This window comes from Hibiscus syriacus, unplaced genomic scaffold, assembly GCF_006381635.1.
Source record: "Hibiscus syriacus cultivar Baekdansim isolate YM2019G1 unplaced genomic scaffold, ASM638163v2 tig00109972_pilon, whole genome shotgun sequence".
Classification (NCBI taxonomy): Eukaryota; Viridiplantae; Streptophyta; class Magnoliopsida; order Malvales; family Malvaceae; genus Hibiscus; species Hibiscus syriacus.
Genome location: NW_024062543.1, coordinates 1,850,641 through 1,901,140, shown reverse-complemented (window position 1 = coordinate 1,901,140; position 50,500 = coordinate 1,850,641). Strand labels below are relative to the sequence as shown.

Genomic DNA, 50,500 nt, shown 5'->3' with positions numbered 1-50,500 from the left:
TTATTTAATAAATAAAAAAAGGTAAGGATCTGGAGGGATATGATCCTCGAGATTGTTGATGCAATAGCTCCTCGTGAGATCTTTGCTATGTTGTATCAATTATTTTCCTTTTTGTTTTTTAATGTATTTTTATTTTTATTATATATTTGTCCTCCTCAGTCAAACTCACTGTCCCATCTTTCAATCCTACAGACCAAAAGTTTATTTGACTTAAAATTTAAATAAAATTAAATTATAAAATATAATTAGAATAACTCGAATTATTCAACATTTTTAATAATTGATATATCATTATTAAGTTTAAATAGAGTTTTTCAATTTTGCATTATATATATATATATGAAAAAGCAAATATAATTTAATTGTATCATATGTTCCCAATCTATTATCATCATTTAAATTAGTCTAAAATTTTTAAATATTTTAATTTCATCTTTAAACTATGAATACTATTCTAAATTAGTCCTCATACTTTTGAAATTTCATTTCATCCCCAAGATATGATCTTCATCCTAATTGGTCCTTAAACTTTTCGAATATTTTAATTTTATCCTAAATTTTCGTATATTAATCACATCTCCTGTTAATAAAATCATTAGGCAAGTATATAATTTATGTTTGGGAAAAAAGATAAATTTAGGTTAAACTATTGTTGAAATAGATTACATATTTTGTTGAGTTAATCGAATGACGAAATTGGCCAAGAGGGGGGTGAATTGGCAATAAAAAATTTTGTGGAAGCTTTTGCAGAAAATTGAAAATAATTGCACAGCGATTTACAGTGGTTCGACTTTCTCAAACAAAGTCTACGTCCACTACCTTAGCTATCCACACTAAGGATTTCAACAACACTAATTTGTTCTTGGCCAAAGAGATAACCTTACAATTCCCTCAAGAGTATACCCCAACTCTTGAGAACACTCTTTTCTCAAAGAGAAGATTACAAATTTGCAAACTTACAAGAAAACCTCACAAGGTGTTGCACAATTCTAGAACAAAGAAAGAACACTCAAAGATGAATACAATTGAGCACAAAAAGTGTTCTTGAAAGCAAAATGAATATGAATGAAAATGGGCTTTGAAATGCTCAAACTTAAGGTTTGATGCTTTCTCTTTGATTCTCTCTTTGATTCTAGTTGCTTGATGTTCTTGTTATTGATCAATGGCTTCTAAGCTTGCTTAAATACACCTTGGATCACTTCTGAACGTTGGGGATAATTAGAGAAGATATTATAGCCGTTTTAGTGTGAAAACATTTAATAAAACAGCTTGGAGCGTGGGGGAATCGATTCCCTCTCATAGGGAATCGGTTCCCTAAGTGTAAAATTCAAATATTTCGACCGTTGAACAGGGGGGAATCGGTACCCCCTTGGGGGAATCGTTCCCTCGAGCATTCTGGAAATCTCGGAGCCAAACCATTCAGGGGGGAATCGGTTCCCTCTGAGCAATCTGGAATTTTTGGCTTTGAATTGGTTCGAAATACTTTGTAAATATTTTGAAATTGTTTTATGATTAAAACTTAATTTTACACTTAAGTAAGGATCAAAAATGATTTTTGAAATATTTGGAGTAATGTTTTGATATTCGAATAGTTATATCGAATATACTTAGAAATAATTTGGAAAATCTTAAAATCCATTTAACTTAATTTGTTATATCGAAATATTAAAATGTTTCAACAATCTCCCCCTTTTTGATATAACACAACATTTAGTAATTTTAAGATTTTTGAAATCAAGTTTTGTTGAAATTACTCCCCCTTACTTTAACACTTCTTCAATTTATCATGTAAAACATTTAACACTTATTCTTCTCCCCCTTTTTGTTAAATCAAAAAGACATTGCAAAACAAGGTTTTGAAAATCATTTAGTCAATTGATTTATTAATTATAAGCTTAAGCTGCTAAGATCACAATCAAAAGAGAGGTTAGCCATTAGTTTCATAATCAATATTCATAAATAATGTGATATGGCAAAATTGGTCATATTACTAATGAAAATACCAAACATATAAGTTCACCATTCATAAACCCAAAATCCAACAATCCACAAATCAAACAATTCAAAAATGTTGAAACATATTCATTTGTTCAAAGTTTAATGATAAACATAAAATAAGCATCCGGATCGGTAGGAGGAAAACGGGCTCGCATAGCGGCCATCTCGTGTGTGAGTTCATTGATACGAGCGTTGGTTGATTCTTGTTTGCACGCATCTCCCGAAGAATCTCTAATTGTTGAGCTCCCATTGTGGATAAATGAGACTCTATAGAGGAAAAGCGCGAGTCCATGGTAGCGTATCGGAAATCGAATGTCTCCATAAAGGATTAAAAATATGGAGGCATTTGATGCGTTTGTTGTGCTTGCCTCGGGCTGCTCTTCGGGTTGTTCAGGTTCTTCTTCAGCTTCATCAATATCCCTCATTAATTGTTCAAACCGGGATCGTCAGCCTCGGGTGGAGCTTGTGAAGAACTAGCTCCCGGAGTAGAAGAACGAACCCATTCACCGGTTCTTTGTCCTTACCCATCCCGCTCTCGTTAAGGAAAGAAGATTTATTTGTTTCTTAAGAGGAAAACACGGCATCTAGACGACTCTAAGCCCAGCTTTGGAAAACAGATTACTCAAAAAGCAACCGAAACTAGAGATGAACAGTGTTTCTTGTTAGGAACAAGATTTACGGTTTCAACAATTTCAGCAAAAATAATCTGAGGTAGGTTAATTTAATACGGTTTTCGAAACAATGTAACCACCAAAGATCCAAAGCTCTAAGAGTAGAATAACGACCTCCGGATGGTCGAAACCACCAAGAAATCATTAGATGAAGAAAACGCTCATGTAGTTTAAGACACTCGCACTATCTCTTCTTTTATAACGAGAACCTAAAATTTGTTTTTCATTCGAAATACCATCATTATCTAATCCAAATGTATTGGCTATATATGCCGGGTCAATATATAAGAATTGTCCTAGGAGGTAGGAACGAATTCCTATGGTTTCGGTTTCAGCTTGGTTTTAACACATACGGCATTAGAGTAGAATATACGAACAAGTTGATGGTAAACGATGGGTTCAAGATCAAATAGTTTATCAAATTTCCATTCTTGTAAAATGGGAAGATATTTAAAATCAATAGCTAACATAGCTTGACGAGAAGGAATACGTTCTTCCCGGATTTTGTAAGAATCGAAATATTGATAATACCAAATCGTGATTTCTAGACCCAGGATGATTAAAACACGAATTTTGAATAGTCAAGTTAGGATCAGTGGGATTGGGATTAGAAATTGGAATAGAAGGAGGATTTGGAGGTGGATTTGTTGACGACTAGAACGACTAGATGAAGACCTAGGACGTTAGGATTGACATGGTGAAGGAAGGGAGATAGAATAACCTGCAATTTTAAATAAATGTATGCAACTCAATTAATCCCAAAAAATTGAGTCCCTATTTCAAGGTTCTCTAAATCAATCCTAATGGGCAAAGTTTTTGAGAAACTTTTGAAAAATATGGTTTGAGAAACAATATATGTATAGTTTCATAACAACATAATTTAATCAAAACACAATAATTTGAAAATAACAATTTTTTTTTGAAAATTAAAAAAATTTGAAAAATCTTGTGTTTTTGATGAAATAGTTGTAACATCTAGTTTCTAATCACAAATAATCAATGCCCGATCACTATTTCAACCTAAACTAATTAAAACTAATCCTATGTTCAAAAATAATGAAATAAAGAGTTTAGAAAATTACATTGGAAGATGAAGATGAGGGGATTTAGATGTTGTTTGCACGACTTTAATGATTCAACAGGTTTAGAAGATGATATATGAAGTAAATTCGATTAATATCGTCGATTTGAGAAAAAATGGAGATTGAGGGGTGTAGGAGGTGAAAAACGGCGGAAGAGAGAAGAAAATGAGGGTTTGGGATTTTGGGGGTGTTCTGTCGATTTTAACAGAACCCCAGGGGGGTATCGATTCCCCTGTGGGGGGAATCGGTTCCCTTCAAAGGGGGAATCGGTTCCCTCAGGGGGATCGATTCCCTCTGCACCAAATGCTAAAATCCGATTTTTTAAGCACAAAATGCTAAATTAATCTTTTCTAGTGGTATTGGCAACTCATATCAAACTTAATTATGTTCAAATAATTAATTAATCTTTAATTGATTTTTGAACATAAAATTAATTTCATTAAGAATCACAAACTCCCCTAACTAATAGCAAGAATGCAATCAAAAATTATTATAAGCATTTTTCAAGATTTATTAAAAGTGCTAAATTATTTAAACACTAAGTGAAGATAGGTTGGTCAAACCTAATTCTCTCCTAAGTGTCCAAATCTTCCTTGTCTAAGGGTTTTGTAAAGATATCCGCTAATTGGTGCAAAGTATCAACAAATTCTAGAACTACATCTTCCTTAGTGACATGGTCTCTAATGAAGTGATGTCTTATTTCAATGTGCTTAGTTCTAGAGTGTTGGATGGGATTTTTTAGTGAGACAAATAGCACTAGTATTGTCACACTTGATAGGAATAGTACCTACTTCAATTCCATAATCAAAAAGTTGTTGTTTCATCCATAAAACTTGTGCACAACAACTACCAGCTGAAATGTATTCGGCTTCAGTGGTAGATAATGCAACACAATTTGTTTCTTTGAAACCAAGAAATCAGCATATTTCCAAGGAATTGGCAAGTACCGGAGGTGCTTTTCCTATCTAATTTGCATCCTCCATAATCCGCATCAGAAAAAGCATGCAAGCTAAAGCTAGAGTCTCTAGGATACCAAAGTCCTAAACTAGGAGTGTCCTTAAGGTATCTAAAGATTCTCTTAACAGCTAGTAAATGTGATTCCTTAGGACATGATTGAAATCAGCACATAAGCAAACACTAAACATAATGTCCGGTCTATTGCAGTTAGATAAAGCAAAGAGCCAATCATTGACTATAATTTAACATCTACACATTTACCTCCTTCATCTAAGTCAAGCTTTGTTGAAGAGCTCATTGGAGTGTATGAGGTTTCCCATTTTCCAGTCCAAACTTCTGAGCATATCTTTGACGTACTTAGCTTGATTAATGAAGATGCCATCTTTTCTTTGCTTGATTTAGAGTCCCAAGAAAAATGAGAGCTCCCCCATCATGCTCATCTCAAACTCACTTTGCATTAGCTTAGAAAATTCTTGGCAAAGAACATCATTAGTAGAACCAAATATTATATCATCAACAAAATTTGAACTACTAATAAATCTTTACCTTTTCTCTTTAAAAAAAATGTAGTGTCAACCTTTCATTTTAAAAAATCTTTTCAATTAAAAAATTTGACAATCTTTCATACCAAGCTCTAGGAGCTTGTTTTAGACCATAAAGAGCTTTTGTCAATTTTAAAACATGATCCGGAAATTTGAATCTTCAAAACCTGGAGGTTGTTCCACGTACACTTCTTCTTTTATAAAAACATTTAAAAATGCACTTTAACATCCATTTGATATTTTAATTCATTGAAACATGAAATTTGAATCTTCAAAACCTGGAGGTTGTTCCACGTACACTTCTTCTTTTATAAAACATTTAAAAATGCACTTTTAACATCCATTGATATAATTTTAATTCATTGAAACATGCAAATGCTAAACATTCTAATTGCTTCCATCCTAGCTACGAGAGCGTATGTTTCATAGTCTATGCCTTTCTTGAGTATAGCCTTGAGCAACAAGTCTGCCTTGTTCCTCACTATATTACCACTTTCATCAAGTTATTTCTAAAACCCATCTAGTACCTACAGTAGATTATTACTAGGCCTTTCAACTAATGTCCATACTTTACTTCTCTCAAATGATTTAATTCATCTTGCATAGCCATAATCCAATGTTCATCTTTAATGCTTCTTTGATGTTCTTGGGCTCTATGCATGAAATAAATGCAACATAATTACAGATATTTCTAAGAGAAGATCGAGTAGTTACCCCTTTTGATGGATCACCTATAATTTCACCATCCTTGACATAGTTGTACTCTCTTGGAAAAGATACTTCCCTTTCTTCAATGGTTGGATTCTCGAGGGGATCATGAGTTTCCTCATCTTTTGTTTCTTCCTTTGATGATGATTCTCCAACGTCATGTCTAACGTCATTTGCTGTACAATACCTACATCATCAGAAGAATCCTTCCTCGGAAAGGGATTATCATCGAAAACAACATGTATAGACTCTTCTACACTAAAGTTCTTTTATTAAATACACGATAAGCTTTAGAATTTAAGGAATAACCCAGAAAAATTCCTTCATCACTTTTAGCATCAAATTTACCAAGATTTTCTTTACCGTGTTTAAAACGAAACATTTACATCCAAAAGGATGAAAATAGCTAATGTTAGGCTTTTTATTTTGAGAATTTCATATGGAGTTTTCTTTAAAATTGGCCTAATCATTACTCGATTTACAACAACAGCGGTATTTGTGGCTTCCGCCCAAAAATATTTTGGCAAATTATTTTCACAAAGCATGGTTCTAGCAATTTCTTCTAAAGTTCGATTTTCCTCTCAACAACTCCATTTTGTTGAGGGGTTCTAGATGCTGAAAAATTGTGGCTAATACCATTAGAGTTACAAAACTCAATAAATCTAAGATTTTCAAATTCAGTTCCATGATCACTTCTAACACTAGTGATAGAGTAACCTTTTCATTTTGGATTATTTTTGAAAATGTGATGAAATTTTCTAATGCTTCTTTAGTACTTAAGAATAGAACCCAAGTGTATCTAGAATAGTCATCTACCAAGACAAATGCATATTGTTTTCCTCCAAGCTAGTAGTTCTAGTTGGCCCAAAAAGATCTAAATGGATCAATTGTATACTCTACTAGTGATACATCATTAATAGATTTAAAAGAAACTCGTTTTTGTTTTCCTTTAGCACAAGCATCACAGATTTTATCATTATCAAATTTAAGCTTAGGCAACCCTCTACTAAGTCTCCTTGAATTAACCGTTGCAAAACACTCATACTAGCATGACCTAGTCTCCTATGCCATAACCAACTATCATGCTCATCCTTAACAACTAGGCATAAATTAGTCATATCAATAGAATCTAAATGCACCATGTAATGTTTCCTATTCTGACCAACCAAGCATAATCCGATTAGATGCAATGTCAAGACTTTACAACCATTAATTTCAAATAAGACATTGAATCCCTTATCGCATAATTGACTAATACTCAATAGATTATGCTTTAATCATTCACATATAAAACATTTTTGTATGGAAGAGGTATTACCTATTGTACCAATACTTCAATGTGACATTTTGAATTATCACCAAAAGTCACTTCTCCTCCATTTTTGACGTTAAGCTCTATGAACCGGCTTTTGTCTCCGGTCATGTGTCTTGAGCATCCATATCAAGGTACCATGAATTTGAATTGTTTCTCGTGCCTTGTAGCAATGCTCATTTCCCTACAAACATAGATTAATTTTTGATTTTTGGTACCCAAATTCTTTGGGTCCATATCATTAGTTTCCAAAATCCTAGTCCCCTTAGGTATCCATTTGTGTAGGATATCTTTATCTTTAGTAGTAATGAGTCCTTAGGAACCCATATACTTCTAAAGATTTTACCATTAAGGTTCGTTGAGGATTTCTATGATTGTAGTTTCTAAAATCTTTTCTAACAAAGTTGGATTTTGAATTTTCTCCTTTTTCAAAACGTTTTGTTCCAACTTATCAAAAGAAGTTTAAGATCATCAAATTTTTTGATGATCATCATTGACCTTTGAAAGTAAATTTTGCAAATCTAAATTTTTCTTTTCAAACTCTTCTAGTTTGATTGCAAATCTTTGATTTTACTTTCAAGATCATTGTTGGTTTTGGATATGAGTTTATTTTCATTTTTCAACTTTGACATCATTTTTTATATTTTAAAAATAATTCTCATAGTCCGAAGCCAACCCATTATATTCCTCTAATAGCTCATCATAGATAAATCATCAAAATCGGATGAGTTAGAGGTTACCTTAGAATCTTCCCCGAATGCCATCAAGCACAAGTTTGCTACTTCTTGTTCCTCTTCATCGGAACCTTCTTCATCGCTCCATGTAGCCACATGAGCCTTGTGCTTATTCTTTGATTGACCCTTTTCTTCAATGTGGGCAATCATATTGACATGCCCGGCTTTTTGCATTCATAGCAAATGATTGGGTCCTTCTCTTTTGGTTCATTTTGAGGCCTTCGTTTCGTTTGAATTTTCTTCCTTGGTAAGGTCTCATCATTTTTCTGAACCGTTTGGCAAACAATGCCATTTCCTCGTCATCATCATCATCATTAGAATCACTCTCATCTTTTGTGGATTTGAGAGCAACTCCAATGTTTTCTTCTTCTCCTTCCCTTTGGTGTCTCTTCAACTTTATCAAGGTCCACCTCATCTTCAAGCATCATCTCATGAGTGAGGAGTGAACCGATAAGTTCTTCAGAGTTAAGGACGATAGGTCCTTAGACTCGATGATTGCCGTCTTCTTTGATTGCCATGATTTTGGGAGGGAGTAGACTAACTTCCTCACAAGCTTTTCATTTGAGATGATCTCTCATATGATTTGAGACCATGACAATCGTTGAAAATCTATCCGTCATAGCTTTGATGTCTTCATTTGGTTTCATCCTGAAATTTCATAGCTATGCGTTAGAATACTAATTTTTGATTTCTTTACCTCATCGGTACCTTCAGTGTGACTTGAAGCTTGTCCCATTTCTTTGGCGGTGTACACGATGAAACTCTTCCGTATTCATCTGGTCCAAGAGCACAAAAGATAATATGGATGGCTTTGGAGTTGAGCTGGAACAGTTTAGTATCTCCTTCACTCCACAACCTTGGATGAGTGATAGGCTTAATGTATCCTTCTTCTACGGCATTCCATGCTCCCATGTCACTTGCTTGAATGAAGTACATCATTCTATTCTTCCAATAGGCGTAGTTAGCTCCATGAAGAAAGGAGGCTGTTGACGGGCATCGAACGAGACCGGAGTCGAAGTTTGAAGTGGAGGCCATTGATGACTTTGTAATCGATGTAACTCTTCCCGGATCGACTCAAGAGGCGATTAAACCTTCAAATGAGTTAGGCTCTGATGCCAATTGTTGAGTTAATCGAATGACGAAATTGGCCAAGGGGGGTGAATTGGCAATAAAAAATTTTGTGGAAGCTTTTGCAGAAAATTGAAAATAATTGCACAGCGATTTACAGTGGTTCGACTTTCTCAAACAAAGTCTACGTCCACTACCTTAGCTATCCACACTAAGGATTTTCCAACAAATTCACTAATTTGTTCTTTCTTTTGAGGCCAAAGAGATAACCTTACAATTCCTCAAGAGTATACCCAACTCTTGAGAACACTCTTTTCTCAAAGAGAGATTACAAATTTGCAAACTTACAAGAAAACCCACAAGGTAAGATGTTTGCACAATTCTAGAACAAAGAAAAGAACACTCAAAGATGAATAAAATTGAGCACAAAAAGTGTTCTTGAAAGCAAAATGAATATTGAATGAAAATGGGCTTTGAAATGCTCAAACTTGAGGTTTGATGCTTTCTCTTTGATTCTCTCTTGATTCTAGTTGCTTGATGTTTCTTGTTATTGATCAATGGCTTCTAAGCTTGCTTAAATACACCTTGGATCACTTCTGAACGTTGGGGATAATTAGAGAAGATATTATAGCCGTTTTAGTGTGAAAACATTTAATAAAACAGCTTGGAGCGTGGGGGGGAATCGGTTCCCTCTCATAGGGAATCGGTTCCCTAAGTGTAAAATTCAAATATTTCGACGTGAACAGGGGGGAATCGGTACCCCTTGGGGGGAATCGGTTCCCTCCGAGCATTCTGGAATCTCGGAGCCAAACCATTCAGGGGGGAATCGGTTCCTCCTATGGGGGGAATCGGTTCCCTCTGAGCAATCTGGAATTTTTTGGCTTTGAATTGGTTCGAAATACTTGTAAAATATTTTGAAATTGTTTTATGATTAAAACTTAATTTTACACTTAAGTAAGGATCAAAAATGATTTTTGAAATATTTGGAGTAATGTTTGATATTCGAATAGTTATATCGAATATACTTAGAAAATCATTTGGAAAATCTTAAAATCCATTTAACTTAATTTGTTATATCGAAATATTAAAATGTTTCAACATATTTGGATGAATTTGGCGATGAAATTGAAAGATCTAAAAGTTTAGGGACCAATTTAGAATGAAATTCATAGTTTGGGGATGAAATTAGGTTGTTCAAAAGTTTAAGGACTAATTTACAATAAAATCATAGTTGAAGGATGAAATTGAAATATTTAAAGTTTAAGGACTAATTTGAAATGAGAGACATAGTTTAAGGCATATAATGCAATTAACTCTAAATAAATATATGTATATTGTATATGGTTATAGAAAGTTATTTACATCAAACCAATTAGTACCTTAACATTTTAACCATTTACAATTAAATTTAAACATAAACTCGAATAATTCAAATTGTTACGACTAAATTTTTAAAATAAAATTTAAATTATAAAATAGAACTTAACTTAATTAAATACTCATCCTTGCCTAGATGTAATCGAGTTCTCGACTAACTTACAAATTTAAACTCGATTGAACTCAACTTAATTAAATACTCATCTTTGTCTAGATGTAATCGAGTTATCTCACCACACTTCAATGTTAATAAATACGTTACTATAAATGTTTTATATTTTATATCATCTTTGAATCATATATTATTTTCTCGGTCTACTACTAATAAATCATTATAAATAATTTTTAACCTTAAATTAGACTGCAATTTCACGTAATTAGATTTAACAAAAAAATTAGATTAAGCTAATGTGATTACAAAGAAGTATATGTTCTAAATACTCTCAACCATTTGATAATGAACGCTCAATCACCCTGCTGCAATCAATGATCCTCAAAACCATAATATCTATAAAAAATAATAATTCTTTTAATTACTAAGATAATTCGATTCGTAAAACTTTAACAAAATTGAAATCATGATATTAGAAGCAAAGGTGATGATGGCTTATTTTCGATACACGTGCAATGAAGACCCCATCAAATATGGTTGATTTCATTTTTACAATTCCCCCCCCCCCCAAAACTTTGAATTCTCAAAGGGAAATCACTTGCTTGGTGCAAATTCATCATGATTTTAAGACATGAAAGGTTTACTACAAAGGATACCCACTTGATAGGAACATCTTACTTCAAGACCAATCCAAACCGTTGTTCTTGCATAAAAATAGACGTTTCAAGTATATAGACTCACCATGGCTAGTATAGGTAGGAGAAATGAAATTTGGATAATTTTTGTGGTTTGTTTCTTTCGATTTTGATGAAGAATTCTACGGATAATTATTCAATGTAGAGAAAAGAAATAATGGACAAGTTGAATCGTCGAGAGGACCTTGTCTAGTTGCACGCTTATTTATATATAAGCTTTTAGTGTTAATTTCAAATCTAAGGTGATGATGACTATTTATATATTGGCAGGATGTCGATTGTCAAATAATATATTTAATTGATAGATCACGTCAACTTATCATTGATCATGTAATGTAAAAAGACCATAATTAGTCAGAGAATATAACATTCTAAAAATTTCGAGAAACTATAAAGGAACATCAATAAACACAACGTAACAAGAAAAAGAGTCCTAGGGTTCCCATTGATCTAATGGCATTGAGTTGGCAAATGAAGAAGGAAGTGGGAGGCAGGGTGTTGGAGGCCAAAAGGAGTCAAGCAAAGTGGGACTACAAGAAAAAGGAAGTTTGACCATATGATCCAAATGGAAAATGATACGACAAATGAGTAGGGAATTATTGCTCTTTTTTATTCCACTTGGGTATGCTTGAATAGAAGAGCCACAACCCTACAACTCTCCTTTGGAATAATTTGTACACTAAATGACCAAAGTCACATGAATTTAGCATTGGGTTTGTCCCTTAAAGGCATAAAGAAGACATTATCAAGCCTCCAAAATAGATGACACTCCATGACCCCATCTCGTATTTCCTTACTCTATTCGATTCGTTGAATATATCATAATATATAATTCAAAAAATATATACATTTTCATTAAATTACGAATCGGGTCGTGTAAGCATCGGTGTCACGTGTCGTGTACATTTCAATGTTGTTGTGGTTGGAGAGTCACTCAGGAAAATAAGAATTCAGAGCTTATTTCAAATCTCTCAGGCATGAACATGTAGAATGTGTTAATATTACATCACACAAAATATCATAAAAAAAACCACAAATCTTAAGGCCCTCCTTAAAGATTTGGGTTAATTACACTGGATGTCACTGACCCATAATTTAAATTCTAAATTAGTCTTCAAACTTTAAAGCATTATAATAAAGTCCTCATATAATCAATTTCCTATCACCAATCAGGTCTTTTTATCAAACTAATCATTAATTTTAGCCTTAAATATCAAATCAGATCTCAACTAAAGCCTATTCGAAGAATATCGATAAGCTTTCCCCCTTTTTAAACACGGTAGATGTCCCTGACCATGATTTAAATTCTAAATTAGTCTTCAAACTTCAAAACATTCTAATTAAGTCCTCGTAGAATCGATTTCCTATCACCAATCAGGTCTTTACATCAAACTAGTCCTTGATTTAAACGTTAAATGTCAAATCGGATCTCAACTAAAGCCTATTTGAAGAATATCGATAAGCTTTCCTCCCTTTTTTAAACACGATAGATAAAAATATTGCATACGATTAGAATGCAAAACCGCTCCGAGTTGAATTAACCCTCATTTTTTTACTAGTCTTTCATCATTGAAAAAGTTGGAGGGGACAACAGAACAAATTCCCTTAACAAAAGTGCCCCTTAAAAGCTTAGGATACCTCGCACGCAACCCATGCTTTTTCACTTTACGTAGTGCAGATATGACCCCTTTTTTATATATATATCAATACCACCTAACATAAAGATGTGTGAATGAAAGCAACGGCCATCTGCTACACCAACATCCCGTAAACAGAGAAGAAAAAGGATTTTCTATATCCCACCTCTTGTTTGGCTGCTAGGAAAGTTGTTAAGAAAAATGGGAAAGAAAATTTCACAGCCATTGCAGCAGGGTGTAACAAGGAGTGAACAACGAAGGTATACATATACAATTATTGAGGAGGTAAATTTCATAAGGACTTAAGAAGTACTTAAACCAAAGAGTTTTGAAGGTCAAAATTTGATTTTAGATGAACACAATGGATGACTGAGAATAGATATTAGATTGAATCATAAATGCATGCTCACATTTTTTTTGTTAAGTAGAGATATTACATTTTATGACAAATGTTAGGAATCGAATTCACACAAACTGAAATAATATGAGTATCCTTTATCACTCGACAAATATCGGAATTCTAATGCATGCTCACATTTGATGCAAGTATAGTTAACATATGCGGGTCATGTGTACTTATTGCATGTCAACTTGGATTTGACGCGTAAGAAACCTCCTAAATTACATTGATACTATATTTTGTGTAACATTTTAGATCTAAACAGTCAATACGATAAGTACGTAAATGTTTATAGTTTAATCTACATATTTTGAATATGTTTTATGTCAAGTTTGGATTGATAAATACTGTTAGAAATTGACGGTTATCATGAACGAGTCTAGAATTAAATATCAAGAGATACTAAATTGCTTTACATCAAAAGAACAAGGACTTATTAAGTATTTAAATATAAAAATTAAAATACTAAATTGAAAATGAACTAAATTGTTATCATACTATAAAATTTAAAGGTACAGCCTCTATTAAACTCTTGGTGGCTCCGTTCCTTATGATTATGTTGATGAGAGGACACGACTGATAAAATAAGATACTTTAAAATCAATTTGAATATTTTAAAATCTAAACACCAATTCTAAATAGGAAAGATAGTTTGGGGACTTTGAAAGAGATTAACCCAAACATTTTTTGCTGTTTAATTCCTTTACAGGAGGATGTCTTGTCTGAAGAACCACTGTTTACAATGATTTGATTGCACCTGTTTTAGATGCATTAGGAAAAGAACCAAAAGCAGACAAAAATAACTCACTCATAAAGCAATTATATATATATATATATATATATATATATATATATAATATATATTGGCAATGCAAACAAATTGATAGAAAACAAAGATCTCCGCTCTCAAACAGAATCCTAGAAGTACTGCACCTGGTGGGGTATTTATCTCACCATGTTTTGGCATTAGATGTTGGATATACGATAGTCGTATGAGTTCTGATTATATCTAAAGTCGAGTTGATATCGGATTTATTATCAAATTTTGATTTTGCAGACAAAAATAATGGAAGTGGAACTGTTACTATTAAGAGTGTGAATGAGACGATATAGATCATGAATTATTCGAGATCAACTCGATCAAAATTCGATAAATACTTAATTCGAGTTCTTAACGAGTCAAAACGAACAACTTGATATTTGATTCGAAAAGCTCGTCACCAACTCGAAAATATAATTTAATATATTAAGATTTTGTTTTTAAAAATAAATTATTAATAATATTAATATTTATGTGTTTATTTTTTTTAAATTGATATAAGCTTTTAATGTAATTAAGTTTCATATTCGAGTTTGAGTTTGATGCTTCAATCGAGTTAAGTTTAAATTTTTTTTCCCCATTTCGATCTTTTTCAAATTTTTATGAGCTTCAAATCATGATTTCGAATTCAAGTCAAGTTTAAAAATTTTAGACTCGTAAGTGTTCGAACAGAGTCAAATTTCATTTTAAAGTTTTATAATCAAATCGAACTTAGCAATACTCAAAGTCGACTCGTTTACGGCCCTAGTCACCATTTACGCCTAAAACCTTGGTGGATATTGGAGATTTATCTGATGTGGAACACAACTGTCGACAATGAAATATAGAAACTTCTTACGTCAAAAAATTTTTGCCGAGGGGGAATTGAATTGTGAAGCAACTTTGTTAAAAGTCTTTTTTTTTATTTGATGCGATTTAGGTGCGTCTTTTAAAAAAGGGACGATGTTGCTTCAAAATCAAAAAGAAAGGTTACAGATTTCGTTGTCTGAAAGGATCTTGTTCGGATTTAGGGTGATTGTTTCGGTCACTAAAGTTTAAAATTACAAAGCGAACATTAAAGTCATCGTCATCGAATGATTATAAAATGATCTTTAATTTTATCAAATTATTACAAACTGATCCTTAAAATTATTTGAACCCAGTACAAAAGGACTTTTTACAATTATTATAACGCCGTGGTGACCATTTTATAACAATTCAATAATTTAATGACCATTTATATCTTTCAAAAGTTCAACAACCGAAATAATTACTCAACATCCAGTGTAACATAATTTTAGATTATGGCACATTGGGGGTGGTGACAATATTGGTCCGAACTCAGGCAACTTTGAACATTCAAAACCAAAGGGGTCAAAACGACATTGTGAGCTTTTTCAAGGAGTTACCTTCATGCTTAAAGCCTGTTGATCAAAGCAGTCGATCACACCCCGGCATAGACAAAACATCAATGTCTTCGATTCCTCCGGTGTTCAGACACTGACGGTCGGCAAATGTAAAAACACAGGTGCAGTACTGGATGAACTTTGAAGTAGTGATTCAAAACTACACTGAAAAGGAGGGAACCTAATGCTCCATGGATTTCAAAAAAAGGGGCCAAACTGCAATTAAAGCCAAATTAGTGGTTAAATTGTATCAGAAAAGAGTCAGGGGGCAAATTACAAAAAAAAAGTTAAGGGGCCAAATTGTTTATTAAAGTTTAAGTCAGAAGCCAAAAGATACATTAAGCTATTTTTCAGAGCTAACGACGAAAAATATATTATAATTTCTACAAACAGAAGTATATTTTCCATGTTTCTTTTAATTATTTATAAAATAAAAATTTTATAAACAAAGACATAATAATATATACTAAAAGTATCATCACTACTTATAATAATTGGTCAAATCAAAATTACCAACAATACTAACTGATTAATTTTAAGATACAATCTCTAAATTCCAATACCAAGACTCAATTAACAAATTAAAAAAAATATTTGTACTTTTTTTAAACTGATCTCTCTCTCTCTATATTTTTTAATCGATCTCTTCTATGTACCTATTTTAATAGATCCTATCTCACCAAACAAAATAATTTTTTCATATGTATATTGTTGAGTTGAATCTTTTAAATATGAATTTACCGTAAAAATAAATCATAATTCATATCAAGTGAAATATTTTGAATTCGAATATATATATATATATATATATATATATCGAATTCACATGGGTTAAAAACTCAGTCCCTAATTGTTGCTCAATAACAAAGCTTATTTTTCATGTATTTCAATGGCCGGCAGACATCATCAGATCCTAAGATTTGTTTTATGGATATCAATTAGAAAGGCTACATTTTCATAACACCTTTTAATTCTCCTTTGTCGCCGCTCGTCAAAGTTAGCCAGCTTGCCTTTTCGATAACTCGAATCTCCCCTAAACACGCAATAACCCATCCACTCTCTAATCAAAACCATTTACCAATCAACACCGAAAATTTGGCCAACCCGTGCAAAATTTGATAATCATTGGTTGAACCAAATCCGAGTACTAATACATACTGTAAGCATAAGAATATTATAGTAAAGTACCCATATTTATTTCATATTATATAAAAGCAAGAGGAGAAGCTCCCATAATCTGCCTACAGATGACAGTAGCAAGTCTCAGGTTGCCACAGCATGGCAAAAGACTCGGTAAAACACGAAAACACCGTGCTATCTCACCAGGCAGTGCCTTGAGAAGCAATTTATTTAGTTATTATAAGCAAGCGTAATACTATATTATTGGAATTAAGCCGTTATTAATAGTTCTTCCTCTTCCCAGCGGCATCTCAGAGTTGATCTAGGTGATCCACAAATACCGATGGCGTTGAACTTCTGGTAAATGATGGAACCCCCAGTACCGAGCTCTTCGATGCTCCTCTCCCCGCAACGGTATCCTTTATATTCAACGAACATATTTTCTCGAGAGGGGACCGGCGTCGCCATCGACGTGAACAGCAACAGAGAATTCACTTGGTTCAAAGCAGACCAACACTCTATCCACCAATTGGTTCAGGTTCAATTTATTCAGATCATAGCCGACGGATTCAAAGCTTGCGTAGCTAAACCCGTCTTCGGGTGTAACGTGAATGGTCGAAATGGCATCGGATTCTATTGAATTCATTGAGTAACCGCAGGGTTCAAACTCGAAATCGCATATATCAGAGTCTGGAAGGATGTTCCTTATGCCAGAAGTAATAGTCATCGAAGCAGCCGAGTTCGATTGGTCTTTGTAGAAAACTGAAGCCATTTCGCTGTCCAAGCCAGTCATGCACATCTCTAGAGTGTAAGTTGGGGAATTGGTGTTGTTAACAGATTCAGCAGAGGCAGAGTAAACATGCCATTTCTGTTTTTCATCGCTCCCACCCATTACACAAGCTCTGCTACCAGAAAGCTTCCCGAAATAGCTATCGAGAATCGCAACTTCTTCAGTGAAGTACCGATGAGGATACGGCTGAGCAGCAGGGAAGATGAAGCTTCCACGAGTGTACCGAACAGATTTGACGGTAAGCGAAAGGCTGCCAGCCAACTTCAAGATAGGTGGGATTGCTAGAAGTAGCTTCGTTGTGCCACAGGTTTTGATGATGATCTTGAAAGGATAGACAAAGAGGCTCGACTCAGAAAGGACATAGGAGTCCACAAGTTCGTTCGATAGCGAAGAAACAATGGTGCACTCAGCTGGGGTTAGAATCTCATCCAGCTGCTCTCTCGACAAAGATCGAAGACTCTTTCGTTCGACATCAATAACAGAATCAGGCTCAAAGAAGGAAATCTCAAGCCTCTTTTCGTAACCTTCGAATCCGATCGCAGAAACCGCCATTGTGACAATGGAGCACAATAACAGCAGCAGATTTTCTCAGAATCACTTTTGCAAAGGAAACAGACACAAGGAGAGTGGAGGAGGAAGACGGCCAAAGAAATAAATCTAATAACTAACTAGTAAAAGCAATAAAATAAATAGACCACTAACAGTGGTCAGTAAGGGTAAACTTCAGAAAGGAATATCAGGATGGCTTGCGAGCGCACTGCAAAAAACAAGGAAAACAAAAGATCATTATCAAACAATTCACGCCATTGAAATCCAATTGCCTTCTCCATGATCAGAAAAATTCGAAGATACGCCAAGTACTTACGTTGGAGTAAGCAGCAGATCTGAACTTCTTAATACCACCGTTTGGTCGGACGTCTTCAATGATGTAACCGAGAGGAGCTTCGTAGACTAAGGCCGTACTACTACTAGACTTCTTTTTCCCGCCTTTAGACTCCATGGATCATTCAGTCACACCTAAATCACCATGAAAAAAACAGAACATATAGATTCAACACGTAAATAAGGAAAATCAAGAAATAATTCTTTAACAGAAACAATCAGACTTCAAAAATAATAATAATCATGAATTATATATGCATTCAAGCATCGAGAAAATCATGAAGCAAAACATAATTTCGAGCATACAGGAAATCATGAAACAATATATATGACGTATTCAGGTATCTAGATAGAAAATCACAGCATAATTACGCTCCAACCTCAGATATCATAAAAATTAACCAAAAAATAAAACGATTGCCTTTCTTCCAAAAAAAGAAAAGAAAAGAAAAAGCAATAGACGCTACCATCCAAGATTCTTTAAAATTAATAATATAAAAATAGAGAGTACAAGATGCACAAGAACAAATATAACAATCTTATTCATCCAGATAAATAAATAGAATATTGTTATTTTCTAATTTAACCTATACTAATTTTTATTTGATAAAAGCAAAATCACATCCTTTAATATTATTAATTTATTATCGTTTGCGAAGGTAATTCATCTCCTACACAATAACAACAGCAACAATAAAAAATCATAAATCGCATCATAAAAAGATCGGAAACCGATACTCACGATTCAAAAATAAGAATGCCAGGATCAACTGATGATAAAAACCTCGACGATCAACCTCTGCTCAGATCCTAATAACAAACGCGAAAACAGAATCGATAAAAACAATGTGAAAATCAAGAGAGAGAATCGATGATTCTCTTGTATTCAAAGAACATTATCATCGAATCATCAAAAGTAGCAGAGGAAAAAAAGAAATACTTACACGGCAACGAAAGCAAAGAAAGGAAAAGGCTACGGAATATTATGAAAGGTTTTCAGAAAACTTCTGACGTATGAAGATATGATTTTGTGCTTGGGAGGGGTCCAATATATATAGGGTAGACGTGTGAGGGTTTTTCTTAAGCCTTCCGTTTTCTAGGGATACTCCAGTAATTTTATTATTTTGTTTCTTTTTTCATTTTATAACGGAGTCTATCTTTGAGAACCTTTTATTACTTGAAGAGTTTTGAGTAGATTTCGCAACTGTTTTTTTTTAATTAAAAAAATTGTTAAATTCATCTCATGAATTACATTTTTTTTTCATTTAATTTGCTATTAGTCTTAGATTTTAAATTTAATAATACAAGAATTCATCGAGTGCATGATAGTCGAGGAAGTGTTATTTTCCCTAAAAGTTTTAGATTCAAACAATTATGTCTACATAGTATGTACACATTGTAAATGTCTAAGAAATATTCTGAACAAATACTACATTGTCCAGACTAGGGTGTATTCGATTCGGTATGATTCAGTTTTCCAATAAAAGATGGACAAAACCACATTTTACGGCTTTTTTTTGGAAATTAAAACAAAAAAAATATAAAAATTATGATTTTCGGTTTAGTTTAATTTTACGGTTTAGTTTAATTCAAATCAAATTGAACCACATAATTTGTCTCGATCAAATTTTCAATCTTTTCAATTACGGTGCTCAACCCTAACCTATACTATTCAAAAAAATATTGTTAAAATTAACAACATCGGAACACTTTTATACCAACAAATTCGGGTTATTAGCACAAACCAAACGATATCGATGGTGGAAATATTTCCCTAATGACAAATGCATAGTTTATTTGAAAGCAGACAGATGATATTATTTTAAACTAACTAAATTAGAGCAAAGCATATGACTAAGAGAACTATTACAAGCACTAATTTAGTTTTAACAAAGCTTAATGCAATCACAGGTGCGTTGAAGATTTGGCAAAGTGGTACAAGAACATGTGTTGGGATTTGATGCAGCCCCAAACCTTTGAATCATCAGTTGAAGACAGTCCCACTTGCCATTTTCGCCACATGGAGGTCCATCAATTGTTACCTCAATCGGGCACCTGCAAAAATTACCAAATCTCATTAATCACAGTGACATGAATCCATTGAATTTGGCCTTTAATTTGTTTTAGAATTAATACATGTATAAGAGAATACCTTGGGAAAGAGAAGGAGAGAACTAAGCTAGCAAAAGCACAAGGCAAAGGCAATTGACTTCTTCATGATTTTTTTTCTGACCTTTTGCACTGAACTTGGTGTGGTTGTTATGTTCTAAAACAAGTTGGATAAAAGGATTAATTTATAGGAGACAATAAGTATTGGTTTTGTCTCTATAGTACCCGATTTAAATTAATTAATCAATAGATCAAATATCAATAATTAATTCAAAATCCCCATTTATTTATGGGAATTTATCGGTAGATGATTTCATATTAAATATGTGATCTATTGATTTTTTAAATGTTCTAAAAGCACTTGTTTTTTGCCATAATTTTATCATATGGTGTGAAGTAACTATAATAATACGAGAAGGTTGATTTCCTAATACCAATAACGTCCGTATTTATGCAAATGATAAGGATGGACATGAAACCGAACCCGACGAGTTTTAACTTGACCTAACCTAATTAGGTTGGATTTTTTTAAAAATTTAGATTCGGATCGGATTTTTTAAGGTTATGTTCGGGTTGGGTCAGGTTCAGATTTAGGGTAAAAAATATCCGACCCGAAAAAAAATATTATTTTACCATATATATTTAGGGATAATTGCAATATACCCATCTATATATTATTTTCTTTCAACTAAATTCTTATTTTTATTGAATAAAAATAATATTTTTAGGTGAAAGGTATATATTTTTCAGGTCAGGTGGATGATTTATAATTTTCGAATTTAGTAGAGTGGACCGAAAATCCAATCGATCCGACCATGCCCATCCCATTGATAACCATATTTATTATTTGATTTAATTATTGGAATTTAATTTTTATAGTTATTTTTAAGTAATTAATAAGATACTATTTAAATTATTTAGAATGTCAACTAAAAAAAATTTCTCTTACGTGGGAATCGTTTTTCTCAAATCCGCATTGCTAGCCAAATATGATAGAAATATGTTTTCTCATAAAAATTACACGAATAATGCCCTAAAAATATACATACATGTTAACATCGACTCAAGTAAATAATAAAAAATTAAAATATTATATTTATATATTTTAAAATATCAATAACACGACCAAAATTCTCTCAGTGGTTAAAAGAATAAATTTTATTCTTTTACTCTACCATAGCAACGGTGCTGGTATTGTCACACCAAATCGTCGGAGGATGATCAAATCGAACTCCCATATCAGCCGGTAAAGATTTCGTCCAAACAACTTCAGAAGTGGCATCCGCAAGACTCTTATACTCTGCTTCAGCTGTTGACCTGGACACCGACCTCTGTTTCCTTGAATTCCAGAACACCAAATGATTTTCAAGAAAGAGGCAGTAACCCGAGATTGAGCGCCTGTTATCTGGGTCATTTTCCCAATCAGCATCAGTGAAGGCTCGAAATGAGATAGGACCATGTTGAGGAGCAATGCACAAACCAAAGTCTAAAGTGCCTTTAAGATAACGAAAAATGCGTTTAACTGCTGTCCAGTGTGCCTCACAGGGTTGTAGCATAAATTGCGCCACTTTATGAACGGCAAACGCTATGTCAGGTCTCGTGTGACAGACATACAACAACGCCCCAACAGCACTTCGATGCCTTTGAGCATCAACACAAGTTCCAGCATCCACCTTACTTAACTTTGGAGCAACTGGAATGGGTGTATCTACAGCCTTGGCAGAGAACATGTTGTACTTCTCCAGCAATTCTTCCACATATTTCCTTTGATTAAGAAAATTCCAGCAGCAGTGTGAACTACTTCTATTCCCAAGAAATAATGCACAAGACCAAGATCCTTAGAGAACTTATTATACAAACCATCTATAACACCTTGAATATGCACTTTCGAAGACTCTGTAACTAATATGTCATCAACATAAACTGCAACCTAAGTCACAATAGCATCAGCAGTATAAATGAACAGCGAATTATCTGCACGAGATGAATTATATCCTAAAGACGTAGTTAAAAAATTAACAATGATGTCGACTTGACATTTTTTAATAATTTTCAATGCTGATGCGATATTAGCTTGTAATGACACGTCAATATTAACGTTAATATTTTAATAGTGAGTGAGCAAAACAGAACTAAAATGTAACTTTAAGTATGTTTAAAAAAACAGAAATCAAGTAATAGGTAGGTGACCAAATAGATAGTTTACCCTTTTTTTCATTTGAATCAATCCAATTCTTTTTCTTTTCTTTTGGTTTTTGATTTGGTTATGCAGTGAAGCATTCACAAATTCAACAATGTAAGACGCCTACACATGCTGTTTCTGCCAGTGTTCGCCCCTCAGCCGGTGGACCACCACAACATACACCAACAATTCGAGATCTGCCGGATGAGCCGAGGTAGCTTCGTCGCCAAGTCAGTTGCACCGGATGGTGTCCCTCCAGGATTCTTAAAAAGAGAAGGCTGGCAAGCGTGCACCTCCAGTCCACGAAATTTCACCTTAGGCGAAGCACCGGGACTCAACGCCATCCTCCGAGCCCGGCTACCGCAATTCGATTTCCCGTCGTCGTGCAAGAACTCGCAACCCGTTGTCGTCGGAAAGTGGTACTGTCCCTTCATTTCCATCAAAGATGGAACACCAAAAGACCAAATAACTAAATCAATGTATTACAAAATGACACTAGAGCAAAGATGGGAACAAGTCTTTGCATGCAACATTGACCGCAACAAAGACAATGCGGTCAAAGTCGGCGTGAGAGTCGAGAGGGAAGTGATTAGGGTTAATGGGATGTAAGGGGGATCACGCAAGACGATCGAGAAATGGTGGTCGGCGGCGGCGGCATCGGCTTTGATGTTTGTACAAAGAATTTAAACTTGTGAAATAATAACCGATAGTCGATATTTTCCTCTAAAATGGATGAAGGCATAAGGAAAACATATGGATCCCTATGGAAGAGATAGAGGGGGAAAACTCTTCTCAATCCTAATTAAAAGGTATATATAACGACTTTAACTGATAATGTCGATATGGAATTATTATGGTTATTCGTAGATTAATAGATTAGGTAAATATAATCGTCAAATCATGGATTTCATCATAATAAATGTATTATTAAGAGTAAGAATTGAAATTATATAATTATTCTATAGCAGGGGCGTGTAAAAATATTTATCAAAATTTGAAGTCATATATCCAAAAACTTTAATTTTGAGTATCTATATCTCATGATCATGATGCAATGAAATATATTTATAAAAATTGATTCGACTAATGATTAAAAATTTAGTGGTAAACCAACAATCAGTTGGTCTAATGAGATGAGACACTAGATCCTTTAAGTAAGGTTAGAGGTTCGAATCCTAGCAATTGAAAATGAAGTAAATTGGGTTGGGAGGGTCATCATTGCCTCTACAGTACCCAATACGGATTAGTCAATCAATGGATCGAATATCGATGATTATACCAAAAAATAAATATAGTGATAAAAAAAATTATGTATAAATTTATATAAACATTTTTATGTTTAATACTTTCTATACGAGGGAAATAACATTATTATTAGGTTCGTAAACGAATCAAATGAACAAGAACGAGTGTATGTTTATGTTATTTTGTTTAACTTTAACTGAACAAACGAACGAACACGAACAACTAAACGAACAAAAATTTTTTGTTTGTTTTTGTTCATTAAGTAATTTAGCTTGTTCGTATTCGATCATGCTCATTCGTTAAAATGATAAGCATATACAAATTTTAAATTTATACTTCAAAAGTTCGATAGTATCTAATGTAGGTTACCCTAATATTTATTCAATTAATACTTTTTACACTAGAGAAATAATGTTATTATCAAAATTTTAACTCTGTACTTATTACTTAATGTGTCAATAAGGTTGGAGCTTGAGTTCTACTCCAAAAGAGCATTGACAATACTTTTAACTAATGTTTTTAAAATCAGACCGGACATTGAACCGGTGAAGGTACTGGTTCACTGATTCAACCGGATTCAACCGTGAATGAATCGGATTTTATATAAAATAATATATTTTTTTTAATTTTACATAATATTCGAAGCATTATTAATATATATGTAACATTGTTTTTAAGTTTACAATATTAAAAGGTATAAAAATATCACAAGTCATAACATATATAAATTAAAAACTATAAAACCAAGTGAAACAAAATGATTCAAATCAACTACAACATAATATTTAAGGTAAAACATATTAAATAATAAATATAATTATATAACTATAATCAAAAAAATAAAACTAGGGCTTAAAAAATCATAACAAATGATGTCATTTGGTTTATTTAAAAAAAACAATCCCACATGGCTAAGAAACATAGAAGAGCATCCCAAAAGTTTAAAGAGTAAAAATATGATAACAAAACAATCTCACATTGCTAAGAAACATAGAAGAGCATCCCAACTTACTTCTATAAATAATAGAGGTAATTTGACATTCAAAATCATGGAGCCTTTTGGCGAGCACAGAGCAAACTATTCTTTCGCTTCAATTGAGCTCAAATTTTAGGCTTCAATCGAACTTCTAATTTTTTTTTGAGTTCGAGCCTTTTCGAGTTCAAGTTTTAATATTATATTTCGAGTTCGAGTTGAACTTGATAATTTTTAGCTTGTGAGTTTTTGAGTCGAGTCGAGTTGAGCTTACTTTTAAAGTTTTCGAGTTCGAGTCGAGCTCAGCAATACTCGAATTTGACTTGGCTCGTTGACAAACGACGTTGTTTGGTTTAATTTTTTTTAAAAGAAAAAAAGTGAACCGGCGATTTAAACCGGTTTTGCCGGTTCACCTCGATTTTACCGGTTTTCAGCCGATTCTACCTGTTTTCAGCCGGTTCATTGCCAGGCCGATTTTGTGAGGTAACCGGACCGGACAGACCATCGATTCACGGTTCAACCGGTTGAACCGGCCGGTCCGATTTTGATAACCATGCTTTTAAGTAATAGAAGATCATAACATTTATAAATTTAACAAGAGGAAAATTTTTACTTTAAATCATGGATGGATTGAAGGAGTACGAGACAGTTATATTCTTAAACACTTTATACTATTATATAATTTAGACAATTTTATTGATGATTTAATATTATATTATCTAAAATTTTGAATCAGTCAAAACATCATCAAATCTCGAATTTAATCGTACTCTTTTCCAATGAAAAACGGATTGTCCATATATATATATATTATGCGGCCTTTTTACAGTAGTTGTGGGGATTACTAGCTTGGTCACATTTATTGAGGTGTACCTAGTACTAATAAAGCTCCTCCGACTAAAAGCTAATGGGGGGATTTTGAAGTGGAAGTTTCAGCTAAGCTTAGCGCAGCCACCAGTTATCACGGCGACAGTCGGAGTCGAACCTGAAACAGTTAAACACCAGAACTTCGACGCCGGCAACTAGTTTACCCGGCGTTAACAACGTTCGACAGACGGGACAAGTCGACGAGTAGCTACAACCAAGCCATCTATCCAAGCAATCCCTGTGAAAGAGATGGTCACGGATCAACTCTCTGACCTCGTCGTCTTCTTCGATTTTGCAAAGGCAAACGGCACAGGTAACTTCCTCGTCTTTGTCGAAGCTGCCGTTGTATCGAACGACACCGAACCGACCGGCATTAATGGCGGGAACCCGTGGAAATGGCTGCATGGTGTGAGTGTTGGGGAACAAGCAATGGTTAAGCAACAAGTTCCAGGCCAATTTCAAATGGTTTACGACCAAAATAATGTAATGGTACAACATGGTGTGGAAGGGAGGATAATAATGGCTGCAAATTGTGGATATTATGATAATAATTTGAGATAAAGAGAGGGATAAATACTTTGGTATTTATAGACTTAAATTGGACCAGTCTTCCAACACTTGCCATTCCAAAATGAATTATAATATTAAATAATAATTAATTAGGCTAATTAAACATCAGCCTAAATCATTAATGTTTAGAGGTAGAGCCACGTTCGGTTTGAATTTACGTAAGAATTCATGGATGGACCAATAGGAATGTTGGGATGCGATAGCATCTTAGAAGTTTCAAATCCCTGTATAATTTAAGTATTTTCTTTATATTTTCTACTGATGATATAATTTCACAATCGGTAAGATTTTATATCTTTCGACTCGTAAATTTCTAATATATTTCTTATATTCACATCCTATTGCATAAAATCATATGTTCGTCCCTACATGAATTAACACACTTGTTAAACTCTAATCTAATTCAAAATATAAATATCAAATTCGATTAAAAATATATTTATATTTATAAATAATTAATTCAATATTGTTTTCGATTATTCCGAAACTGTTAAAGAATGTTCTTTATATACGAATCAATTTACCTCAATGGTTAAAGGAACCGTTGTTGTTCCTATATGTTACGAATTCGAGCACCAATAGCTACAACAATGTGATTGAGCGATCATTGTCAAATGATTCTTTATCAGTAATGGATGTAAAAAAGATTTTGAATAAATAATAAATTCAAAAAATTTTATATGATTTTTTTATTTTATTAGTTATGCTTATTTTAAAATTTTATTTATGTATGTGAATAGAATTTTTATACTATTTATTTTCAAAATTATTTTTTATGATTGATTTTGACGTTTGTGGACGAAGTGGCTTACCCTAGTCAAGCAAATGGGTACAAGGGCTTCCTGTATGATAAATTTTTAGATCGTTTTCACATCTCTCTGACCCTAATGTTTTAGAAATAATTTTTCTGCAAGCCATACTCACACGGACATCCCTTGATCGTATTCCTCGATGATCCCGAACGTGTTCTCGTCGCTGTAAGTCATGTAGAGGAAACCATCTTCGTCCTTGTTCTCTCAAAATCAGAATAAATGAAATCATAGTTTATAAACAATAATAATTTATTTTAGTAAAACATGTTTTTAAAATCAATGTAATACTTATCATCGGAATACTCCATGTGAAATTCACCAGGACATCATCCATAAGGACTTACCCTAAATCCTATGGATCTAAGAGTCCAATATGAATGATCCGAATAGAAAAAATTTACCACCTAGTTGAACCTTAGAGACTCCAGAATCATATCCAATCAATACCCATAAAACAGTTTCAGATAGAACCAATAATATCATAAATCAGAAGTTGGGTTTTTATTTAAAATACAGAGTTTCCCTTCAACCGTACACCAAATGCAGTACCCCAGAACAAGCATCTATAAGGACTTACCATAGACCCTTAGGATCTAGGAGTCCAATATGAATGATCAGAACATAAAGGATTTACCAGCTGGCTGAACCTCAAAGTCTCCAGACAGTACCCCAATAAAACAGATCATATAGCAGACAGTAATATAAAAAATTAGGTGCTAATTGTACCTTGTGTCATAAATCAGAAATCATAAACCAGAGATTAAAAACCAATAATCATAATAAAAATAATGGAAAATCGTATTTTATATAAATCAGAGAAAACATTTTTGTCCATAGGGAACACACTAGAAGATCCAGGTAATTTTTGAAGTCCCTCAGTGGTTAAAGGAACTGTTGTTGTTCCTATAGGTCACGAATTCGAATACCAGCAGCTGCAACAATGTGATTGAACGATCATTATCAAATGATTAGAATATATTTAAAATAGATATTACTTTATAATCATCTTAGCTTAATTAAAAAAATATTATTTATCAGTAATGAATGTAAAAAGGATTTTGAATAAATAATAAATTCAATTTTTTAATTATTTATTTTATTAATTATGCTTATTTTAAAATTTTATTTATGTATATTATGATTGATTTTGACGGGCGAAGTGGCTTACCCTAGTCAAGCAAATGGGTACAAGGGCTTCCTGTATGATAAATGGTTAGAACGTTTTCACATCTCTCTGACCCTAATGTTTTAGAAATACTGCTTATTAGTGGCTTAATAGAATATTCGGTACGAGAACTTTATATTTTTTTAATTTAATATTGAAAGGATTTTTATGATTTAATTTAGTATTTGAACTTATCCTTAATCATGAGATATTTTATATCAATGTGGTATGGAAATTTAACACTCGTCTTAATTTGGGGGCGGTTTAAATTCAAGTACTAAATTAAGACAAAGTACCAATTTTTTCTTAATTTAATATTTGAACTTTAGGTGGTTGTTTGTGCGAATCGTGCAAGTGATGAGCCACAAATAATTAAGGGTGAACACGTATTCATCTTGAAATTTGAATTTTCTTCTATTAATTTCTATTTCATTGATAGTGTATATCTTAAAATTTTATTCGTGTCCATCTAATTTAAAAATTTTATGTTGTTAGCTTATGTGTGACTACCTTAAAAATATTTCTGGATCCGTTACTGAACATAATAAGGTCGAGTTTAAATTTCGGGATAATATTTGATATGAAAGAGAGAGGGAAAAAAATCTGATTTTAGGTTGAAATTAAGGACGATGCTGTCAACGTTGAAGTCATGAAACACATGCAAGGCAAACCTTGAGGCTTAGATGAGTCCACCGGTCTCCATCTGAGCATCTCAAGATTTCGGTGTGAATCTATTTTTTATTTTTTTCATTTATGTTTTTTTATGGGTTCTTTCGTTCTCGTTAAGCACATGGTCATGTAGAACTCAACACAAACACAAATTAAACAACCATGAATACGACGATGGCAGGGGTGGAGCTCCCTTGGGGTCTTGGCGCCCTATAAAATAATTTTATGTTCGATAGATTTTGATCTGATAGTTTTTAGTCCATATAAAAATAAGTATTCAAATTAAGAAATATAAGAATTTATTAGATATTTAATCAAGTAGGGGTCGAATTAAAGAATGATAATCCAATACCAACAACCGGTTGATCTAGCGGGATAAGACATTAAATCCCTTAAGCAATGTTAGGGGTTCGAATCTTGGCAATTGTGAATGGAGCAAACTGGGTTGGGAGGGTCGCCCTCGTCTCTGCAATACCCGATCCGAATTAGTCGATCGATAGATCGGAAACCGATGGTTATACAAAGAAAAAAAAAAGAATGATAATCCAATGTTCTCAATTTATTGGTCTAACAACAATTTAGGTCATTATAAATTTAATTATTAGACAAATTCTTAATTATAAGTTTAAATACCTAATAAGTCATTGTATTTTATTTAAAAAATTTAATATTTCGGCCCCTGTCTATATGTAATCCTGGCTCCGTCCCTAGATGATGGTAAGAACATGACGGAGGTAGCAAGGACGAACGCAAAAATTTATGCCAGGAGATACGAATTCAAGAAGTTATATTACAAATTGTAGGGTGTGAAGTTATAAAATTTTAAAAGCGTGAAATTTGATAATCAATCAAAAATATATAACAAAATCCTAAAATATAAAAAAATTCAAATTTCAACGGTGCGATCGCACACCAACACTCCACTCGGTCCAGAGATACGAATTCAAGAAGTTATATTACAAATTGTAGAGTGTGAAGTTATAAAATTTTAAAAGCGTGAAATTTGATAATCAATCAAAAATATATAACAAAAACCTAAAATATAAAAAAATTCAAATTTCAACGGTGCGATCGCACACCAACACTCCACTCGGTCCATCCCTAGATGGCAGCATGAAGGTCGACAGTTGAGGGCTTGGGTTGGGGACCGCTAGAGAGGGGGGACAATAGTTTCTAATTTTGAGAGTCATCGACCTTCGACGTCAACAATGTTAAAAATGATAACCACCATGATGATCGAAATTTGGGTTTATTGAGATTGAGGAGAAAAATATGTAGGAAAAGAAAGAAAAAAAAGATATAGGAAAATGAGAGGAAAAATTAACTTTTTATTTAAACTAAAAATTATGTCATTCTTGGTATTAGTTACCGTGTCATAACTTTGTGACATTATTAATTATTTGACAATAGAATGATTAAAATAGGAGCGATTCAAAAGTTAAGTGATTAAACTAAAACAATTTAGACTTTAGTCACTAAAATAAAAATGAGAAGATAGTAGTCAGTATATCATATAAGAAAAAATAAAAATCAAACATGTTTAAACACTTAATAATAGGAAGAAATTTGAGTAATATAGGTAATGTACTAAAAATTGCATAAAAAGCCAGGTGTACGCTGAAAATCCTCGCTGGGAGATATACCTACCAAAGCCAGATGTGCGACCCGAGTCGATCTGGTTTAGTCAAGGCAAAGCCTTGGGAACCGGAATGACAACAAAAAAATTGCATAAAAAGCTAAACACAACACACAACCACATCAAAGCAAAGTTCATATATAAAGGTTGCCATCTTCATAGAAATGGTCAAACAAGGACATTTGCAAAAAAAAGTCGAGCTAATAATATGCAAATAATGAAACACGCTCAAACCGATACGGGTAATCCGATTCGAGGTGTCACATTAGGGTCGCCGAAGTGACCCACAGTAAAAATCCATGAGAAGTTAAAACATGTAAAATCATAAAATAATTTATAATTAAAATACAAGTCCAGAAAATCATTCACATATTACAAACAGAATTAAAATCATACAAGTTCCAAACTCTGTATAAAAATCAAATGTGACCTACATGCCCCCTAATTATACAGGTGTCGTACTCGCCAACAATGTCGAAGGAACTCCTAATATTGATGCCGATAACTTTACATGATATACTCGTTAACCTAAAATGGTAAGTAAAAGAGCGAGCATTGGGAAACTTAGTAATACATAACTACCAGATGATGCTGAAGGACAAATAGATAAACGAAAAGCATAAATATTTTCTTATTGATTCAGACACCTACAAGTTTTCAAGATGAACGAAGGTTCCACTGATATTTCTTCAGGTAAAAGATAAGAAGCTTATAGTTAAGAGGAAACATTCAGAAGACCATGTTCAGGAGATTGAAATAGATGTCTACTGTGTTCCCTCAAAACCAGAATAAATGAAATCATAGTTTATAAACAATAATAATTTATTTTAGTAAAACATGTTTTTAAAATCAATGTAGTACCCACCATCGGAATACTCCATGTGAAATTCACCAGGACATCATCCATAAGGACTTATCCTAGACCCATAGGATCTAGGAGTTCGATATGAATGATGAGAATAGAAAGGATTTACCACCTAGTTGAACCTTAGAGACTCCATAATCCTATCCAATCAATACCCCCAATAAAACAGTTTCAAATAAAACCAGTAATATCATAAATCAGAAGTTGGGTTTTTATTTAAAATAAAGAGTTTCCCTGCAACCGTACACCAAATGCAGTACCCCAGAACAAGAATCCATAAGGACTTACCCTAGACCCTTATGATCTAGGAGTCCAATATGAATGATCAGAACAAAAAGGATTTACCAATTAGCTGAACCTCAGAGTCTATAGACACCTACCCAGACAATACCCCAATAAAACAGATCATATAGCAGACAATAATATAAAAAAATCAGGAGCTAATTGTACCTTATGTCATAAATAAGAAATCATAAACCGGAGATCAGAAACCAATAATCATAATGAAAATAATGAAAATCGTACTTTATATAAATCAGAGAAAACATTTTTTGTCCATAAGGAACACACTAGAGGATCCTAGTATTTTTTGAAGGCACTTGGAAATTATCAGGAAAAGAAAAATATGAACTTACTCAAAATTGATCAGATTTCAGGATCGATGTCCCTATTAAAAGGGTTTAATTGCTAACAGATCTAAACAGACACTCAGAGATTGATGCTTCAGGACCATTTAGGATTTTAGGTGTATTAGAAAGATATTTAGGAACCTTTATCAGAATAAATTAAGATTTCAGATATAACCAGAGCGATTCCATTATTTAGGCTATCAGCGGTATTTCAGAAACTTTGATTTCTAGTGGATTCTTAGCAACTTAATCCAATAAGGGTGAAACGATGATTTATGGTATTAAGATTCATGTCGATTTGTCAGGAAATCAGGTCAACTCGAGCTGAACAAATCCCAACACTGCGATACTTGTCAACCACTCGAATGGATTCACTTCAAGAATATTCACACTTTAATACTAACAACATAATCGAACTGATCATCTTCAGAACCATCGTTGAACAAATCTTGAGGAATTATACGTATTTCGATGGTTTTTGTGTTATTTATGTGTTGCAACAGTCATTAAGATTATCGACGTACTTGGGTCGTCTCCATAACCTTGAGGGGCGATACAATAATTAGATTTCTCGATATTTCTAGAATTATCCAATAACATTAACTTATTTCTAGGTCACGAGGATATTTGGGTCATTTCCGTACTCGAGGTTACTTTGGTCCTTTAGAGTTAAAGGTTTTTTGCAGCTCGAGAACATTTTTGGTAATTTTTTCAATCCAAACATATGAACTTTTTCTAGTAATTTGGTCAATTATGTCATTTCATTGTTATTTTTCACTATCATGGGCAATCTTGGTCTTTTTGCAGCATGAGGGCATTTTCGTAATTTTACTCCATAGAGTTATTTTTGTAATTTCTTATCCAAGTATTTTTTGCAATCAACCTTAAAAGAAAATAACCAAAATTTACAGGTCCTAACGTCGATTGTTAATCTTGAATTTCTTTATTATCGGTCTTTTAATTTTTTATGCAAGTTATCCGAGTCTTATTCAGTATATCAACTTTATAACGTATTCAGTATATCCTAAGCGTGCATAGGGAAGTAAAATATTACCTCGATTTTTTAGCAACAAACAATCGATCATTTGAACTCCATTCGAATGCTCTCACACTTGATTTCGACGTCCCATAATATCTCTATGACATAGAAAAAGAATTTACGTCAGAAACGGAACTTAATCGGGAACACTATTCGAATTGAAAGATGAAACACTGAAAAAAAAAACTTACAAGATTCGAATTTGATGAAACATACTTCGGATTCGGGCTCATGACGTTGAAAAATATAAAATATGATTTTTTCTAAAAAGTTGACGTAAACAGGTCAAAGACAAAGTCAACTGGTCAATGGCTTGGTTAACGCTGCTAAGCTCGATCAAACGACTCGGCTTAGAAGCTTAAACAGTTAGGCTCAAAGACTTTAACAGCTTGTCTTCGCTAAAAAAACAGACCGGTTCGGGCGGTTCAACTCAGCGAGTTAACTCAGTGACTCAAGCGAGTTGACTCAGTTATTTAGAAGACTCAACAGAAATAATGCCCACACGTGGCGGCACGTGCGGAGACGACAGGGAGGGGGAGGGGCAACCGATTCTTTCCAACGACACCATTCACCAAAAACAACTCAAATCAATCCATAAATCAACCAAAATCGATAGAAATTAACGAAGAAAGAACAAACTCTTACCCTTAATGGCGGACGACAGAGGACACAACGAAAGGGAATGATACCAATTGGGTTATGGTCGGAACAGAGTGGGGAACCCGATGACGATGTTGGTGAGGTCAACTGACGACAGGATCGACGTGAAAACACGAAAAACAACGACGGTGGGTTTAGTTCTCTGTTAAGGCTTTGTCAGTGAATTTTCGACGAACGACAGCCTTAGATGAAAAGAGGTCGATCGAGTTTTGCTCGATGTAGGACGGTGAGTCGATTGGTGGCAACGATATAGCCTACAGTCGCCTATAGTGGCCGGAATCGAGCAGAAACAAAAGCGGGGGTTCTTATGTTTCAATGTAACTTTCCCGATGCCTTTCACGATGATCGACGACAATTATAAAAAAAATTGACAAAGGACTTTTGACTGAGGGACGACGGAGAAAAGGTGGTGGTGGCGGTGCACACCACCGCTGGTCGAAGATCGTGAACAAAGGGACGACGATTGGAGTTGGTGAGAACTTAAGGGTTTTCATGATTTTGGAATTTGGTTTCAAATTTTAGGGATTTAAATCCCAAACTAAAGAAATAAAACATTTTTACCTAAACCTATCATCTACAATGGTCTAAGCTACAAGGTTAAGTAGGGTGATGGTCTAACCGGTCAAAGGTTCAATCCCAACTACAAACACATATTATTATTATTTTTTTCTTTGCAGACAAAGAAAGGTTAAATCTGGAGCTAGGTCACTGAACTTTCAGAAGCTTTAAAACTGACCCCAAGGTTTAAAGTTTTACGATTTGGTCCCCAAAATTAATTAAAACAATAAAATTGGGGTGTTACAAATATAACACAGAGCAACACATGATTCAAGATTTGAATCTTAGAAGTAACCTTTTTCATCTTTTTCTGCAAGCCATACTCACACGGACATCCCTTGATCGTATTCCTTGATGATCCCGAACGTGTTCTTGTTGTTGTAAGTCATGTAGAGGAAACCATCTTCGTCCTTGTTTTCCTCGTATATGGAAGACAACATAGCAGCTGCACCGATGTTGGCGTTACACCGTTTAGCAAAATGGTAAACGTCGAAATTAAACAAGAGTGGGGGATCTACGAGGTTCGACTCACCAGTTGGGGGTAGGATGTTCTTCACAAAAATGAGTATAGCCTTCTCAGGACTCAGCTTAATCCTCTTCCGAACAACGTAGACAAATTGGCCAACGTTTACATCAGCAGGAACCAGATATCTGTGCATTAATCCCAGGGGAGAACCTTTAGTTCCAAAATACGCTTTATTTGGCAGAACATAACAGCAACATCATATTGAATAAAAATATATCAACGAAGAGTCGGTAACAGAACAGAGACTAGGCGACATTACAGATCACATCGAAAGCATATGAATTCATGCACTAATAAGATCCTCTCTATGACATCTTCCCTTTCTCGAAAACCAAATCTAGAAACGGTTATCTACTACTTCGAAAAGGAATCCTGGATCCACATTAGTCAGTATCCACGGGTATCCACAACTCGAAAGTTAAGAGAGTTCAAGAAACAAAATCAAAACCTCAAATACAAGAGAAAGAAAACAAATTCAGACTGTCAGCAATGGAACTATTTGAACATAATGCATTTCAAAGTATCGATTATCTAATAGTCTGCAGCAGCATTACATATTTCAACAGATGTAAAACATATCGACGACGCACATCACACATACAGTCCGGTTACAATTGATAGTAACTAAAGCTCTTAAAGCGAACGTGCAGAGATAGTAACCGACTTTTTTCTTATCAAATTCAGGTACATCGCTCTTCTCCGCCCTTTCAACAAACACCAAAGTAACATTCTAATCATGGCAAGAAACAAACACGGGTTTCATAAAAAGGCGCAGCAGCCGGGCATTACATACCGGTATTCTGTCCGGATACTTTTCCCGAATGCGAGCAGCTTCAGCCTGCATCCTCTCTGATACACAAAAATAAGAAGAAATAAAAGCATACACTCTTAGCATCACAGATAAAACATAATAAACTCTCACTTATTCTAAACCCTAATTAACTAATCGGTCTTTTCTCTAAATTGTGTGTTCAATTTTTTTTTCCTTTTCATGGGAAAAACAACAGCACTATTAAGTCTGAGAATTTCAACAAAATAAAAAAAATACCCAGATAAAAAAAACGAAAATTTCAAGAGTTGGTGATCATTTTTTTGGGGGAAAAAAATAAAATTAGGCTTCCACCCTAATATCAAATGTTGTCAGTCATCTTCGGCCACCATCGTCATCGTCGAACGGTCACCCACATGTCGCCACCCACCCATTGATCAATCGTCGTCCTTATCGTGACAAAAAATCCTTAAATCTAAAACCCAAAATTTAAATCCCTAATTTCCAATTTCAACTTCCTAACCCAAACGGTTGTCAGCCATCATCATCGTCGCCGAATGGTTAGATTTTGACCGTAATTGCACGGTGGTTTGAATGGTGGCAGCGATGTGACTTGTGGACATCGGAATCGACCGAAATCGAGAAAAAATTTAAAGGCTATGGTTTAAAAAATTGATGAAGTTTAAAAATTGATGAAATTTTGAATGCTTCTCTACAGTAAACGGTTTAAAAATTGATGAAACTTTGAATACTTCTCTACAGTAAACGGTGGCATATTAGGACGAAAGACCAACGGAGTTTAATCGGGGGTCGACATCGGTACCGATGATTGTTGCGGTGATAGTCACAGTAGGCGGGGTACTTTTTTTTTTACAAAAAAATATTTTTATTTTTTATTTTTAGAAAATTTTCTCAAAATTATCAGAATATGACACATGTCACTTAACGAAAATATTTAACGACAGTTAACATCAAGGCACCTAAAAATATAACGTTTGGAACATTAAGCACATATTTTTAACGATTAATTCTTTAGGCACCAAAATATTTTTCGAAACATAATTTGAACACTTATTTTTGTATTAAGCTTTTATTTTTTATTTCATTTTAGTGTTTCACCTTTAAAAAAACTTAACGTGTTTAGTATCTAAACTATCAGTTTCAGTTCGTTTTAGTGTCTAAACTTTTATTTTCTTCAAAATTCATCGTTAAATTTTGAATTGAGGTATTAAAAAGAAACAAGAACATAATTTTAAGTATGATTTTGGAAGAAAAAAAAATACTAAAATCGATTAAAATTAACATGTAATTTACCCCTTTTTTTTATTTGAAGGTGTACGTGTTGGGTGTGGATGGCAAGCTTTTGTTGCTTATGTCAATGTCGGCTATTATTACATTGTCGGCTATTATTACATTGTCGGCATTCCATTGGGCTCTCGTCTCGGCTTTTACTTTAAGCTTGGCGCCAAGGTATTATCTATCTAAGGTAAAATTATTCTTTTTAGTCCTTATATTATGAACAATTTTGAGATTTAACGCTTCCTAGGATATTGCATTATCAACAATGCAAATTGATGGATAAATATATGAGCTAATTACATTATACATCCTCTAATTATGATCATCATCTGAATTAGTCCCCAAATTTTTTAATATTTTAATTTTATCTTTAAACTATACTCTTATTTTAAATTAGTTCTCAAACTTTTTAACATTCAATCTCATTATTAAACTATGATCCTTATTCTAAATTAATCCCCAAGCTTTTGGACATTCCAACAATTTCATTCTCAAACTATCAATATATACTAATCACACTCCGAGGTTAATAAAAACTGTTATTAAACTTGTTATTTATCTCGTAAACATTAACTATCGTTTATGCCACATTATACTATTACACTCTACACATTGATGTTTATGTAATAAGTAATAATTTTTAAATAATGATACGGATTTTCGGATTGAATCGGAATTAACGATATTAGCAGTGTATATGGTAAAGAACCTGTTTTGCAATAGAATGTTTGATCTAACTCGAAAATTCAAATAGTTTAGCTCCTTGATATATATATATATATTATTTAACTTTTTATATAGATAATATCACTAAATAATTGAAGTATTAAATTTTAATTTTGCATGTAATTATATAATTAGACTGTTAACTTTTTGACAATCACATGACATGGTAATTTGATGTTGATATAATGCTAACGTAGAAATTAGAAGAAAAGAAAATATGTACGAACTAACTTACTTCAGCGGTTAAAAGAATCGTTGTTGTTCTTAAAATCACGGGTTCGAACAACAACGGCTATAGTAGGGTGATTGAGCGTTCATTATCAAATAGCTGAGAGTATTTAGAATAATTATTATTCCGTAATCACCTTAGTTTAATAAAAAAAATAAAAGAAAAACATTCTATTTCATCTTCTTTTTCATAGAAGTTGAAGATTTTCTTACTAAATTTTAGTTGTCACTAGAAACTGTAATTTTTTATGTCTTTTTTCGGTCACCATGTACATCGATAAATTCGTCTTATCATCTTCTATCACTTTATCAGTTTAATTTTTTTATGTATAATTTCTTTAAAACTAAAAAATAAATTAAAAAAATACCTCAAATTTTTATATAATTTCTTTAAACTCACAAAATAAATATTTTTTACCATTTTGAGGTTTGAAGGCTTTCTTGAATTCAAGTGTTTAGGTTTTGTTTGAAATATGAACAATGACAAATTATTTCGAGAAAACAAACAGTATACTTTAACAATAACATCATCGAATGATCATCGGAAGAAAGCAAAGTATTAGCCTGTCGAAATTTTAGAGATTTTCGTCGATTTTAAATAAATTTCTTGAAAAATCAATTCGAAGAAAAAATTGAGAGAAATGCAAACGTTTTAACCACATCATCACATTTATAGAAATTATCGTCAATATCAATGTCGTTTATCACTTAACGAACATTTATAGAAATTATCGTCAATATCAATGTCGTTTATCACTTAACGACCCAATGGTATAATTGAACCAACGACGTTTTTGGGAATGTGGTAGAAAATAATGTATAACGGGCAAAAAAAATCAAGTCTTCATTGATGGAATAGATTTCCAGTAGCACCATGAGAGTATTTGTTTCATTACAGATTCATAGTTTAAAAAAAAAAGAATAAATGATAAACAAGATATCACAATTTACTTCTTCTTCCCTGCTTTGCCCTCCTTTCGTCTAACGACCTCGTCCGCGTATTTCACACCCTTTCCTTTATACGGTTCCGGGGGTCTCCATTTTCTAACCGATGCAGCGAATTGACCGATGTTGCTCTTGTCGTACCCGCTTACGACGATTCTCGTGTTTTCTTCCACCTTCACTTTAAGGTCGTCGGGGATTGCCATCCTGACCGGATGGGAGAAGCCGAGATTCAACACTAAGTCTTTTCCTTCTACCGTTGCACGATATCCGACACCGACTAGTTGAAGTCTCTTCTCGAAACCCTTTGATACTCCCACCACCATGTTGTCAGTAAGAGTCCTGGAAATTTGGTTTATTTAGGTAGAATCACGATTGAAGCATTGTTAAGTCAGAAATTAACAACGATTACAAGACTTTCCAAGTCTGACTTCCGTAATATAACTTGTTGACATGTAAGCTCGAAGACGGTTCACGAGAACCGTTTTACGAACAGGGTCATCAATCAAAGGGGACCCTGGTATGCATCCATGTATACGATCTAAATCGTTTTTGACGGTACATATCCACAAAATGTCCTTAAAGAACCACCAAAAGCATTGGAGGATCTTACGTCACAAAAGCGAGTGTAAATTAGGCATATGAGCATTCTAGCAAGCCCGAAATCAATTGTACTTGTTGTAAAGTAAAATAAACGACAATGGCCAGATTATAAGGTCCAAAATCAGAAGGAATTCCGGACATTCGTTCCTAACCTTTGACGGTAAAGATTAGAAAATGCATATAACCAAATACATCGATCATTAGAGGATAAGATCGAATTATTGATCATAGATTGCTAATTCTAAGCATGGAAAATGTTCAAACTTGATCTTGATTCGCATAATCACTAAAGTCCCTCGGTAAAACCCGTATGAGGGTATTAAGAGAAGAACTATGAAGAACTAAACAATGAATACATGATCATCAAATGCAGAACAAATTAAGAAAGCAACTTAAAGCTAAAAAGCAGGACCAATTACCTGAAAAGTCCATGCATTTGGTTGGCTCTCCTAGTCTCAACCGACTTTCGGACCCTTCGGACCCTTAGGGCACCGGATTCCTCGCGATGGACCCTTACGTCCCACGGATAGGTCAATGCCATTTCCCCCAAAGGACCCTTTACTTTCAAGTCCTGACCCTCCAACGTTAACGTCACATTGGCCGGAATCGGTATCGGCTGCTTCCCTATCCTTGATTCCTTACACTCAACAGCTTTCCTCACCACGGAAACGCGAGACGTCGGAACGTTCGGAACACCGACCCCATTCTTCTCTCCCAAAAACGCAGACCTCAAATTGCTGAAACACCAGAAGAAAGCAATCCCATCAAATTACAAAGAAATTACAATCCATGCGTAACTATAGCTCAAAAGGAATCCCAGAAGCTGAATTCAATCAAGCGCACTAAAAGGAATTCAAATACAAATTCTAGAGCACCATAGCTGCACAAAGTAGTAGATTCCACACTAAAAATTGAAGTGAATAGAACAAACCCATTTCAAAACGCAACTCCATTAACAATTTAAAAGTCAAAATTCAACTAAAAACAACATTAAAACAAAGATAAATCTGCTAAAAAAAACAAGAAGGAAGCCCATCTTCTAACGAGCAATTGTGTTTGAATAGCCATTAAAAGGAAAATTTCTTGGGGAGCTAACCTTGTTTGTAAAGATAATATTGAAGAAGCCATTTCTCTGAGAGCCTTAATATCATCAAGCTTTGGCCTTTACCGGTGAAGCGAAGAAATTTGAAGGGCCCTATCCAAAACCATGGTTACTAGGGACGAGAGGTGGTGGGTTTTATGAAATGACACTGTTACTCTTATCGGAAAGACTGGATTTAGTCTCTCTACTATATTTTTTGTTAATATCATTTAATAAATTTTAGAATGCTTTAAATTAAAGTATAATTTTCTTTTTATTTGGACTACTTATGTCCACTTGAAGTTTAAAGCAAACGAAAGCTACAAATCGTAAAGTATAAAAGTTCCTTCTTTAAACATGCCACGAAAAATATGCCCCTTTAATGAATTAGGTTTTCTTATATATCGAATTGGGTTCTCCATAAAAATTCATCCCCTTTTTATTTAAGTTAAAAGTTAAAGTTATTATTTCTTGCCACGAACTATATCATTTTAATGGTTAAGAAAAGAATAGTTATTATCTTCTTCCATTGAAAAAGACCAAATGCCTCTAAAAAGCTTTAAAACTATGCACCTAATTGTGCTCTCTACTGTGTTCTTCCAAGTAGTTTATCGCCCTTTGTTTTAACTATGATTTCCACATTTTGCAAAACTCCAAAACCACATTTTTCTAATTTTCAATTCACTCCCCAAATTACTATTTCTTTGCAGCCTTTGGATTTCATCTGTTCTTATAGTTGTTGCACAGTACGGTAGTAGCTTTAATGCCCTTACTGCACACCAAAGTTCTCTCTCTTTTTTTCTTTTAAATTATTATCCAACTGTGAATTTTATTTTGCAAGTAGAGTTTTTTTTGACTGATTTTATAATCTGGGTATTAAAAAAAATTAGTGCTCGACTAACCATCATCAAGATTCTTTAACCCCATGAGTCCTTGCACTATGTAGATTAAGAGCAAAAAAGGGGGCTCATTTTTATTGCTTTGCAAGAATGAAGCATCTTGGGTTTCTGTCGTTCTTGATGGTATGGGTGGTTTCCCAGAGTTGTCTTGTCGGATGTAAGAAGCCTGCTTCTGTAAATATTGGTGCTATTTTCACTTTTGATTCGGTTATCGGTCGAGCTGCAAAGCCAGCAATGGAAGCTGCAGTTTCTGATATCAATGGAACTCCCACGATTCTTAATGGAACTCGGCTTAATTTGATCAAGGCTGATGCTAATTGCAATGCCTTTTTGGGTTCTGTTGAAGGTATCTTGGATCCTGTTCTTTTCATTCTTCCTTTTTGGTGCTAATTAGTAATTAATCTGTTATAATTCATAGGTTTTAGGCTTTTAGCTGTTGTTTTAGGTTATTGAATCTTTGGTTTTTATGTCAGCTTATCAAGTAATTGAACAAGAGGTTGTGGCTTTTATTGGTCCGCAATCATCTTCGATTGCTCATATGATTTCCTCAATCGCCAATGGTCTTCAAGTTCCGCTTGTTTCGTATGCGGCGACCGATCCGAGTCTCTCGGCAAAGCAATTCCCGTTCTTCGTTCGAACCGTGCAAAGCGATTCGAACCAAATGAATGTTATGGCTTCTTTAGTTGATTTCTATGGGTGGAAAGAGGTCATTGGTATCTATGTGGATGATGATTATGGGAGGAATGGGATATCTGCACTGAACGACGAACTCGATAAGAGAATGGCGAAAACTTTCTATAAATTGCCTTTGCCTTTGAATTTTACGCAAACCGACATCGTAGCGTTGCTCGAAGAATCTAAATTGTTAGGTCCTCGTGTGTATGTTGTTCATGTTAATCCTGATCCCCAGTTAAGAATTTTTTCCACTGCCGAAGAACTTCAGATGATGACCGGTGACTATGTATGGTTCGCAACAGATTGGCTTTCTACTACCATAGATTCGTTCGCTCCCGTGAATAGGACGGCTCTTCTTGTGCTTCAAGGGGTAGTTGGACTTCGCCAACATATTCCAGAGTCCAACCAGAAGAAGGATTTTATGGCTCGATGGAGAAAGATGCAACAGAAAGGGTTGTTAAGATCCGAGTTGAACACCTATGGTCTTTGTGCTTATGACACGGTTTGGACAGTTGCACACTCGATCGACAAGTACATAAATGATGGCAACAATTTCACATTTTCATCAAGTGACAAGTTAAACGATACAAAAACTTCTGAAATGCATTTGAAGAAGCTTAAAGTTTTCGATGGTGGTGCAATACTGCTTGAGCATATTATGAACACAAGCTTCTCTGGTTTAACTGGTGAAGTTCGTTTTGGTTTGGATCGGAACATTCTAACTTCTGGTTATGATGTCATTAACATTGACAAGATGGTTGTTCATACAGTTGGTTACTGGTCTGATATTTTCGGTTTCTCGGTTTCTCCTCCCGAAACCCTTCGAGGTACAAAAAAAGGCCATTCTGTGTTAGACCAGAAGCTTGGCAGTGTTACTTGGCCCAGTGGAAATACACAAAGGCCTCGTGGCTGGGTGATTGCAGAGGATGAACGCCCGTTGAGAGTTGGAGTGCCATATAGAGCCAGCTTTGTTGATTTTGTTACAGAACTAAATGGCACCCATAAAATCACTGGATACTGTATCGATGTATTCACCGAAGCACTGAAATTCATCCCCTATAATGTTCCTTACAAATTTGAGCTTTTCGGGGATGGTCGGTCCAATCCTAATTATAATCGTCTCATACAGATGATTGCAGATGATGTAAGTATGACCTTTATTTACATATATTGCATTTGGTAGATGTTACTTGCATGGTTGAACCTCGGTCCTGTAAGTGATAAACGACCTGTTGCAGAACGAATCTTAGTCTTGCATTGCGGTGAGGCATGTTTGTTTATGGATAGAGCTTATTCCTCGTAACCATTTCGTTAAATTATGGCACCAGGTGTTCGATGCAGCTGTTGGGGACATTGCGATCGTGAAAAACCGGACGAAAATGGTGGATTTTTCTCAGCCTTATATAACGACCGGTCTCGTCGTAGTAGCTCCGATCCACAATACAAAATCAAGTGCTTGGGTATTTCTAAAACCATTCACTGCGGACATGTGGTGCATGACTGCAGGTGGCTTCTGTATAATCGCAGTTGTTATTTGGATCCTTGAGCATCGAGTCAACGATGAGTTTCGTGGTCCTCCTAGGAGGCAACTCATGACAATGTTTATGTAAGTGATAAACAGCTTCTCGACGCTTTTTGTGCTTGCCTACATCGAATAATACTCATCCAATTGTTTACCATTGCAGGTTCAGCATCTCGACTCTGTTTAAGACAAACCGTAAGCGAACTTCGGATCCCGAACTTATTATGAAAAATATAAACAATTACTGTTTCTATGAAAAATATAAACAATTACCTCAAACTACTGAAATTTTAGGATCCGAGTCGATGTTAAACGTGATGGTATTCATTCTAACAATGCAGAGGAAGTAACGGTGAGCTCGCTTGGGCGATTGGTAATGGTGGTATGGCTTTTCCTACTGATGGTGGTAACATCTAGTTATACAGCGAACTTGACTTCGATCCTTACGGTTCAGCAACTTTCGTCTCCTATCACTGGAATCGATAGCTTGATTGCTAACCGTTGGCCGATCGGTTACCAAGTCGGTTCATTTGCGTATGGTTATCTATCTGAGACCCTTAACATCCATAAGTCACGGCTTGTTAAACTACACTCCCCGGAAGAGTATGAAACTGCTCTACGACTAGGGCCGGATAACGGAGGGGTGGCAGCCATTGTTGATGAGCTTCCTTATGTGGAACTATTTCTGTCGAAGCGAACTGATTTCGGGATTATCGGTCAACCATTTACAAAGAGTGGATGGGATTTGTAAGTACTTTTAACTCCACACACATAAAAATGCATATAGTTTGACTGCCGGCATTTCTGATCGAATATTAACCTCATTGTATCAGGCTTTCCAGAGAGATTCCGCGCTTGCCATCGACATGTCGACCGCAATCCTGAGACTTTCCGAAAGCGGTAAGCTTCAGGAAATCCATGCTCGGTGGTTCTGTAAGATGGGATGTCCGGGCGAGAGGAGAAGAAGATCCGAACCGAACCAACTCCACTTGGCCAGCTTCTGGGGCTTATATCTTTTGTGCGGTGCGATCACTCTTGCAGCACTTCTAATCTTCATTCTACGATTGGTTCGCCAATACGCCCGCTACACGCGGAGGCAAATGAAACTCAGTCGCCCTTCGTCTTCGGTTCAAACCACCACTCGTTTCTCTCAGGTCATCTTTAACTTTTTCGACTTCATCGATGAGAAAGAGGAAGCGATCAAGAAAATGTTCGTGCAGTGTGAGATTAATCCAGTTCCGGAAACTCCGACCAGCTCAACTGCATGAACTGATTTGTCTTGTTAGAATGTTGGGATGAAATAATATTATTAGCTTTTGGCTTAACCTAGAAATCTGTTTATGTATATGAAACTTCAACATGTACAATGATATATAATGATGTAATGAAAGTAAATTAAAAATTAAAAATTTAGTAACCATAATGTAAATTTCAAAAGCTTGGTAACAGAAGTGAAAATGTATTGACCATTAATGTAATTTAACCTTGAGTAATCTATATTGTTTTCCGTTGAATTTTACAAATTAAATCATTTTATTCACTATGTGGTTATCTTTCTAACATTATGATGATGTGTCATTTTTTTATTACTATTTCATATAAAATAATTAAAAATATAAATGGTCAATTACACCGTTCCTTACTAAACTTTAATCTCTCTCCTGTTTTGCTCATCCAACTATAAGACCACCATAGATGATGATCGTTTGGTCCCAAATTTCATTGGTTGTTTCTCCTTGACACCTTGAGTCCGAATATGACCTCCATTTTGTCGGAACTTGCTCTAAATCCACGAATTAGAGATTGAAAGTGAGAAAATCGAAAAGTTTCAGTCGAGATTAATAGATTTTGGGACATTTTCCTGTGAAACATCACTAGATTCGAACCACCACGGTAGTGGCCGACGGTGAGGGAAAGAAAAGGATTTGAAACGACGTCGTTTTAGTGTATATTTAGTTTTTCAAAACGTCATTTTAATACTTATGCCATGTCATAACACCATTAAAAAAAATAACGGTGAAGTGAGCAAAATGATTCAATATATAAAATTCAGTGAACAAATTAAAAAAATTAAAAGTGCGGTAAGTAAAGTAAGAGTGATTATAAAGTTCAGTGATAAACAATGTAATTTACCCTCTAACCTTTTATAAAACCCAAAACTTTTTTTTCTCAACTAACCAATCTAATCGAATTAACCCAACTAGATGACAATTTCTAGGATTCCGTGAATGAAAATTTTAAGATATTTTAAGAAAATATAATATAATTTGAATATTTGGATTACACTAAGGGTGCGTTTGGTTTACGGAATGTAAGATTATTAATGGGAATAAAAAATTACCAGGGAATAGAATTACTGAGAATGTTGTATTTTGTGTTTGGTTGGTTTAGCGGAAATGTAAGATTACCGTGTTTGGTTAAAAAATAAAAGATTATTAGAATGTATACTTAATTAAATTGTCCTTATTATATATTTGTTTTTTAACAAGTTGAAAAATATTTATTTATTTTCTTTAAAAATTAAATTCATAAAAAATATATTTTTTTTACAAAATTTAAAATATAAAAAAGTTTAATGAAAGGGTAAAATTTTATTTTAACCCTTAAACTTCATATAAAATTTTAATTATAGATTTTTTTTGTAAATCTAAAATAGTTCAAGGATAAATTTGTAATTTAACATTCGTAGAATTTTTATTATTCAATGATAGAATAATGATATTTTTGAAAAAAAATTTAAGGGCATTTTAGTCCAAAACGTCGGTAATCTAATAATATCTAAAGAAAGTGAGGTAATGACATTATCGGTAATATACCCCAAAAATCCATTATTTAGAATGTAAGATTACCGGGAATGACATTCAATACCAACCAAACGAGGAAATGTGAATTTCATTCAAATGAGAATCTCACATTCCCCAACCAAACACACCCTAAAAGTCATCATGTAATTAATAATCACCGACTATCATGCATAAATGAAAAATATAATAATGAACCAAAAATGTTCGGAAAACATTGGTCAATTCATTAGAGACCAGCATGCTTCCACGTCTGTTTCGTTGAATTTAATATTCGTTTGGTTAAATAAAAAAACGAATAATTAATATTTTGGGTAAATTACAAACACGTCACTCAATTATTAGTAAGAAAAATATTGGATTTTAATAGTTAAAAATAAAGCACTTAAGTTGTAAATATGTCATTCTATACATCAAACCTTTGACCTTTTTAATTATATTTTAGTTGTATGACTATAAAAATCGATGAATTAAGTGACCTGGTTATTTTAATTTATAAATAAAGTAGTCTAACTTCCATTTTATTTTTAATGACAGAGTGATTTGCTTGTAACAATCTATTAATTAAGTGATTCATTTTTAATTTTTTTAAATTTAATGATTTATTTATAATTTCATTAATAATTAAATGATATGTGATGTAATTTATCCTATTTTTAGAGACAATTTTATATTAAAAATGGATAAATTATACGTTCAGTACCTAAACTTTCATTTTTTTCAAAACCATACCTAAAGTTTAATTTTTGTTTCATTTTAGTATCCCGTCGTTAAAAACTTTAGTTTTTGTTTCATTTTAGTACCCCGTGCAAAATTTAACATTAAGTTTTGAAAAGATTAAAAATTTATGTATTAAAATAGACCAAAACTGATAATTTAAGTATTAAACACATTAAGCTTTTAACAGTAGGGTACTAAAATGAAATAAAAACTAAAAGTTAAGCATGATTTAAAAAAAATTAAAGTCTAAATATTAAAATAGACTAATACTTTAGATACTAAATACATAATTTATCCTAAAAAATTAAAATATCCCCGACAGTTATTACCAACCAAAAATATTTTGTCACCGACCCACCACCTAGTTTTGGTCAATTAAAAAGGGACAATGGCGTGAAAGATGCTTACTCTACTAATCAAATTCTCTAGAATTTTTTTCTTCTAAAATATTTTTTTAATTTAAATTTTAATTATAAAAATATATAAATATTAATATAAAATAATTTACAATATATTAAATCAATATATGGATAATATTCAGATTTTTTTAATCGTAGCTGTTTGAACCCAAACCTTAAATTTATTTGTTTGAGTTGTTAAAAATTTATTATCAAAATTAAATGAAAAAGTGGAGATTTTGGTGGTTAGCTCAGTTCAAAACTTTCATTTTGTGTCTATATAAATCATTTGTTTATGTGATGTGAAAGGCAACCGGAAAGCAGAAACCAGCCGGCAATTTGGATTTGGGAACCAAAACGAACGTCCACTGCGCGGTCAACAGTCCCGTTAAAGTAGTTCATTTTCGTCGCTAAAAGCTCACGTCCCAAAAATTTCAAACTTGTTTTCTTTCTCCAGGCTTCTTATTGTGTCTCTTTCTTTTTCCACGGCCAAAATCATCGTGATTCTCGTCGTTCTAGGCGAGAAAGATTGCCGGATTATGACCCGATTCTGCCCCAGGTTGGTTAAACTCAACCTCCGTCGCGGGTTCCAGCGTCGCGGGTTGATTCTCCGACGCTGCATTCGTGGCTTTTGGGACCGATTCCTTATTTGTTCCCTGCCGAAGCCTATGAAGCATCGGTATCGAGTTATAATCGCTGCAACCCCCTCCGCACCTTCGCATGCTCCGCCGCATTCCGCTTCATCGAGAGGCGGAACGGCGCCTGTTTGTTACCACGGCCACCATGAGCGAAAGGACTCGGATTTGGTTCAGTTGAAGATCAGTCTCCTGGGTGATGCTCAAACCGGGAAAACTAGCTTTCTGGTTAGCCCCATTAGCTTAATCAAATTCAAATCCCTTCCCTCTCTCTATTTACCCCCTATATTATATTTAAATACTCATATTTATCTTGTTTTTTTGAAGATGAAATACATTGGAAATGAAATCGAGTTCGAACAAGGCAATCAAGAGAAAGGGTTGAATTTGATGGATAAAACATTTTTTGTAAGTGGAGCAAGGATCTATTACTGCATCTGGGAAGTTGATGGTAACCCCATTTTTTGTCTCTTTAATTTTCGTTTGATTTTGCTTATATTTAACCATCAATCTGTTTATCTATTTGTTTTTTCAAATCGAAAAACGCAGGTGTTGATAAATCTCGAGATCATATTCCTCTGGCTTGTAAAGACTCTGTAGCAATTCTTTTCATGTTCGATCTCACGAGCAGGTGCACTTTGAACAAGTATGAATCTCTTAATTTTCCACTCCAACATCTCCATTTGAATCAAAACTGAAAAACAATTGTTGTAATTTTGCTTAATGTATGCCCTTGGTACTTCAAAATCTGGGTTGATGTTTCTAAATCAAAAGGGGTCTGTCTTCTTTGGATGCAGCATCGTAAACTGGTATCAAGAAGCCAGGAAATGGAATCAGGTATTCACTTTCTTAACTCTATGATTGAACCTTGTTGAAATGTATATGTTTTAATATATATTTATGTGTGTATGTATTGTATCGATCAGTATTGTGCCTTTTGGAAGGTTTTGTTACCCTAAGGTTGTTCTTACGAATAATTTTTCGCTAGATCGTTTGGTACCCCAGTTGCAAAAAGGACTCCTATAAGATTAGGAGATCTTGAGTTTGAATTCGGATGACACACCTTAGAGTGACAAGATCTTAACAACGTCCATGGCATACAAAGAGGACAATACCGATTTGTGCACAATGGTCATACCGACCGCAACATAGAGCTTCTCATCAGCAAATGTGTATGTGTGTGCGTGTTTAGAAAATTTCTCATTAGTATGAAAACTTTGATTTTGCAGACAGCAATACCGATTTTAATAGGAACCAAATTCGATGATTTCATTGAACTTCCCCTAGATTTGCAGTGGACAATCGCCAGTCAGGTAAAGTTTACAGTTCCGGTTGAAGCTTTGAATCATATCCTGCATGTATAAGAAAGCATATTCCGCTTGCTTTGAGAATTAAAAGCACCCTTTTTGAGAATTTGCAAACGATTACCAATACCAAATCAATGTTTTAGAATTTGGAATGAAGAACAAATGGCCTATCGAGTCCTAGCTTGGTAGACATCGTTGCTTATGCACGTATTATCCTTTAGTTTAGGAAAATGAACAAAAGTGACAAAAACACCCTTTTCATCGTATCCTGTTATCGAACATTTGGAGTATTGTATGTTATGCTATACTCGTATTTGTGTTTGTCTCTCAGTTCTTGCAGTATTTGGACTCTTAGTAGTACCCTGGTTGTCCTTATTGCAAGGCACAACAAAGTTCATTATTGTCTGTAAGAGGATCATCTCATTGCACGTTTCAGTTGTGGTTCTAAATTATATGGCAATGGCAGGCAAGGGCGTATGCGAAGGCCATAAACGCGACCCTGTTCTTTTCGAGTGCTACATACAACATCAACGTGAGCAAGATTTTCAAGTTCATCACAGCAAAACTCTTCGACCTGCCTTGGACGGTCGAACGCAACCTTAACGTCGGAGAGCCCATCATCGATTTCTAGAAAGTTTCATCATGTCTGTAATGTAGATAATATAGACAATGTCCCAAAGGGGTCAATCCTCAGCCAACCGGTCACCGGACTTTATGTTTTTTTTACTCCGTCGGTCTTGTCGGTGATATTCGAGTTGTTTCACTGTGGGGGGAAATCCCATGTTTAAGCAATAAATAGAAGTCGAGTTGCTCAATGATTATAGCCTACATGAAAACTTTTAATTATACAATTATATACCAATTCTATTTAATATGACCACTTAACTCTTTAAATGATTTTAATATAGTCACATGTCGTTAACACTTGATGAAAGTGTCTACGTGACAATTAACAAAATTGATATAATTAGGGTATGAGTTCTTGTAAAGTTACGTATTCGCGGCGCTGGAATTCTGCTTTGTTTTATTCCATTTTGGACACTACTTGTGTATGATTTGTTTCTTTGGATTTTCATTTAATGCAATTTGATCTCGATTATG

At 34.0% G+C, this 50,500-nt stretch overlaps 7 protein-coding genes, 1 long non-coding RNA gene and 1 pseudogene across 10 annotated transcripts; 3 read left to right on the top strand and 6 right to left on the bottom strand.

Moving 5' to 3' along the window:
* Nucleotides 1-16,776: 16,776 nt before the first annotated feature.
* On the bottom strand, nucleotides 16,777-18,147 carry LOC120211480 (annotated as a pseudogene).
* A 253-nt stretch (nucleotides 18,148-18,400) lies between these two features.
* On the bottom strand, nucleotides 18,401-19,310 carry LOC120211482. The gene is made up of 3 exons (XR_005524602.1): nucleotides 19,234-19,310; nucleotides 19,032-19,099; nucleotides 18,401-18,424 (listed from the first exon to the last, which is right to left on the bottom strand). It is a non-coding gene; the product is annotated as an uncharacterized LOC120211482 (long non-coding RNA).
* A 2,254-nt stretch (nucleotides 19,311-21,564) lies between these two features.
* Nucleotides 21,565-22,128, bottom strand: LOC120211329 (secreted RxLR effector protein 161-like). Its single transcript, XM_039209892.1, has one exon. It carries the CDS (start codon nucleotides 22,126-22,128, stop codon nucleotides 21,565-21,567), a length of 564 nt encoding a protein of 187 aa, XP_039065823.1.
* A 581-nt stretch (nucleotides 22,129-22,709) lies between these two features.
* Nucleotides 22,710-23,189, top strand: LOC120211327. Its single transcript, XM_039209890.1, has one exon. The coding sequence runs from the start codon at nucleotides 22,710-22,712 to the stop codon at nucleotides 23,187-23,189; it is 480 nt and encodes a 159-aa protein (XP_039065821.1).
* A 2,551-nt stretch (nucleotides 23,190-25,740) lies between these two features.
* Nucleotides 25,741-26,070, bottom strand: LOC120211326 (probable E3 ubiquitin-protein ligase RHA1A). The gene has a single exon (XM_039209889.1). The coding sequence runs from the start codon at nucleotides 26,068-26,070 to the stop codon at nucleotides 25,741-25,743; it is 330 nt and encodes a 109-aa protein (XP_039065820.1).
* An 8,453-nt stretch (nucleotides 26,071-34,523) lies between these two features.
* Nucleotides 34,524-35,886, bottom strand: LOC120211479 (autophagy-related protein 8B-like). Of its 2 annotated transcripts, XM_039210009.1 has the most exons (4): nucleotides 35,588-35,883; nucleotides 35,459-35,512; nucleotides 34,801-34,919; nucleotides 34,524-34,713 (listed from the first exon to the last, which is right to left on the bottom strand). In XM_039210009.1, exons 1-4 carry the CDS (start codon nucleotides 35,674-35,676, stop codon nucleotides 34,592-34,594), a joined length of 384 nt encoding a protein of 127 aa, XP_039065940.1. In that variant the 5' UTR covers nucleotides 35,677-35,883; the 3' UTR covers nucleotides 34,524-34,591. The 2 variants fall into 2 exon arrangements, with proteins under 2 accessions (XP_039065940.1, XP_039065939.1); XM_039210008.1 differs by having other exon boundaries at nucleotides 34,524-34,919; nucleotides 35,588-35,886.
* Nucleotides 35,887-38,743: 2,857 nt separating this feature from the next.
* Nucleotides 38,744-40,630, bottom strand: LOC120211478 (50S ribosomal protein L6, chloroplastic-like). Its single transcript, XM_039210007.1, has 3 exons — nucleotides 40,458-40,630; nucleotides 39,781-40,098; nucleotides 38,744-39,100 (listed from the first exon to the last, which is right to left on the bottom strand). Exons 1-3 carry the CDS (start codon nucleotides 40,487-40,489, stop codon nucleotides 38,764-38,766), a joined length of 687 nt encoding a protein of 228 aa, XP_039065938.1. The 5' UTR covers nucleotides 40,490-40,630; the 3' UTR covers nucleotides 38,744-38,763.
* A 398-nt stretch (nucleotides 40,631-41,028) lies between these two features.
* LOC120211477 (glutamate receptor 3.7-like) lies at nucleotides 41,029-44,519 on the top strand. The gene is made up of 6 exons (XM_039210006.1): nucleotides 41,029-41,687; nucleotides 41,815-43,160; nucleotides 43,345-43,622; nucleotides 43,702-43,733; nucleotides 43,880-44,285; nucleotides 44,372-44,519. The coding sequence occupies exons 1-6, from the start codon at nucleotides 41,432-41,434 to the stop codon at nucleotides 44,421-44,423; spliced, it is 2,370 nt and encodes a 789-aa protein (XP_039065937.1). The 5' UTR covers nucleotides 41,029-41,431; the 3' UTR covers nucleotides 44,424-44,519.
* Nucleotides 44,520-47,824: 3,305 nt separating this feature from the next.
* LOC120211243 (septum-promoting GTP-binding protein 1-like) lies at nucleotides 47,825-50,191 on the top strand. 2 transcript variants are annotated; one of them, XM_039209837.1, is made up of 6 exons: nucleotides 47,825-48,320; nucleotides 48,420-48,543; nucleotides 48,642-48,723; nucleotides 48,890-48,929; nucleotides 49,322-49,405; nucleotides 49,866-50,191. In XM_039209837.1, the coding sequence occupies exons 1-6, from the start codon at nucleotides 47,997-47,999 to the stop codon at nucleotides 50,028-50,030; spliced, it is 819 nt and encodes a 272-aa protein (XP_039065768.1). In that variant the 5' UTR covers nucleotides 47,825-47,996; the 3' UTR covers nucleotides 50,031-50,191. The 2 variants fall into 2 exon arrangements, with proteins under 2 accessions (XP_039065768.1, XP_039065767.1); XM_039209836.1 differs by having other exon boundaries at nucleotides 47,830-48,320; nucleotides 48,642-48,738.
* Nucleotides 50,192-50,500: the final 309 nt, after the last annotated feature.

Excerpts from the sequence above, each read along its gene's own strand:
- LOC120211329 (XM_039209892.1), bottom strand. The coding sequence starts at position 22,128 with ATGTTCTCTGCCAAGGCTGTAGATACACCCATTCCAGTTGCTCCAAAG.
- LOC120211327 (XM_039209890.1), top strand. The coding sequence starts at position 22,710 with ATGCTGTTTCTGCCAGTGTTCGCCCCTCAGCCGGTGGACCACCACAAC.
- LOC120211326 (XM_039209889.1), bottom strand. The coding sequence starts at position 26,070 with ATGCAGCCATTTCCACGGGTTCCCGCCATTAATGCCGGTCGGTTCGGT.
- LOC120211479 (XM_039210008.1), bottom strand. The coding sequence starts at position 35,676 with ATGCTTTTATTTCTTCTTATTTTTGTGTATCAGAGAGGATGCAGGCTG. Across the intron at positions 35,513-35,587 it reads AGTATCCGGACAGAATACCG|GTGTTTGTTGAAAGGGCGGA; the intron begins GTATGTAATGCC and ends AATGTTACTTTG. Across the intron at positions 34,920-35,458 it reads CTGAATTTGATAAGAAAAAA|ATATCTGGTTCCTGCTGATG; the intron begins GTCGGTTACTAT and ends ATTAATGCACAG.
- LOC120211478 (XM_039210007.1), bottom strand. The coding sequence starts at position 40,489 with ATGGCTTCTTCAATATTATCTTTACAAACAAG. Across the intron at positions 40,099-40,457 it reads ATATTATCTTTACAAACAAG|CAATTTGAGGTCTGCGTTTT; the intron begins GTTAGCTCCCCA and ends CTGGTGTTTCAG. Across the intron at positions 39,101-39,780 it reads CAAATGCATGGACTTTTCAG|GACTCTTACTGACAACATGG; the intron begins GTAATTGGTCCT and ends CCAAATTTCCAG.
- LOC120211477 (XM_039210006.1), top strand. The coding sequence starts at position 41,432 with ATGAAGCATCTTGGGTTTCTGTCGTTCTTGATGGTATGGGTGGTTTCC. Across the intron at positions 41,688-41,814 it reads CTTTTTGGGTTCTGTTGAAG|CTTATCAAGTAATTGAACAA; the intron begins GTATCTTGGATC and ends TTTTTATGTCAG. Across the intron at positions 44,286-44,371 it reads ACAAAGAGTGGATGGGATTT|GCTTTCCAGAGAGATTCCGC; the intron begins GTAAGTACTTTT and ends TCATTGTATCAG.
- LOC120211243 (XM_039209836.1), top strand. The coding sequence starts at position 47,997 with ATGACCCGATTCTGCCCCAGGTTGGTTAAACTCAACCTCCGTCGCGGG. Across the intron at positions 48,321-48,419 it reads CCGGGAAAACTAGCTTTCTG|ATGAAATACATTGGAAATGA; the intron begins GTTAGCCCCATT and ends GTTTTTTTGAAG. Across the intron at positions 48,930-49,321 it reads AAGCCAGGAAATGGAATCAG|ACAGCAATACCGATTTTAAT; the intron begins GTATTCACTTTC and ends TTGATTTTGCAG.